Here is a 72,089-nt window from a genome sequence, read left to right on the forward strand (position 1 = left end):
TATTATTAGGTATAAAATTATACCTTACTGTTTTCAAACATTGCATATTTCTTGTTACTGGTGAGGACTTGAATATTTTATTTATGTATTCATTGTATTAGCTTTTATGTTAATTCCTCATCCATATTTTTGGTCAGTTGACTGTCTTATCACTAAGATTTTGTGTAGTTTAATCTATTAAGTATTTTCTTTGATTGTTTCTATTATATTTTAACCATAAAAGGTCAACATCTTTCTGAAGATGATACATCGGTTTTCCATGATTTGAATGGATTTATAAAAGGTGATGTACTCATTGATCCAACAGAAAATATTTTCCTGCATAATGTGAAGGATATCTCCACGTTATATTTTTTGCCATTTTTTTTTTACCATTAATGCTATGAATTTTTTTTTTATAATAATCAGAATTGTCTAGAAATTGAGTGCTTTGCTGTTTCTAGAGCTGGGACCGTTTACTGAATACTGGCCCTATTTGTAGATGTCAAGTTTCAAGTGGGTTGAATTTTGAAGATAATTTTTTTTTTTTTTAGATTTTATTTATTTGAGAGAGAGAGAGAGAGAGAGAGCAAGCATGAGTAGGGGGCAGAAGGAGAGGAAGAAACAGGCTCCTTGCTGAGTGGGGAGCCCGATGCAGGGAGTGGGATCCCAGGACCCAGCGATCATGACCTGAGCCGAAGCAGACGTGTAACTGACTGAGCCACCGAGGACCCCCTAGAAGACATCTTCGAGGTACTAGACCCCCTAGAAGAACTATTTCGGGGTACCTGGATGGTTCAGGCAGTAGAGCCCGAGATTCTTAATCTCAGGGTTGTAAGTTTGATTCCCCATTAGGCAGAGAGTTTACTTAAAGATAAAGAAATAAAATAATTAAAAAAAAGATTTTAAAAGAACTCTTACAAATTTGAAGTTCAGGAAAAAGATGACTTTAGAAAGGAAATTAAATGTGTCTACTTCTTATTTATGTGAGATTTCCTAAGAAGAATAAACTTTTCATTGCTTTTCAAATGAGTAGTAGAGAATTATGATGGTAGGTAATTTGAAAAAAAAATTCAACAATCCAACACTAAACTAATTATTTCCTTTATTAGAAAGCAATTTTCTTTCCAAAAGAAATAATCTACCTACAGTCACAAATCAAACTTTTTACACTTGATTTGATGTTAGTCTTTAGAAGAGACTCTCTGAGAGGCTCATCATTATCCCATACTGCTTGATTTGCCACAGAGAAGAGGTTAATGATGCATCTTCTGGGCATTAAAAGAGAAAGTTTCCTTGGTCTTCTGATGAATTCTTTCTCTTAGGTACAAGCCTGTCTTCCGTGGCAAATGGTACCCAATTGTCCACAATTTGAAGCTGTTCCTGATAGAATTTTGTTGTAACCACTTTAAATTCCATGTTTTGTGCCACGTGTTTCCTGTATCTGGAAGCAGGATGGGGCAAAGAGGAGATAAGGTACTCACTGGAAACCTCCACGATGTGCGAAGTATAAGGTATTTCTATTTACAAACAAAAATCCCTGCATTGTAAGGCTAAAATCTGATCTTCGTTGTCAATAGCAGAATAGTTTATTTAGTTGACTGAACAAACACTTACATAGTGCTTTTTATGTGCTAGATATATTGCAACCCTATGAGTTGAGTATTCTTTGTAATTTTGATTTTAAGATGGGGAAACTGAGGTTCAGAGAGGTTAAGTCACTGGATCAAGTCACACAGCTGGTAAGTGGCAGAGCCAGGATTTAAAGAGTGTCTGATTCTGGAGACTTATAGTGTTCACCACTCAGTAAGGCCACTCAGTAAGGGCAGTAAGGCCAGAATTAGGAACAAAATATCCTGACTTGTGATTTAGTCCTCTTTGCAGTAAACTAGGTAAGTGCACATTCAAAGCCAGATCCATATTTTTGCCTGATGAACCTCTTCTATCAAATTTTCATCAGTGTTCCTGCAGATCGTGCTCCATGCACTTGATCTACTGCCGGTCTTTATAAATGGCTCTACCACACAAAGGAAACAAATCACTTCCTTTCTATAAGGAACTGGACAACAGAAAGTACTGAAGTTTTTTGCTAGAAGTCACTCTTTGAAGGATATAGGTATTAAGGTAGGATTTCCTGCTTGGCTGCTTCAAAGAACTAAAAAAGGAAACCAAACACAAGTGTGGTCAAGCTAGAAGAGATCCAAATATACCCATGCTTTCTACTACAGGCAACTGAAGGGCCACACCAACTTTATTCTCTTCAGTGCACTTGTTCACAAATTATATGAAGGCAAGGTTAATCCCTGGAGAAGCAAGAGAGTTTAAGAAGTGTTCTTAACGGTACACTATTTAATAGACTACGCAAGAGGGTTCAGATAATCAGCACAGTGACTTTTACCACTTCTACTTTAATATGGATTCAATTATTGCAACTACAAATTGTCAACTAGCTTTGCTACGGCTATCTCTAAGGGAGGGAGGAGATTTGCTACGACTATCTCTCATGAGTTTATGAATATTATATTCGATTTCTATTCTTTTGGATTCCTCACTTCCTTCTTAACGGCAGTGCAAATCTTAAAGCATTATCCTAAAATGTATTATCATTTAAGGCTTCTTTGAAATAACTAATGCTTAGTTTTTTCTGATATAAAAAAATAGAAGAAAACAGAAGATGACTTAAAATGTCAATGTTTATAACATTCAGAGGTATCAACATTATTATTCGTATACCGTCTTCTCACAGTAAAAGACTTACTTTTCTGTATAATGAACTCAAGCATTGCTTTAGCCAGAACTTTGAACTGTTCGCTTAGGAGAACGGCAACATATGGTTTTCCTCTTCCACTTTTTAATATTTTGGTCTCCGGTGAATCCCCATACAAAAGCTTCCTTCCTTTAGCTGGAGTCCACAAATGAAAGGCTTTTCTTTTTCTGATTGTAGATTAGCCTGCCAAGAAACAAACACGAGCTGGAGAACATCACTTTAATTTATTGATGGGATACAGATGACAAGGAAGTCTGTCCTCTTGTAGGCTTTTGGGAACGCTTCAAGCTGACCCAGCACAGCCGAGTTCATACGGCAAAGACAGACTTTGCCAAAAACCAAAGCCAATAGTCATTGCAAACCTCTGAACCAAAACATTCCTTTAGTGCTTGAATTTCCCTATAATTTGTGTAGATTCCCTTTTTGTCAATGAAGCTAGCAGTGGATAACTAGCTTAGTGCAATCAGACAAAACAACTGTGCCATTCATTCAGTAATTAGATGAGAGCCGGACTGCATGCTTTATGGTTTCCGCTCTTCATTCTTTCCTTTCTTTTCAAGTCCTTGGAGACAAACTCTGGGATGTTTGGCAGAGCGAGGCCCTTGTTGAGAATATCCTGTCTTTTTTACTTCAGGGCTGCTAATAAGTTCTATTCTCAGAGGCAAAACATTAGATGCACAGGCAGGGAGGTTCAGCCAAGTTAAAAAAGTTTGGTTCTTATGTTGTGTTACCTTTTGCCTCGCTTTACAGTTTTGCCTTACCCAAGGCTGAAGAAGGCTTAATTCTTCTATCTAACAGCATGTAAATGAATTTGATACTCAAGCTAAATGCTTATAGCAGATTTTATATAAATTACTTTTTAAAGTTTCAGACATAAAACTGTGTGAGAAGTAAAGCAGAGCCAGAGATAGGAAAAATAAAGGGACCGCAGGGCTGTGTGGTTGGTTTATGTTCTTGGAGGAGCACAGAGCAAATTCAATTTCTGGGAGTTCTGGGAGGCACCTTGGTCTAATTATTATGCTAATACCATTCCTTCTTTTTCAGATTATTATTATTATTATTATTTTTTAAATTTCCTAAACCATTGTAAGGGAATGGAGGGAAAGCTTCTACCAGAAAATAGGAAAGGCAGTTCAGGTTTTGTTGCCACTGCTACCTTGAAGATGTAGTGCTGTCGACATCCACAAAATAAGTGATGTTGGCTTCCTTCACTGAAGGTCACCCGGCTTTGGCAGTCAGGAGGCTTGGTTGCAAGAAATACCATTTGAACTACTTAAAGAGAAAGAGGTATATTTTTTGGGCTGCTGTATAAACTATCGGCAGGACGAGAGTAGGTGTCTTCATGGTGACTGGAATCAAAGACCTAGAGTCTACCTTCTTCCTAACCCCCTCTCTTCTCTGCTTCCCCTTTGACTTGATCTTTTTTTTTTTCTTCTTCTTCTTTTTTTTCTGGGCCAACCTGGAACCACAGCTAGGTGTTAAAAATAAACTGAGGCATACTAAAATTTTTTAGTTTATTTGAGCAAAAGTTGATTCGAATTAGTGCCACACTAGAAGTGGTTAGAAGTGTTCCTCCAGCAGGATGTGGTAGAGAGATTTTATAGGGAAAAGGTGGAAGCAAAGTAGGAAAATCATTGATTGGTTATAGTTTAAAGCCTAATTGGCTATTTGTGATGGATTTTCCTTAGGTTTTGATTGGTACCCTGAGGCATTTACAGATTTAGATTTTTGTTTGCTTGTATAGGCTCCTGTAGCATTAGTACCACTTGAGTCTCATGGCCTTGAAGGGGAGCAAAATATGATGCCCAGTTATGCCTTTTTGGCATAAGGATTATCATGATCCGATTACTTGGGAATGCCATGGGTTGAGATGCTCCTCTGAAAATATAGTAGAAGGGACTTTACCAAGTAGAATTATACCAAGTATATCTTTTTTTTTTAAATTCAAGTTAGTTAATACATTGAGTTAATACATAGTGTAGTATTGGTTTCAGGTGCAGAATTTTGTGATTTATCACTTACATATAAGACCTAGTGCTCATCACAAGTGCCCTCCTTAATGCCAATCACCCATTTAGCCAATCCCCACCCACCTCTCCTAGAGCAACCCTTAGTTTGTTCTCTACAGTTACTCAGTCATCAAAAAGAATGAAATCTTGCCATTTGCAATGACATGGATGGAACTAGAGTATATTGTGCTAAGCAAAATATACCAAGTATATCTTAGTTGTAACATTAGGGAGTGAGGAGGGGATAGTCAACCGGATTGCAAAGGAAATGGTGTTTGTAGCCTTGGTCTGACATAGAACAGGGGAATTTTATAATTGCATTGAGTTTAAACTCCCCTTCTACTCTAAGAAACATTTGAGGATTTTTCTAAGTATTACAAAATAGTACATTACTATTAAACAAAAATCTAAGTTTTCTCATTATGAAAGTGGAAAGCAAGTCTGCCTGAAGGTGGACTGTAGGGTGTAAGGCATGAAGGGGAGGATGAAATTATTACCTTGCTCTAGCAAGGGGATCTGCAAACTTATTCTGTAACAGCTATATTATAAATATTTTTGGCTTTGCAGGGCATAGTCTGTACTTTAACTAGGCAACTATATTAACAATGAGGCGAGAAAGCAGCTAAAGGCGGTATGTAAATTAATGGGCATGTTTCAATACATTTTTTTAAGATTTTATTTATTTATTCTTGAGAGAGAGAAAGAGAGAGGCAGAGACACGGGTAGAGAGTGAAGCAGGCTCCATGCAGAGAGCCTGATGTGGGACTTGATCCCGGGTCTCCAGGATTACATCCTGGACTGAAGGCAGCGCTAAACCGCTGAGCCACCTGGGCTGCCCCATCAATACATTTTTAAAAACATATTTATTTTTTATTTTAGAGAGAGAAAAAGAGAGTACAGAATGGGGTGAGGGGCTGAGGGAGAGAGAATTTCCAGCAGACTCCCCACTGAGTGAAGAGCCTGATGCTGGATTAGATTTCACCCTGAGATCATGACCTGAGCTGAAATCAAGAGTCAGATTTCAGCTGACTGACTGAGCCATCCAGGTATCCCGGGCATGCCTAATTTTTTATCTGTTTTACTTTTAGGACATAATGGTTACTGACAATATATGTTGTGAACAAATTTGTTCCTTTATTTGTAATGCTTACAGTCATATGAGCATGCCATTATTATTGGCATTTGAAATGTATTTCAATTGAAACGTGAAGTCTTTTATGAACTGAAAAACTTGGAAATCCTTCAAACAGAGGATTATATTTTGATATAACTTTCGGTATTTCCATTATATCCCTTTATTTTTAAGCATTTATTAGCTATAAAAAAATCACTTTGGGATCAATCTTGATGTGTTTCCTAAATGTGATGATTGTCAAATAAGAAAATGTATTTTTCATATTTCATCAATTCTAAGACAAAGATTTTTTAAAAAACATTTTAATGTCTCTGAAGTCAGTGTTCTTCTAATGATGGAAAGCATCTTAGAAATTCCGAAACTCATGAAAAAGTTGTAATTACCTGCATGACATTGATCTCAAACTCCTTTCTTGGAATCCTACGGTAAGATACAGAAAGCATGAAGTTTTATAGTATGAAGGTCAGTGTCATAGAAGAAAATTCTTGAGACAATGATGGAGTGATCTTTTAAGAAATGCACATGCTGCCCATTTTCCTGTCACAAAGGAGTCTTTTTTGTGGAAAGTAATATATTATCAATGAAGCTCAATCAAAATGTTATTTAGAAAAGCATCTAAAGTAATTTGAAATACTTTTACTGATGTGTTATGAATGTATATTCCTTTTTATATATGCCCAAGAGTAATATACAATAAAAATTTGTGTCTGAGTCCAAAAGAACTCTTCCAAATAAGTGTATAAATTCTACAGGATAAAAAAAGCATTGTGTCATAGATTAATTGGAAGTGCTTTCTTTTTCTTAGTGGTATGTATTATAATGGTGCTTTTTGCAATCAATTATGTGTTAGATGAAATGAAATACAGTAATATATATATTTAAATTAACAAATGACAACTTTATATCTTATATTTGAAGTAATATTAAAAAATCCCTTTACCGTTTCTATTAAAGAAAATCCAAATGATGACCTTATCCTCCATTTACTCATTGAACTCTCATGAAATCTTTCAAAACACAACTTGAAAAGATCCAGCATGAATGTTTAATTTCAACACATTGAATTCAAAGCCAAATACATGTTTTACAAGGATCACATCTAGGTTGTGATTATCCTCAGCACCATCAGTCTCAATGTCATCTTTATGTTTTCTTTATAAAGTTTTTGACATTTTTTAGAAGTATTTTGTAATAAATACCACTTCAGTGGCAGTAAGGATAATTTGAGGCCCAATTAATGATGGTTTATTGGGAATATTTTGAATGGCAGGTATGACAACCTTGATGATTTTATAGTTGAAAGCTACTGTCTTATTCGTACTCAGGAGAATATATTTTAGAAATTACTTATTGTCAGTATTTACTACTTTAGTTGAAACAGACATACATTACGGGATTGATGTGCTTAGGAGGGAAGTATTAGGTCTGCTAGAAACCAAACCTATGGTTAATAAAGAAAATTCTTCAGAAGTAGCTGAGTTTTGATAAGGACTTAAATATACAGTTGAGTGTAGTTGAACACCATCTGTCGCATGGCAATCTGGGTCATGAGTATGGCTTAAGTAATGTCAAATGGTTTTGATATTCTTCCCATGAAATATATAATAACTAATCATTTGAGAGGAAAGGTTAAAGTTTGGTCAAAGTAACAACTTTGATTTGCCAGTTTGATTTGATTACTAATCACACATTATCAACATTAGCAGTAGTTTCCTTTGTGATACTTGGCTACCTTTTTGCATGATATGAAATGTGGTCATGTATTGAAAGAAACATTCTGACATCTAATTTATAATTGTTGACTTCTACTCTCTGATTACCATATGCTTCAGGATTTATGCTATCATCTGCAAGTTTTGGCATTCTTTTGGGAGATACCATTTTACCAGTATTCAGGATAGAAAGTGATCTTACTTCTTTCATTAAGTCACCCACATTAAGGTGTTTTGTTACTATTTCATTGTGTCTGTTCCTACCTATAGTGTATTAATGAGCAAGATGTTGGGCAATAACATGGTTCTTGCAGGGATTAATAATATATTTTTTGTCTAAAATATAAAGAGTTATTCTCTTCTTGTGATTCAATTTTCATTTTAATTACTTTTAAGATATAACATTTGATCTCTCTTGGAGTCACACTAATTTAATATATTAAGGAATTTGCTTGTGCTTTGGCAACTCTGAAAACTAATTTGACTTTCTACATTGTAAATGGATTATACATCTCCAATTTTTGTATGTAGATCAGTAGACTTGGTGTAATTGGTACTTGGAAATGGAGTTTTACTGTACAAGTAACTGAAATGGACCAGAAAGTGGGTGGAGGCTGGCAGAATTTTGAGGAACATGACAGAGAAAGACTAAATTTTTTTCAATCTACTGCTAGTTAATAATTTGGATTTGATGACCCTGCTCAGTAAGGCTCAGAAGTGAAGAACATGTTACTGGATATTGCAGGAAGGGGATCCTTGATATTTAGTGCTAGAGAACTTTGCAAAAGTGTCTTGCAATTAATTATGCATAAAGTAGAACTTGTAAGTGAGGCTATTTCTAAGGAAAGTATTGAAGGAGCCATGTGTTTTCTTTTTCCTGTTTACAGTAAAAGGTGAGAGGAGAGCGATAAATAGAAGGAAGAGTTGTGAAACAAAGGAAACAGGACTTGATAATCTTGAAAATTCTTAGCTTCCCCCATGGCAAATTACTAAATTAAGATATGGCACCTGAGCAGTGTCAAGAAAGCTTGTTTTAGAGAAAAGGCTAAGGGTGTGATATTACAACCTTTTGCTAAAACTCAGAAAGATCAAAAGCACAGAGTATTCAGTCACACAAAAGGCCCTTTCAAGAGATTAAGACTGTGCCTCACAGATTCTCTCATTCAAACCAAGGAGACTATAGGAGGTTTTAGGGTGTTGTCCCTCAACCATATCAGCAGGAGACTAAGGGAAAGAAGGATTTATCTCGTAAAGATCTGTGAGTGTAGCTTTTTTCTAATGGAGTGAACCCCATTAAAATCCACAGGAGACCAACAAAGTTCTTGAGAAAATTATTCCAACAGAACACCACCAACTTGGATTAAACTGGACAGAGAGAATGCAAAACGAAAGCAGACTGTCAGATCCTCAAAATGCCATAGCAGGAGGCAGGTTGTTATGATTACTCAGACATAGATACATGTTACTTTTCTTGAAAAGGAAGAGGAACCAAAAGCCCAGAGGGTGGAGTCATATTATACTATAAACTAAATAGAAACCATGGGAGGGAGAGAGAGAGAGAGAGAGAGAGAGAGAGAGAGAGAGAGAGATACTGCATACTAAAGTTATTTCTAGGCTTTGAAACATAATAAATGAACTCCCAACATTTGCTCAGCTGGATTTCAGAACTGCTATGGATCAATGACCCCCTTTTCCTCCATTTCCTCCCTTTTGAAGATGAATATCTATAGCTGTTATCCTATGTCTATCACACCATTGCATTTGGGGTATGTTGAGGGCAATTGACTTATCTCTTCAGTTTCACAGGTCCAAAAATGGAGAGAAATTTTGCTTCAAAAGCTGTACTTAAAGGATTACACCCAGGAGCCTTATCTGTACCTTGATCTAATTTAGATGATAACATTTTGGGCACTTAACTGAGTTTCTAATGTGATGAGATTCCTGTAAACCTTGCAAAGGAGTGGATACATATTTTTATATGGGACAGATTTGAAACATTAGGGGTCGCAAGGCAGACTGTGGTGACCAGATTTAAGGTGTGCCCCCCTGCTGTGCCCCCTGACAATTTGCAACACATGGTATTTATATTTTTGATTAATACCCTCTGCTTGACTGTGGACAAGACTTGAAATTTGCTTTTAACCAGGAGAAAGCAGCAAAAGTGATGGGATGGCTAGAGTTATGTGAATATAATGACAAAGAGTGTATCACCTATTTTACTGGAGTTTCTCTCTTTCCCTGTTATTGGCTCTGAGGAAGCAAGCTTCCATGAGTCTTATAGCCATGACTTGCCAACAACCTGAGGGAGCTTGGAAGTAATTCTTTCTCAATTGAGCCATTATCAGAACTTAGTCTTTGCCACAAAATTTCAAGGTCATTAGTTTGCTAACTGAAATAGTCAGTTAATGAATGTATGTATGAATGCATTGATCTGCCTGTCCATCCATCCATCCATCCATCCATCCATCCATCCATCCATCCATCTTTCTAGCTACTTCCAGAGCTGAAAAAGAAAGGGATTTGTTTGCTTTTGCTGAATTTGTGTGACAAGTCAATTTAAAATTGGCATCATTCAAATTTTCATAGGAGTTACTGACATTTTGGCTATGCTGATGGTTACGAAAAGAGTGTGTGTGTGTGTGTGTGTGTGTGTGTATGTGTATGTGACTTTCAGCTGTTTGAGTTAATTCACTGTTGTACAAAGAAGGAAACACTTCTCTATAGAGACCTATGAAGACATTGCTTCTTGGGTTTGTGGAAGCCATTATCCACAATGAGTTTGTGGAACTCATTATCTTACTGATAGTATGTTAGGGACTCATTTTCTTCAATCCTATAAGTAAGCACTAGTATTGTCTATTTTAGAAGAGATATATCCTCTGTCTGCTTAGATTCTTCATGTCCTAGAACTCTGCACATGCTATAGCTCTCTGAATGTGTGGCTACCAGGAAAGTGTAGGGAAATCAAGACACTTTAAGGTTACATCAATTCATACAGAGGAAACAGATAATTGAATTTATCATAGATTTTTTTGTTTGTGTGTAGATGTTCCCTTGAAAAGACACTAAGAATTGGGAATTGTCATCATATTGTGGCCCTGGCCCTGGTTCTGCTCTTCCTTAGTCCAAGTCCTCCTGGGATCACCACGTCCATCCTAATGTACATGTTGCTGATATGATATCATATAAACCTGCATCTCCACAGACTAGACTTATGATTAACCTCATTAACCTCCATTAAGCTTTATTTTTTTGAAACTATGCTTACGCTTTTCTTTAATTCCACTCCTTTTTACCCTTTGAGAAGGGTTGCTGACAGGATCTATTACCAAACAGAACCTGAGGTGATATGAACATAACCTGGATTTGAGCAATATCTTCATGGGGATTGCTTAATGCTTTCCCTTCTACTATCCCTTTCCTCACACTCCTCTCATTTCAGAGTTCAAGAAGCCCTGAAACAGAAAGAGGTCAGATATATTGCACAAGTGCATTTAATAAATCAGTAGGTAAAGATCTCATTTGAAGCCTCCTACCTGGGTTTTGATGAATTCTATATTCTATACTGTCTCTCATAGCAGATCCATTAGATTTAAAAAATAAGCAGCTCCATGCCAGAAATCTTGCATTCTCCCTAAGTGTGAGGGCATTTACCTCAGATCAAGCCTCAGAATTGAGCCTGTGCTTGCCGTCAGCACTAAGTAGCTAGTCTTTGCCAAGAGCCTGATTCCAAAAATTTTTCTCGGCTACTTCTCTACATACTCAAAACAGTTGCACAGAGAGTAACTAGGAATAATGTGACAACTCATATGAGGCCAGAGGTATTAAAACTGGGGATACACACAGTCACAGATTTCCTTGAGACATGGCTGTGTGAAGTTGGTTACCTCAGGGTCTCACTCCTTTTTAAATATTCTTTTAATTAAAAGAAGTTAACTGTAATTATTTTCTGGTTATGAAAGTTCTATGTGCCTGTTGAAAGAAGGCTGGGGGAAAAATAAACTAATGAACACAATACATCCATAATTTTACTACTTGTTATTTCACATGTTAATACATTCCCTCTCATGATTTTCTCTAGCTTTTCTAAAGATATTTGAAACCAGAATACTTCTACAATGTTATATGGAGCCCGGGTCACATTATCATCCTATCACAAGGTTTTCCAACGTTCTTAAGGAATATTTATACACTTTTAAAAAATGTCTCTATTATAACCCAACATCCTAAAGAATTATTAACTATTCCTTAATATACTGTTCATTTGGTTTGAAGAGTTTCTTATAACCAAATTTTTAATTATTATTCCAAGTCCTAATGATGGCTTATGAGGCCCTATATGGTGTAGTGTCCAAATACTCCTTTGAATTCATCTTCCTCTACTCTGCCTTTCTTCACTTTACTTGAGCTCTACTGGACTCTTCCCTGTTTGTTGAACCTGACAATCTCGCTGTATTTCGCATTGCCAGCATGTCCTCTGCCAGGAATGGTCTTCCTGGAAAGCTTAATGGCTAGTTCCCTCACTGCCTCAGGCCTTTACTTGAACTTTGCCTTCTCACTCCTTTATTTTTAATTTAAGTATTTATATATATATATATATATATACATATATATATTTTATAATAAATTTATTTTTTATTGGTGTTCAATTTGCCAACATACAGAATAAAACCCAGTGCTCATCCTGTCAAGTGCCCACCTCAGTGCCCATCACCCATTCACCCCCACCCTGTGCCCTCCTCCCCTTCCACCACCCCTAGTTCATTTCCCAGAGTTAGGAGTCTTTATGTTCTGTCTCCCTTTCTGATATTTCCCACACATTTCTTCTCCCTTCCCTTATATTCCCTTTCACTATTATTTATATTCCCCAAATGAATGAGACCATATGTTTGTCCTTCTCTGATTGACTTACTTCACTCAGCATAATACCCTCCAGTTCCATCCACGTTGAAGCAAATGGTGGGTATTTGTCGTTTCTAATGGCTGAGTAATATTACATTTTTTACATAAACCCATCTTCTTTATCCATTCATCTTTCGATGGACACCGAGGCTCCTTCCACAGTTTGGCTATTGTGGACATTGCTGCTAGAAACATTGGGGTGCAGGTGTCCCAGCGTTTCACTGCATCTGTATCTTTGGGGTAAATCCCCAGCAGTGCAATTGCTGGGTGGTAGGGCAGGTCTATTTTTAACTCTTTGAGGAACCTCCACACAGTTTTCCAGAGTGGCTGCACCAGTTCACATTCCCACCAACAGTGTAAGAGGGTTCCCTTTTCTCCGCATCCTCTCCAATATTTGTGGTTTCCTGCCTTGTTAATTTTCCCCATTTTCACTGGTGTGAGGTGGTATCTCATTGTGGTTTTGATTTGTATTTCCCTGATGGCAAGTGATGCGGAGCATTTTCTCATGTGCATGTTGGCCATGTCTATGTCTTCCTCTGTGAGATTTCTCTTCATGTCTTTGGCCCATTTCATGATTGGATTGTTTGTTTCTTTGGTGTTGAGTTTAATAAGTTCTTTATAGATCTTGGAAACTAGCCCTTTATCTGATACGTTATTTGCAAATATCTTCTCCCATTCTGTAGGTTGTCTTTTAGTTTTGTTGACTGTATCCTTTGCTGTGCAAAAGCTTCTTATCTTGATGAAGTCCCAATAGTTCATTTTTGCTTTTGTTTCTTTTGCCTTCGTGGATATATCTTGCAAGAAGTTACTGTGGCCGAGTTCAAAAAAGGTGTTGCCTGTGTTCTCCTCCAGGATTTTGATGGAATCTTGTCTCACATTTAGATCTTTCATCCATTTTGAGTTTATCTTTGTGTCTGGTGCAAGAGAGTGGTCTAGTTTCATTCTTCTGCATGTGGATGTCCAATTTTCCCAGCACCATTTATTGAAGAGACTGTCTTTCTTCCAATGGATAAGTCTTTCCTCCTTTATCGAATATTAGTTGACCATAAAGTTCAAGGTTGACTTCTGGGTTCTCTATTCTGTTCCATTGACCTATGTGTCGGTTTTTGTGCCAGTACCACACTGTCTTGATGACCACAGCTCTGTAGTACAACCTGAAATCTGGCATTGTGATGCCCCCAGCTATGGTTTTCTTTTTTAAAATTCCCCTGGCTATTCGGGGACTTTTCTGATTCCACACAAATCTTAAAATAATTTGTTCTAACTCTCTGAAGAAAGTCCATGGTATTTTGATAGGGATTGCATTAAACGTGTAAATTGCCCTGGGTAACATTGACATTTTCACAATATTAATTCTGCCAATCCATGAGCATGGAACATTTTTCCATCTCTTTGTGTCTTCCTCAATTTCTCTCAGAAGTGTTCTATAGTTTTTAGGGTATAGATCCTTTACCTCTTTGGTTAGGTTTATTCCTAGGTATCTTATGCTTTTGGGTGCAATTGTAAATGGGATTGACTCCTTAATTTCTCTTTCTTCAGTCTCATTGTTAGTGTATAGAAATGCCACTGACTTCTGGGCACTGATTTTGTATCCTGCCACACTACCAAATTGCTGTATGAGTTCTAGCAATCTTGGGGTGGAGGCTTTTGGGTTTTCTATGTAGAGTATCATGTCACCGGTGAAGAGGGAGAGTTTGACTTCTTTTTTATATTTATTTATGAGAGAGAGAGAAAGAGAGAGAGTGGGGAAGAGAGAGAGGGAGAGAGCACAATTGGAATGGAAGCCCAGAGGGAGAGAGAGAAGCAAATTCCTTGGTGAACAGGGAGCCCCACACAGCCCATCCCAGGACCCTGGGATCATGACCTGAGCTGAGGCAGATGCTTAACAAACTGAGCCACCCAGGTGCCCCCTTACTTCTTTTTTCAATCAACATTAAAACTTCAACCAACTCATATAATGTCTCTACACCCTCCCAGCTTTATTTATTTATTTCCTTCTAATCTTCTCCATAGTATATTTGTCACTATCTCACACACTTTAAAAATTCTTCGTTTTGGGCAGCCTGGGTGGCTCAGTGGTTTAGCGTCACCCTCAGGCCAGGGCCTGGGATCGAGTCCCATGTCAGGCTCCCTGCATGGAGCCTGCTTCTCCCTCTGTCTGTGTCTCTGCCTCTCTCTCTGTGTGTCTCTCATGAATAAATAAATAAAATCTTTTAAAAATTTTAAAAAATAAAAATTCTTCGTTTCTTTATTATCTATGTCTCCCACTCTCAACTCAAATGGAATTCCACAAGGACAATTTTTTTAGTTTACCACTCTATCCCTGATGGATAGAACAACAATGCCAGGTTTTCAGTCTTCAATTAACATGTGTTTAAATGAATTTATCTACCAGCATTATCGGATACTTCCTTAAGATAGATGCTTAGGAATGGAATTATTAGATTTATGAATTATTGTTCCTAAGTATTAAACTACTGAGAATACTTTTGAAAGATACTCAAAATTGAGATATTTCCATTTAATGCTTTTCTTTTTCTTTCTTTTTTAAAAATATATTTATTTAAGGAATCTCTGCATCCAACGGGAGCTCTCCCCCACAACCCTGAGATCAAGAGTCATGTACTCCACTGACGAGCCAGTCAGGTGCTCCAATGCTTTTATTTTCCAACTGGCTCAAGGAAAATTAATTGAGGGTTTTTTGTTGTTGTTTGTTTGTTTTTGTTTTGTTTTGTTTTGTTTTGCTTTTGAAGAACCTAGATAATTCAGGTAACACAACAACAATTCCTTCCTTTACCTGATAGAGCAGTTTTATAAAACCATTTGTAATTATTTCCTCCTCCAATTCTCTTACTATGAGTGATGATTCTCCAGAATATTCATATGAAACTTTATTGTTAGTATGTCCTGATGCACTATTACATGCATGTCTTTATTAATAAGAGTGTTAGCATTATGGCAGTACCACTATGAAAGATCAAATTTAGAGCCTTTGGAATACCGGAACCTAAGAGAAACTGGAACAATTTTTCCTGTAAAAATATATGTTTAGAGTATTGGGAATATTACTGATATTCTTTCAGAAGCAGAGAGTAATGTCAGAAATATACTTGGGCAGCCTGGGTGGCTCAGCGGTTTAGCGCCACCTTCAGCCCAGGGTGTGATCTTGGAGACCCTGGGATCAAGACCCATGTTGGGCTCCCTGCATGGAGCCTGCTTCTTCCTCTGCCTATGTCTCTGCCTCTCTCTCTCTGTCTGTGTCTCTCATGAATAAATAAATGAAATCTTTTTAAAAAAGAAATCTTATACTTTAATATAAGACAATTTATTCCTACTTTGGTTAATTTTGTCTTGGTATTTTGATTTATATAATCTAAATATAAAGAAATTAATATTTGAAACAAGGACAAATTTCAAATTATTTGGTAGCACATTATTGGAATTCATGTTAATACATATCTAGCAACCCAAACCCAACAATATTCTATTGCATCTATTTGAAAATTTCTGGGAAAATTCTTAGAGCCTGACCTTTTAAGAAAAAAAAAATTTTAAAGGAATTTACTTAATCAATGAATATGTGACCAACTCTGCTGTAGGTTGGAGGTAATGTGGTTATTTATGTAAAACCATAATCCATTAATTCTTTTATGTTCTCAGATTAACTTGTATGGACTATAGCCCAGTTTCATATTCTTATTTCCTAATACTTCTGGAAGTATTTGAAATACAGTTCCAGGTTCTCTTGTCTTTGAGGAAGGTCAAAGAGTTTATTCCTTCTTTTTTTTCTCCTCCTTCACCTCTTCTTCCTCTTTCTTATGTGTCCCCACACCCACACACACACATACACACACACACATGCCTGATATATATACACACACACATATATGTGTGTGTGTTATTTATTTATTTATTTATTTATTTATTTATTTATTTATTTATTGTATTTGGGTAGATACGTTATTAACACTAGAAACTTCTCAAGTAACTTCGATAGTAAAAACTTTTCATCTTACTTGATATCACTGATGCATTAACATTATTGTTGCTGAGTAGGGATGTGAATCCTTGAGGTGATTTGCCTTTCTGATGAGCATATTACTACTGTGCTCTTCTTTCCTTGGATCTTCAGAATGGTGAGGAATTCTTATCCACCTCTACTCTAGTTGTGCAGATAAGTTGACTCAATACCCATTCCAAACTCCTTTTCTACTGACTTATTCTCCTGTAAAATCTAAGGCAAAAAACAAGCTCACAATCCCACCTCCTTTAAGCCAGAGAGATGACTTAACGTGATTGTGGGCAAGGAGGTAGTGAGGGAACCTCTGATGGAGACCTTCCTTTCCTTGTCAAAGAAAAAAAGGCAAAACCATGTAAGGAAGGAGATTTTATCCTTCCACTTGCACCCTTCTTTTTCTTTGTCTGCAATGCTGAGAGACTGAGCAGTTTTCACACGACCACGAGGATGAAAGTTGTATGCTAAAAAATCACAGAAGAGAAAAAGTGACATCCTGATTCCTAGGGCAGCAGGATTCTTATTATCTGAGACACATTCAAGCCTCCCTTTAGTCATTGTTTGTTGGGTTATCTGTTATTTGCAACCAAGCCCAGTGCTGACTTAGGCACGAGTCTTACTATCACCATCCCCCCCCCTCATACCACACTTATTCTCTTCTGACGTGGTATGGGGCCGTTATGTCTCCAACTCCCACATTTAGAAGGGCTGCCAGCCAGAATCACTGATGCTTTTCTAGTCCTACTTTCCACTTGAGGCACACAGTGTCCAAAAAACAGTAGAGTGGCAGGGATAATGATGAAGACAAATTTCAACTTGTTTTACTGTTATCTGATGTCTTTCTTTTGAGATCTCTTAACAGACAGAAATGTCCACTCTCCACTGCCTCTGCCTCAGTCAGCTGATGCCTCTTCCTAGAAATATGAGACATATTTTCACTTGTTTTACCTGGAAGTATAATCAAGCAACTGTTTCATGTTAACTACAGATCTCTCTTCCTATAAACATACTCATGATGGAATAGTGGAGGGGCAAATTTGCTGTTTAGGGCCATGATCATATTTTAGAGGAGCAGGACAATGGAGGATTTGATAAATTTGGATTATGCAAAGGCAGGCCTATAATTGAGTTTGGATAGGAGGCTAAAGAGAGTGAAAAACACCAGGGGTTACACAGAGGGTTGGATAAAGAAAAGAAAGGTCCAGATGAGGAAGGAAAGGCAAGGAGATGGTTTAGGCTGGAGTCCCACATTGAATCAAAAGGCCTATGAGGAAAAAAATCACAGCCATTATGTTAGCTAAAGGTCTTTAAAATCTGAATGCAGTATTTAGTTTGAATGGATGCTTTGCTTATAAAACCTCTTATATGTCTTCTTCTCTTTATATGTCAGTTAAATCTGTTATTTTTCCTAAATGATTTTGGGAGAGAAACTACAGGAAAAGCTTGACCGTCACTTTTGGTTCAACAACATGCCAGATAGATGTTGGAAAAGCAGAGAGATTCCAGGATTCAACTGAAACTTCTTCTTAGAAAGGCTGCTGTTCTGAGACTTTCTAAAAATCTCCAAAATCTCATGGAGCAAGCTTTGAGGTGATGATATGTGCTGTAAAGAGCCTCGTGAACCTTGGTGGCATGGGAGTTAACCTTTCAGAGAAACAAATAATAGCAACAGAAGATTATCTCCTAATAGGCATAAAATTTTGCTCAAATATTGTTTCATATTTGAGAAATTTTAGGGAGAAAATTTTTATTTTTCCCTAAAACTTTTTGTTTTTTTTTTTTTCCTACATGTAAGTTAATGAACAGAAGAACTGTGTTTGTTTTGTTTTCCAATAGATTCCCAGAATCCAGGGCAGAGCTATATAACAGGTCTCAATAGGTCATACCTAGTCACATAATAGGTTTTGATAAATATTTTTGATTCAATAGAATTAATTTAGAAATGGATTTTAAAGATACAAAATTGTGAGAGTGTCAAATTAATAAATTATAACTTTTTTGTTACAAATACTGTTAAAAGATATTTTATTTAAAAATTCTGTTGAAGCCCTAGACTGTACATTTCTATGGATGCATTCATATTCTTTGATGAAGCAACATAAAACTTTCTGCAGAATCCTACTGCTACATTCGATGAAAAATGTCATTTGTCAATTGCTACATTCTTTTTAAAAAGATTGTTTTGCCAAACCTCATTCATCGTAGAGTTTTTGTTTCACTCTTTGCATTTATTTCGTTGCTAAAATACAATGCTATTTTTAATGAATTTGGACTGCATGATTAAACAAATTTTAAGTAAGGCAAAGTGATTATAAGTAACTACAAATAACAAAAACTTGGAAATAATCTGTTTTAATCACCTTGATTTAGAGCCAAAGCATTCTGAAATGCTATTATAATTGCTTTTTATCACATTTTCTCAGGCTTATTACTAGAAAAGCACTCAATGTATTGAGATATATATATATATACATATATATATATCATTAGTGTCTTAATATATACTACTATGTATGCAAATATTTTCCTGAAAAATACTGATTTTTTCATTATGATTCATCACAACCTCCTTGTTTCTCATTTTTTCCAATATACTTGGTTATCTGAAGACCATCTTTCCTCAAAAGTGATAAAGGCTGTCAAAAACTCCAAGTTAACTTTATGCTCTTCTCTTCTGAAGTAGGAATCAGTTACATTCAAATTGATTTTGGTCTTTCAAATTGGTTTCAAAATCCAAGAGAGGTGGTGGGTTATATCAATGTAAATATCTTATTTACTATATTGTACTATAGTTTTTATAAAAATGTCACCATTAATGGAATAGGGTAAAGTGTACACCACATGTCTCTGTGATTTATTTATGTATTTATATTTTATTTATAAATATATAAATATAATATATAAACTATATATAATATATATTTATAAATATATAATTTATAGAATATAAATAAATTTATATAAATATAACTGCATATGAATCTACATTTATCTTAATAAAAATTTCCGCTGAAATAGAACTCAAGATAAATCTGTTTACAGGCAAGACAGGTTGGCTTTGGAAATGCAGGCAGTGGGGATTCTTCAAGTAAAATACAATCAGTATTATTAATTAATGTGTTGCCTTTCTCTTACCTAAAGATAATCTCTCCCATTTAACTTTTGATTTATCTCTTATTTCAATGACAGGATCTTCCTTCTTTGAACAAATTCTATTTTCCTATGTGTTCAGTTTTGCTTTCTTGAATATTATAGTGGCATTACTTAATTGTTCCCTGAATTTGTAGTTTTGTTACAACTTCCAGCTTCTAATTTCAGATTTTGAGAATCTATGAGCCTTTGAGTGCAAGAAATCAGTCCTGGAGAATGTTGCTGAGGTTTGCTTATTCAGCTCATGTTGTCCTCCTGGAACGAGAGATTAGTTGAGTAATAGACTTGTGACAATCACAGATCCAGTCGAATTCCAGGGAATGTTGTGGGAATTCAAGGTCTCTGTGATATGCAGATGTGAAACTTACATATATTTTATTACTGTAACCAGCCAGCCAGGGCTAGAGTTCTTGCACAGAGATGAGTAGACTCAAGAGAGAGGCAAAGGAATGGGGACGTGATCAAAAATTAACTCTACAGTCTCTGGACCTTTTTAAATGCAAGAGATAACCATTCAAAAATCAACCAACCAACCCAAACCTTTATTGTTGCAACATATGAGTCTTACCGAACTTGAACTAATCTTGACCTTAGCCATAGAAAATTAGGTGTTGTGAGTAAAAACTGTGGAGCTGATCTGAACCAAGGAAGGAGTAAAGAGAGAAATGCTCTGTCTTATATTGTAGAGTTGGCTTTCTAGCTGTAGTTACAGAGGAACTTTCCAAACTATGGCTTTGGGATACAGATCACGTAAGAAAGGTTGGAATGCTGAAGTGTGTTGAAGGCTTTTAACATTCAGTAATCTATGACAATGGGATCTGCTTCTGAAATTAGGCCTCTGAAAGTTGGGAGGAGAAAAAATAGGTTTGATAAGGAGGGTCTTCAGTCTGTAGACTGTTATAAAAAAAATGACTTAGAGTCTGGTTACCTGTTTTTTTTTTTTTTTTTTTTTTTTTTTTTGTAGAGTTTGAATACCTAATTTCTGGCCTTGAGCTGAGGTTAATATAGGGTACAGGAGGGGACTGATTTTCCAATCTTCTTCCTGCTTCCTCAATTGAGGCTTCAGTGTCAAAGGGTAAAAATCACTCCTGTTTTGGTAAAGTACTTGGGATACAGCTGTGGCGAGTGGGGGGGCATTATATTTGCCTTGTCAGCCATACAATTTGGGGTAGAAACCATTATACTGAGGGCTAGAAGTATGGTAGCAACCAATATTGGCCTAGTAGGAGACAGAAATTTCTGGATCCAAGTCTGGGTTTAGCAACTCTTACTAGATAACATCTGTGGCTTTAACTAGTATGCCCTGATATATACTAGAAACAAACAGATAAGAATATTTCTTAATTTCCAATGACAGCAGTATTTCCCATAAAAATCTAACCAAACCCAGCTAAAAATAGCCAACTTTCTGCTCAACCCTAGACTCCAAATTCACACTATCAGAAAGTAGTTAGCTCAGACACAGCAGCCATACTGTTGTCTGTATTTGATGTTGCAGTGGGGGTGGGGGATGAACAAGGAAATTCCCTGCAGAAAGTTTTCCTAGAAACCATTCCATTTAGAAATGGCTAGAGAGCACTGTTGATTTCAATTCTTCTTTTTCTCAAGTGGGAGATTTTGCTGTAATTATTTTAGCTACCACAGGTGTTCTTGGCTTGTCCTAGCTACAGTAACTGGAAAGGATTTTGAGTTCACTCTGTTGTGGGGGGCAGGGGGAGTATATTTCACATAGGCACAGGCATTTTTGGAAGTGTGTATCTTGACTGAAAGGTATGTTTGGATGCTGAATATTATAAGGAAAGGTGCACTAGAGTGGAATCACCTTTGGTTTTCTCCCTGAGTCTAATGCCAACTTTGCCCTCATCTCACTAACGATCTCTAATTGGGCAAATCATGAGGCTCCAGGGAAGCTGACCCCACTACTGACTCTCACTAGTTCTTCCCAGAGAAAAAGGAACTTCTCGTCAAACCATTTCTGAAACTAACCCTACTTCTGGATCATTTTGCTTAAAGAGTCAGTAAATTCCTTTTTTTGTTTAGGCGTTTCAAGTCGGATATCATATTTGTCACATAACAGAAAAACATATTCAAAGGACAAATCTCTTTCTGGAAATAAAAGAATAGAAACGGAACAAATCTTCCTTGGTGTCTGCTTACTTCTAACCATCATTTCATTATTTTTCTTCTTATCACTACCGTAGTTGAAAATGTAGTGTTTGCTTGGTCTCTGCAATTCTTCTTCTCTCATTTACTTGACAACTCCCTGGTTTCAGCTTTCCATCCTCATCATTGTACAGAAATAGCTATTCACAGGATTTAATTGGCTTGCAATAATAGCCAAATCAGTTCTTAACTTATTCATTCTCTTTCCATTGGTGTCAGTTGACACCAACTTCCTTTCTTCTCTTTTTTGGCCTTCTTAAAGTCCCTCTCTCATTACTTATGTTTTTATATAACTTTCAAAGAGCCTCTACTCAATCCTTTAGCTTTCTCTTCTGCCTGTATTTTCCAGAGTTTCATTGATGCTATTTCCCATTTCCTTGACTTTTAAGCAAGTCGAACCTTACTATATATCCTTACATAAATTATATACATTTTCCTAGGTTTGTGACAATACCCAGGACTCCTCCCTATCCTCCTCCCCAGTCTTATTTCTATCCAAAACTCTTGCCTCTGTAACTTGAAACTTGATTTGAATCTCTGAGTACTCTGAACTTGGTATTCTTATATGTGTTTGCTTTATCTGAATCTCAGCACAATCATATGAATTTATGCTTGAGTTATCACTTGTTTTATGTTTTCCCTGGTGTGTTGGTTAGGAATTGTTTGTCCTATCTGGGGCCTTGTATTAAGGTGGCCCAGGAAAGCCAGTGGTATAGTCCCAGTCCAAACCTGAAGGCTTGAGAACTGCAGGGGGGTGGGGAGCAATGGTGTGAGTCACAGTGAGTCCAAAGACCTGACAACTAGGAGTGAAAATGGATATCCCAGCTCAAGCAGAAGCAAATTTGTTCTACCTCTACTGTTTTGTTCTATTCAGGCCCTTAACAGATTGGATGATATCCATTTACACTGGTGAGGGTGATCTTTATTCAGTCCACTGATTCAATTGCTAATCTATTCTAGAAACACCCTCACAGATACACCCAGAAATAATGTTTTATTTACTATCTGAGTATTTCCAGTCAATTGGACACATAAAACTACCCATCATGCGTTGATAGAACACAACCCCCTACTTCATCCTACCTCCACCCCAAGGGAAAGAGGGAGGAATGAAACACAGATTCATCTTCCTTCTTACCATCCCCTGTATGTCAGTGGAAGCTGTCTGTGTTGTGGCATCAGTTAAATACTAATAGGCTACTGGAAACCAAGAGAAAGATAGAAAGGAGTCTACATAACTGTAGGCAATTTTTTATGTCATCATAGTCTGCATCTTTAACCAATGATATTGGCTCAATATGGGGTAATAAAGATAAAAAAATAAAGTTAAATGCTGAGGGAGGAGGTGGTAAAGTCCCTTTTTGGTCAAGTAGAAGCTAATTAGATGGCTGGAATAGGGCTCTGCTACTTTGGAACCCAAACAGTTTGTGTGGGCCTGAAGGAAAATGGAGAACTCCTGCATATGTAAGAGATCTATATGGGAGTGTTGGTGACAGATAGCTGGTCTCCTCATAGCATTATTCTTCTTTCAGAGAATTGCCTAAAATGTAGAGGGGTTTTTTACTCTTCAAACTTTGCAGGTAGAGATTGCCAGCTAAGAATGAAGGGCTTGGATCTTTGGTTGGAAACTTGAGGTAGGAAATAGTCATTTGAAATCATAGCTCATTGAGAAGGAGCTGCCAAAGATAAGAAAATTACTTTCAAGAGGCTCTACGTGTCCAAGGAAACCAGAAAGAGTAATTAAAGTCATACCATCTCATCAAGAAAGGAACTGTGGTCCAGAATGATGTGATTTATTTTCTAGTCTTTTCTTCCTAAGCTCATCTCTTAAATGATGGTATTCTCCAGATGTCCATCTTCGACCCACTGTTCTTATGTTGTGATCTCTTCCAGAGTGATCTCATTTCCTCTTATGATTTCAGTTCCTGGTGACTTCAATCCTCTATCTTTATCCTTGACATTTTCCCACAGATTCATACTTCTATCCATCTGTCTACTCTATGTCTCCAATGATGTCGTCTTAAAATCTCAAACTCGACTTTTATAAAACAGTAATTAACTCCCACCACCACAAATCTGCTCTTCTCCCATCTGTCTAACTCTGTTATCATTATTATTTCTCCATTTTTTGTTGTATTTGGAAGTATTGACAACGCTTCATTTACCTGGGCTAAAAACCGTCCTCAGGGGCACTTTCTTTTCCTTATCCCAATATCCAATAAATTCCTATGAATTTTAACTCATGTTTTTCTACTCTCTCCCCTACATTCCATCATCCTTTACCCTTGCTTTGATTCAGGCTACTAACCTCTTTTATCCTAAATTATTGCAGCAACTTCTTAACTGGTCTGTGCTGGTCAGAATTTTCACTGTAAGCAATAGAAAATTGGCTAGTTTAGGCAGAAAAGGATATTTCATACAGGTTTGGGAATATTTTTTTTAAGTTTTTAAAAAAATTTTTATTTATTTATGATAGTCACAGAGAGAGAGAGAGAGAGAGAGAGAGAGAGAGAGAGAGAGGCAGAGACATAGACAGAGGGAGAAGCAGGCTCCATGCACCGGGAGCCCGACATGGGATTCGATCCCGGGTCTCCAGGATCGCGCCCTGGGCCAAAGGTTTGGGAATATTTATAGAATCAACAGGATAGTTGGAGAACCAGATTCAGAAAATGTGTGGAAACCAATGGAGTATAGTCAGCAGGCGCCACAGCCAATGGGATGTGTTATAACAATCTGTTTAGGGTGTTACTGCTAGCACTGGCCTTGCTGATAAAAGTACAATTCTCACCTCCAGCTCCACTGGCAGTGCTATTTTTGAATGCCATAGCTAACTGTCCTTTCTCATTATTCACTCCATATTCAAAGTCCTAAGTGCAAGTGTCAAATTGGCAACCCTAAACATGCCCATGCCTTAGGTCCTGGAAGATGAGGAGAAAAAAAATTGTCCTCATTCAGTTGCTATGATGGGAAGTGAGTCTTGTGTCCCCAAGCTTCACACAATAGGGCAATTCTTTTAAATTGAGAATACTGAAAAATTGGGTGGCAATAATAATAAAGACAGAAAGAAACACCCAAGAAGTGGATATCTGTAATCAATCTTCTTCTGGGAAACCAGGGGAAGAGAGGAGACAGGTACTCAGAAATTGCTGCAGAGACCCAGGCAAGAAATTATGGGCTCCTGAAGTAAAGTTGTGACAGAAAAGTGGGGAGAAATGGGCAGATCTGAGGGATATATCGGAGCTAGAATGAAAAAGGGTTTGTGATTTATGGACGTGTGGGATGAGAGAGATAGAGAAATTAAGGTTGGCATTGAGATTTCTTTCTCAAGCAGTTAGGAAGGAAGAAGTGATTCCTTTAGTTTTGGGAGTATTTAATTTGGGGGGCTTGTGGAAGAGTCAGTGATGATGTCATTTAAGTGGATGGCTGTGAATCTGGGGTTCAGAGGACAGAGCAACATTGGAGATGTGTTTTTTGAGCCATCAATACAAAATTGATAATTAGGTGATAGGACTTCTGTGATGACCCAGGTATGGCATACAGAGTGAGAATGCCCAATTCTATGGAAGCTGACATAAATAAGTTCTGCTGCCCAGCATGCCTCTTTGTGGCAGCCATCCAGAGACATTTGGGCCACATCACTTCAATTCTTCCAGATTTAGCACTTGGCTCATTGCTTCTTTTTTGTTAACATTAATCCTGCCAAACTCTTGGTGATTTCAATATGCTTCTACTGAGTGTATTTCCATCACCCTGGTGTCTTAGATCCTTGACCTTCACATTTCCAAAGATTTTTGTCTTTCACTCTTCATCAGCCCCTCACTTTTTATTGCCAGACACTGGATTGGTGTTTTTCAATTATGACCTTTTAGCAGATCATGAAATCAATGAAATTGTCATAGGGAGCATTTATTTTAAATTAAAATTTCTTTAAAAAATTTTTCTAAGTTGAAAATATCAGCAGGCTTCGTATATGCTTAGTGTCTAAACCCAGTTATAAATTAATATAATCTCTTGTATACAAGATTTACAATTGTTTATATATTGTAAAAAGAGAAAAGGCAGACTAAAAGCAAAATGACAAGCTTGAGTGGGATTATTTTGAATTTATTAGTGAATTAAAAAACGTGCCTTCGTGCCTTCAAACAAGGACAAGGGCAAAGACAAGAATGATGTCTCTGAGTAGGCAAAGGGAAATGGAATCCAATACTCAAAATATTTCTATTATTCCCTCTTTTTTGCTACATAATTAACTTTCTTTGTTTACAAGATTGTTCTCACTTGCATACAAAGATGTAATAAAATTTGCATTAAAAAGAGAAATGCTTCACATGACAATACATCCTACTCTACCTCCTTCGTGTCTGTTACTTTTTACAGAAAATTTTCTGTACTCATTATGTCCTTTCTCTCTTTCCTTGAAGCTTATTTTGACCATTGCAGTCAGATTCTTATTTTTACTACTTCATCAAAACTGCTCTTTTAAAGTTACAAAGATCTCTGTTTTCTAAACCCAACGAGCATTTGATGTAACGTAATTCCTAAATAATGTTTGACAGGGTTGATCATTAAATCTTTTTTGAAACCCTTTCTTTGCTTCACCCTGATTCTTTAATAGTCTCTCTCTGTTCTTCTCACACTTCACTAGTATCTTACCTGTAGCATTTTCAAGTGTTAACCACTTCCTCAAGCTGGACATAGTCACTTCCTGTGGCTTCAGTGAGGCCACTGAACTTTTTCGGTTTATTTTTGTCTTCTTTGGAGACTATTCAGTTTTCTTTACAAGCTTCTTTTATTATTATTCCCAAAATCCTCAAATATGAGCATTCCTTCAGGGTTCCATTCTGGGATCTCCATTCTTTATTAATTCAATAATACAGAGTAGGGGCTTATTACAGATAGACATTATCATAGGTGTTAAGATGTAGCAGTGAACCAAATAAGCAGAATTTGTTTACATGGAGTAAGAGCTGTGGGAGACAGGAGGAAATAAACACATAAGCAAAAAACATGGAAGTAAGTGAGATGAAGGAAAATAGAGCATGGGGTGATACAATGAGGTGGTACAAAGATACTCAATGGAGAGACAATTTTATGTAGGGGCCAGGAGTGCTTGTTTTGGCAGCACATAAACTAAAAATCTAGGGGTCAGGGAAGGTCCTGAAATAAGTTAGAGAAGTTACAGGTTATAATTTGGAGGTGGGCATTTCAGAAAGATGAAATGTGGCAGCCATCCAGAGACATTTGGGCACTCAAAGAAGGTTAAGTAGGAGGATGCCTGGTATGTACAAGAAAAAGCAATAAGGCTAGTGTGTGGAGTGGGAAGAAGGAGAGAGGGGAATGGGAGGACATGAAGTGAGTAAGGAAAATTAGGACCATAGCAAAGAAAGCATTGTGAACCATGAGAAAAACTTCAGATTTTATTCTGAGTGATATGTAAAACCACGAGAGAGTTTCCATCAGCAAGAACCTACATCTTGAGGTTTAACTTTGTTAAGGGAAGACTGAATGACTTGGGGGGTGGGGTGCAAATTGAATCATAAAGACCAATTAAGGAGTTACTGAAATTAGTCCTCTGAGAAGTGATGACAGTTTGCACTAGGGTGGTGGTGGGAGAGATGGGCACTGGTAAAATTTTGGCTCTAGTTCAATGACAGAATTGACAGGATTTCTTGAAGTTTTGGATGTGAAGCTTAAGAATAAGAGAGAAATCAAAGATAACTCTAAATTTTTGGACTGAGCAACTGGTAGAATGGAGCTGCCATTGACTGAGGTGAGGATGACTAGGGGATAAGCAGATTGGGGGAAGGTCTTGGGGTAATCAAGTTTTGGTTTTGTTCATTTTAAGCTTGACCTACCTGTTAGAATTGAAGTGTATGTGTCAAGTAAGCAAGCAGGTATATGATTCTGGAGCTTAAGGGTGAAATCCTTGCTGGAAACACGCAGTTGGTATTGTCAGATCATAGTTGAAGTCATGGAACTAGAGAATCAGAAATCATCTAGAATGAGAGGGTTAGATATAGAATTAAAAAGTCAAAGCTCCTAGTCTTATATGTATTTCTTCCAGCAGGGTGGCCCCACTTAGCCAGCAGTCTTTGTTGTCAATTCCTTTTGTCACTGTCTTGAGCCTCAGTAATGTCAATGCCATTAACTGTGACATCAGAGTAGAGTCTTGGATTCTGACCCTGAGTAGACATTGGAGGTAAAACTAATGGACTATCAGGAGCTTTCTATAGTTCAGAAGAAAATGAAATAAATTTGGCAGCAAAGAATAAGAGGCTGCCTTTTAAAATAGAGAGCTGAACTCTGTAATGGATCTTTGCCAATCCATTCAGAGTCTGCCCTGCTAAGAAGGGAGAGGAGAATGAGTATTATCAATGATGCAAGGTCAGGTTGGAGGAGTCCCTGGGACATCGACCCCTTTTGTGATACTGCTTGCAGGATTATCAGTCCCTGCTAGACTCCTGGTAGAGGAACGTGTCCAGTTGCCTGGCAGATTTTTCATTATACCAAAAGAGAATCACTTGAGGAATGTGTGGGAATTGGAACCTGGAATTATGTACTTTTGGTCATCTCCATTTTGGCTTGTGGTAACATTAAATCTTTTCCCTTCACTGCTGCTCCTGTGTTGCCTTTGGCTAACGCTCCTTCTGAAGTCATGTGCCTTCTGGGTTGTGGCAGGTGGTGTAAGGGGCTAGTTTCTGTGTCAGCAGTGTGAGTGCAAGTATGTCTGTTGGCATGAATATCAAGGAGGTGCCAGCTAAAAGACTTTTTGCCTTGGAGTTTGAAGTCAAATCTCTACTCATCATCTTCTTAAATGTCTGTAATAGCACATGTGTATTTGGGGGTAAGGATCTGTTTTTATAAATTTAAAGAAGTGACAAAACACAGCAAATAATAAAAACTGAGACTCTTGAATGAAGACATAGGTCACATAAAGAAATGGATCATCTGAAATACGTAATGGATCACTAAATTAACCATCCACATTTGGAGAATGTTCTTCAATTTATCAAACCATCCAATGAGTGGGTTGTGAAGCATTATTGTATTCCTTAAGGGTTTTAGTTTAAAGGCCACATACAACGGGAGCAAAGGAATTAACTGAAAGGATTAAGAGTCTCAGAATCACCAGGAAGGTAAAACTAAGAGGTTTGGATTCCAGGTAGCAAGAACCACACCCTAAAACACATTGTATAACTGGACTGCAGAAAATACAATTGTTTCCAGTGCTGAGAACTATGCCTTGATGTGCATCCCACCTATACTGCTCCTGGGGAATCCTCTGGTTCTCCCATCCCTGAGAAACAGGTACTGATGCCGCCACTCCTACCAGCATCAGAGCATATTTTCAGCTCTTTCTTCTTTTCATTGTTGGTTTTTGATTTATAAAACATGGTGGGTACTTCTGATTGGCTCAGCATAGGAAATGTGCCTGTTACTAGCTGCAAAAACATCTGGGTTGGTTGTGGATCTGGCATCTTCTGCTTCTACAGTAGGATATGCCTTCCATCAAGATTTATAAGATATAAAATTTCCTAAATGTACAGAAGAAGGTCAGATGCTGGGCAGCCAAAAAAGTGACATATGTCTGTATTAATATATACCCTTTGGCTGCTTAGAATCAACACATACTTCTTTCTAAACTTACGCTTCTAAATGAGAAAATTGTTTGCATGTAACAGAATAAATTATTCCATATAAAACCGAGGATGTACCCACTGCCTTCCAAAATGGAAACAACCCAAATCTTATCAGCTACTATATCTAGCACAGGCCACACTCCCTGAGTAATATCCATTCCTCCCTCAGTTTCGCCATGACCCCAACCAGAGATTCCACCTTGCACATAAAATAGTGGGGGAAAGGGAACAAAAACAGTAGGAAAACTAGTAGAAGTGTATACGTTTGTATGTGATCCAGAAAAAAAGTATTTTTAAAAATCTTTTTAAAAGTTTATTTGTTTATTTTTAAATAATCTCTACATCCAACATGGGGCTTGGACTCACAACCCCGAGATCAAGGGTCACAAGCTCTTCTGACTTAGCCAGTCGGGCACCCCCAGAAGCCTTTTCTTTACTTCACAGAGGAGGGTTCATGGACCCCACCTCTCTCTTCCTCTTCTCTCTCATCCAGCTCTGTATTACACAGGCATGAAGACAGTCACTATCTCATTGACAGAACGTTCTCACTTTATCACAATCTTTTTTACATTTCCTGTCTCCATAACCATCATCTTGGATCAAGATGTTGGCATACAATAGCCCCTAAACATTTTTTTTCTCTTTTCCCTCCTTATCTCCCCACCAAATTGCTTCCATAAAAGCTTGTTATCTTTAAAACTGCACATCTGATTGTGTCACTCCCCTGCTTCCAGTAACTTGTAATTATCTTTGGAAAGAGTCCACAGCCCTCAGCATGGCCTGGCAGGCTTTTCACATGTGACCTCCATTCTTCTCCAGCCTCATACACTTGTGTCTCTATTTCTCCCTTTTCATGTTCTCCTTACCACTCCTCTCCCAGTTTTGTAGAAACCCCATTCCTTCCAGCTATGGCGACTGACAATGATATTCTCTTTGCTTGGAATGTTCTTGCCAGCATCTTCTCATCCTTCAACTCCTTGATTTTGACTCAATTTCAAATCTTCACATCTCAATCACCTATTTCCCCCCCGAAACCAGACAGGCAAGGCCCCCACCTTGATTGTTCTTCTTACCACTGACTGTCACAAATATTATTCCTATGACAATTTGCTAAATACCTTGACCTATGGAACCTAAGGCCCACAGGGAAATGGGCAGCATTGGCCTGTGCACTAAGTCCTCAGTGCCTGGGGTGCTTACAACCTGGCATGTGGCATAGGCCCAACAGGGAACTGCTGACCAAGTGGGTAAGTGAAAAGGTCCTGCATTGGTATTACTAGGCTAGGCATTCTATATGGCTGCTTTCCGGTTTCCATTTTCTCATGATAAAACTCAATTACTTAATCCTCTGGTTTCCCAGGTAATTAGATTTTGCTGGGAAGGCAATAAAAGAAGAATTCTGTTTGCAAATCAGGCTCATTTTTTTTGCTGTGGAGAGGTGCGACAGCTTCACAACAAACCAAATGTCATTTGTTTCCCAGCACTGAACTTTGGCAAGGCTATTTCCCTGCTAATTCGAGGGACTAAGAATTTATGCAATTTCCTCTGAAGAAAATTATCCTTTTAAGAACATGAAGAAACTATTTGATTCTTCTCACCTAAACTTAATTGTTTTACCAGGCTCCATTTCTTCTTGCACCTGACCTTTTTTCTTACAGAACCAATTCTGTTTCTTTTGTATAAACCTCTCACGTTAAAAAATTTGCCTTTCAAATGCACGATGTCCTAGGATGTGTATATTGAACGACCAGAAATAACTCAGTGACATATTCTTCTTGCTTATTTCATACATATTTCCAACTTATGACTCATTGGTTTAAAGAGGACAAATGTGAAACTAAGAGCAAAACAGAGGGCTTGATGTACTTGTGCCTGAGACGCGGATGAATCACTCTGCTGCTGGCAAAGCGTCCCGGGTTGGGGTTGCCTGTCTAGTGGGCTTGAATGACCCCCACTGTTCCCTGTCCTGGCCCCACTCACAAACTCACTCGCAGCCTCACACAAACACACATCCCCAACACCACACACGTCTTTCTTTAGAAGCCCCGTGGGACTATTTTAGGCTGGAAAGCATGCATATGATGAAGAAAGTGACTGTCTTGGAGGCTATAAGTTGATATATGAACACGTCAGAGGGACCCAAAGTGTTAGCAGTGGCATTTTCTTTCTCGGTTTTCAAAGAATTTTATTTTCCTCTCTCTTTCCACCATCTGTTTTTCTTACTGTAGCAAATGTCATTTCCTATGGAGTTTAATAGGATATGAAATGGGATTGTTTTACAGTGAATTTTGATGTAGTTTCATGATTTTCCTGAGAGTGGTTTTACTGCCTCCTTCCCTCCTCTCTCCTCCCCTCCCTACACCTCCTCTTCCCTCCCTCTTCCTCTCCTCCCCTCCCCTGCCCTCCTCCTCCTTTCTTTCCTCCCTCTCTCCTTCCTTGTTTCTCTCCTTCCTCTTTTACTCAGAAAAATTAAACTTTGACATTGTATTAATCATATCAACTTGAAAATTACTAAAAGTTACCTTCCAAATTCTGGACTGAAAGATACGATGAAGTTCTTAACTATGTCAATTTTTATCTTATTTTGTTTTTGTAACAAACACAAATTCCCCAAATGGCATTAAGCTGTTAAATAGTAAGTTTCCATTGAAGTGACAAGCTAAGGATTTTAACTCCCATTGGTGTGTGTAGAAGGAGTAAGTGCTGATGAACTCAGAGTAGAGAGAGCAGTGACCAGAAGAGTGCAGGAAGCCCTAGTGAGAAGGTGCACCGAGAGACCACTTCCTATGTGACAAGCCGTGTTTAAACTTGACATATATGGATTCACTTAATTGTCATCATAACTACTTGTTGGTGATATTTCTGCTTTCTCAGTTTACATATGAGAAAATGGAGGCATAGAGATATTAAGGCCACACAGCTACCAATGGGCAGAGGTAAAGGGCCCCTACACAAAAGGATCACAATATACTGTTTTCTCTCAATGGAGATTGAAGTATACATTTGCTGCACAATGGAGGAGGGAGTCTTTTGTGAAATATTAGAACAGTCTTTTACTGTCTTCCTTTGATGGAAAAAATCCTAAAGCGTTTTAGAAAGCTCCTCTCACCGTAGCAAGGAAGGACAACTCCAGAAGGCAGGATTGTGGTTAACGTGAGAAGGTGGCTGTGTGGTGCAGGACAAGGTGGTGGAGAGAGGTAAGGAGAGAACTGGCATGATGGGGGAGCAAGATGCAGTCATGGGAGCTGTAATGATGGGGCCTCTGCTCTTGAGGAGAAACACCATGATGTCTGTGCCAGCAAAATTCCACTGCCTCAACTCTTTCCTCTCCTTGACTGATTCGATGAAAAGCTTCTCTCTCAGGGAGAATGAGGATAAAGATGTGCAGACATGACTCCATCTATTGAGACTGGCCCAAGTTTGTGGAGTTGCTAGGAAGAGAGGTGCCATGGGAGGGTACTTTAAATTCATTACCCTGTGCTTCTCAGGGAAAGCTGAGAGAGATAATCTGATTCATATTTTGGAGACATGTTTTAGGGACAACTACCATGGTTTTAAAAACAACAACAACAACAACAAACTTTTCTCATGAGAGTAGGCTTGCTTTTCCAACAAGAGTTTCAATTTCTTGGGTTAAGGACCCCACTGTTCTCCACTGCTTCTCCTCTATTTATTCAGGGAGTCTGATTTTGCTCCCAGAGTCTATGTTAGGCCACGTTCTTCAAAAAGGAAATAGGCTTAAATTTTGCAGCCACTTCAGGTGTAGCAATTTGGGGAATCCTTGTTTACTCTGAGTTTATGGCTTTCATCAGGAAGACTCAGAAAAATTGACAAGTATATTTTCCAGATTGTCTCCAGGATAAATTTATTGGGCTCTATGTGACCTTGGGTAAGACTCTACCTTTGCGTGTTTTTTGGCACACGAATATATTGACTTGTTAACTGCTGTGGGTCCCATACAGGCAAAACCTTGTCAGCTGGAGTAACTGGAAGAGGAAAAGGAGGATAGCTTTTCTTCTCTTGGCTTTGGAATCCAGTATGAAAGAAAGAGTCAGAAAAATAATTATATCTTTGTTATATATTTTGAAGATATTCTAGTTATTTTTTTTTAAAGATTTTATTAATTTATTCATGAGAGACATGGAGAGAGGTAGAGACATAGGCAGAGGAAGAAGCAGGCTTCCTGTGGAGAGCCCACTGTGGGACTTGATCCCGGTTCCCCATGATCGCAATGTGAGCCAAAGGTAGATACTCAACCACTGAGCCACCCAGTTGCCCCCAAAATATTCCAGCTTTATTTTTCTCAACTGGAAGATACTATATCCATAAAATTGGGTACTTATTACCCTTTAGAGAAGAACTAGAGAGGATGGGCATCCAAACACACAGTGCTGTGCTCCCAAACAGAATGCAACAGGTGAAAAAAATAGCAATTTAATAAACAACCCCCACCCACAGTAATGAACTGAACATGTCATATATTGATGTGGTGTATTAATCATATCTCTTTGTTTTAAACCAGATTAACCAAAATAAGGGAGTTCATTGTATTTTAAGTTTGGAAAGGATGCTGGGGGTAGTTCACGTGATCAAAAGGTGAGTTTCAGGGGTTAGGACCCTACTGATTGGGACTAAAGCTCAGTACTGGCAAATCTCTTTTCCTCTCCTCTCACCTCCCAACCTATTCTGTTATTCTCCTTCTCATTCTCTGTTCTTCTCTTCTGCCTCATATGAGCACACACATTTGAATTCATACACTCTTTCTAAGTGGCAGGAAGTATTGGGGTACTGTAAAGCCCAGATTCACATTCTCTCAGATTAGCAAACCTGGTAGAAATAGAACTTCTCAAGTTCATATGTCAATTTCAGGTAAGGTCTTTGATTAGCTTGTGGAATGACATGTCCACTCATGGATTAAGTAACATGGCATTCAAGTTACCTGGGGGTTGAGGAGGATCTATTATAAAACTAACAGATGGTGCTTACAACTTTACAGTCTATTAAAAAATGCAATAGTACACATGGAAAAAATTAGTACCCATTATTTGAAAATGCTTACTTTATCAAATTTATATAATTTTCCATTGTATAAAAACTGAGCTATAGTTGTGGAAGACCTACTGGAATGCCCAATCCATCTTCCATAAAATAAACACTTTCTTAGGTGGCCCAGAGTTAAGATTCTTCTTCTTCTTCTTCTTCTTCTTCTTCTTCTTCTTCTTCTTCTTCTTCTTCTTCTTCTTCTTCTTCTTCCTTTTTCTGAAAAGCACTTGCTAGCATTTAATGAACTTCCATCCACATGGTTTCAAGCTTCTAGGATGCAGACCTCACCCTATATCCTTAATTTTTTCCTCAGCCTGTCTACTGAAGAATTTGACCTTCATGATGACAGGCTTTTTTGGGAGCTTTCCTTTTCCCAAAACTTTGTAGTACCCCAATTACACCACATCAAGGATAGGAGCAGGTCCAGTCTTGTTTTTGGCAGCATTGACCCGTGTCTGCTTACTTACTAAAGTCCACAGTTTTACAAGGTTGACAGTTGGGCAGAAACTGCCCAACTTTGAGTGGTAAGGTCTCATATCAACTTTTCCAAAGTAAGCTGGGTGATATCTGTCCAGGTTGATCCTGTGGTGATGCCTGCCACCAGCATCACCCAGGCCTCCTGGGTGCTTCCAGTGTTTGTTGATGGGGCCATGACCATGGCTCACATGACCACCAAATTTCCATGTCATCCTCAGTCTGGATGGATGTTGGCAGCCCAGATGAATGAGCATAGGATTCAAACTTTTATCACGAATATGAACTCAGTAAAAAATACTGAAACTATGTATTTAATAATTTTGTATTTGAAACAACAGTCAGCTTGATTAGTTTTACTTTCCACCACTTTTCTAGCCAGTGTAATTAAGAGCTGTTCCTGTGCTATGTCAAAGATTGTTCTTTTGTGTTATTAATTACTGTCAGTACTGAATTTAGGAAACAAAGTAGAAATCATGGACCTCTTAAAACAAAAGAGTACTTTAAATAAAAGCATATAACTCTATAACATTGGCCCTATAGGATTTTTTGAAAAGCATAATTTTAGTTTTCCCAGTGATCGCAGGTATTTAAAGAGGTAAGAAGTGCCATTAGCTAAAGGGTTTTGGACTCTGGGTAGTGGAGCAAATGGAGAGAATCCAGCTCATGGATCACTGCAGTTGAGAAGGCAGTGACTGAGCAAAAGCAAATAAATGCTTGATGCCCAGGACAGAAGTACAGTATTCAGACAAAGTTTGGTAATATTATTTGCAGTAGTATCTGGGTTTAATGTAGCTTATAAATACATTGGACAATTATTTTAGAAGTTTCAATTGTTAGTATTGGGATTTCTTTCTTTCTTTTTTTCCTTCCTTCCTTCCTTCCTTCCTTCCATAGGATATAGATAATTTTGTGGCTTACATGTATGCAGTTATCAGGCAATAATGCACTACTATATAACTTTTGAAGATAACTTAAATTTTGCCATGTCCTTGATTCAATCAGATATGAGATATTTTATTGTATATAATTCTCTTTTCTGATCCTTCAATAAGCCCTAGCCAGAGGCTAGTGCTTCAATGACAAAAGAGAACAGTTGTCTAAATCTTTGTTTTTCAAAATGTAGTCTCTACCACCAGCAACCATGTCACAGCAGAATCCCAGGCTCCACTTCAGACCTATTATATTGGAATTGATAAGAGCCACCAGTCATTTGAAGTGTTTCTAGGGTTTGGATAAGCAAATAATGGGAAAGGCTGTTTTGGAAAGGAGGCTCAGAGGCAGCCAGCATGTAGGATTTAAAAGTCTCTGATGATTGATATAGATGTGGCTGAGATTTTTTAACTGGAGAATAGGTAAATGAAGTGGTGTTTAAGGAAGAGCAATGTGACTCCAGTTTGCAGGTGGATATGGAGAGAAAGAACACTGAGAACAATTGAGGTAATACAACCTAAGGGGATATTGGTCTGATAGGGACTCTTGGCAATGGGGATGGCAAGGAAGGGACTCTTTAAAACATTGAATTTGCAATTTTAGTGACTGGTTGGGATGAGTTCACTTTATCCTGCAAAGATGAGACAAGTAGGTTATTTGAGTTAGGAGGGAGAAAGGTAGATTGTAGAGAGATGAGCTATAGATCAAGAATGTATAAGCAAAGTCTAGCTCTCTGTGTCTCAGATTTGGACTCCATTCATGGCCTGGCTTTGCTGTGGTAACTAAAAAATCATTTAAAAAATGAGGGTGGGGAGGACATCTATATAGTTGACTACTCATACATGATTATATGATTTGCATAAGAGAAGTTTTGACTTTTACCCCTTCGATACCAGGAACAATTTAGGGATATATTTTCTAAATATTAGCCAGAAACATTTAGTGGCCACTGGCTATATTACAGTGCAACTTTTCAATATTTAAAAAACTAACATTCTGAAATAATTCAGGGCCATTATCTTCTATTAGAAAGACAGTTTTGAGAGAATTCATGTTTGACAATTACTGTTTTGTGGTTTTTTTTAAGATTTTATTTTATTTTTTTAAATTGTAGTCTTTTTTTTTTTTTTTTTTTAAATTCAGAGAGAGAGAGAGAGAGAGAGGCAGAGACACAGGCAGAGAGAGAAGCAGGCTCCATGCAGGGAGCCCAACGTGGGACTCGATTCGGGGTCTCCAGGATTCCGGATCACACCCGGGGTTCAGGGGCGCTAAACTGCTGCACCACCGGGGCTGCCTAAGATTTTATTTTATTTTACTTTAATATTTATTTTATTATTTTATTTATTTTATTTTATTTTATTATTATTTTATTATTTTATTTTATTTATTTTATTTTATTTTATTTTATTTTATTTTATTTTATTAATTAATTAATTTATTTTTTTGATGCAAACACACGAGGGTTTATTTACAAGCTCGGGCTTGGATCCAAGTGTACCCGACACAGCGGAGCAGGGACTTGGACCCCAAGACTAAGAGGTGTAGCAGCTTTATAGGGGCCAGTGGCCCATGGGATACACAGAAAGTTACACAGTCATGTGGGTCCACATGCAGGTGGCTGATTGAATTACATTTTACCCTATAGTATCCATTTGAGGTGGCCTATTACTTTGGTCAGAATCTGTGCGCAGTTTTGGCGGGCACAAAGCAGGGTTACATTGTTATGAGCCAATTTCCAATTTCCGATTAGGGTGTGCCCAGCAGCTTGCCTAGGGTGGGGCAGCGCCTTAAGCAATAAGCAGGTTATATGGGGGTCATACAGGAGTTGGCAGGTGTAGCACAAAATGGAATCAGTCCTGCTCTGCTTGTCCAGGGAAGATATCTGTTAAATTTCCTGGGTCCCACATTCTCCCCTTTTTCAGAGGATCATATGCAGGACCCAATCATGGGTCCAGGTTGCTCTTAGAGTGAGCCAGGGGGAATGATTAAACCAGGATTCTAACCAACCTTGTTGCTGTTCTCGCTACCATTTATATTCCAGCGACGAAGCAACATTCTACGGTTTAAGGCAGCACATAACCCCCCCCCCCCCACACACACACCCTTTGTTGTAAGAAGACTAAGTCTAATCCCCTTCTATTTTGAAGGACAACCTCAGACTAGGGAGTCTTGGAGGTGCGAAATAAGTGAGAACGGCGCAGTCTTAGCTTTAGGGGATTGTTCTTGTCTGATTGGCTTTTCCATTCTGGAACAAAGTTCTTGAGAACGGTGTGTGGGTCAGCTGGCCGGACGTGGGTGTAGTGGACCCAGGGAGTCATCCCATCCACCTTGAGAGCGGTGGGAGTGGTCAGGATCACTGTGTAAGGTCCCTTCCAGGGAGGTTGAAGTGTCCGGTGTTGGTATCTCCAGAAGTACACCCAGTCACCTGGCCAATATCCCTGCTCCGCTGTCTGGTGCACTTGGACCCAAGCTCCAGTTTGTAGATGGGCCCTCCTGTGTTTGCATCGGTGTTGGCTCCTTCGTGGTTTCTCAGATTCGCAATCTTGGGCACAACATTTGGGGGCTCGTCTGGGATCCAAAAAACCTCCAGGACCCCATCCGGAGGGTTTCACGCGTGGTGTGGCCTAAGCTGAGGGCCCTCTTTGAGACTGGGCCACCCCCGGATCCCCATCCATATCGGCCAGGTGACTAGATTTTATTTTTTAAGTAATCTCTACAACATGGGGCTTGAGCTTACAGCCCTGACATCAAGAGTTGCATGCTGTACTGACTGAGCCAGCCAGGAGCCATGACAATGACTGTTTTTTTATTCCTTTTTTTTTGCTCCATGAAAGCCATAAAAAATCTACGTCAAATTTATTTTGTGATTACAGTGAACCCAAGAGATTAAGAACATTGAATAGTGATAGCACATATATCTTTTACATTTTCTTAAGATAAAATATAAAAGTACATGCTGCTCTTGTACCACTGCACTCAAGGAATTCAAAGGAAACTAGAATATTCTTGACAGAATGCTCTGAGTCCTAGAGAAATGGTGCTTTACTTAGAATGATGTTTCTGACATTTGTTCAATTGTGTTGTTGCACTCTGCAACGGACATGGCAAACTCTAATTACAAGAGCAAAACCAAAACCAAACCAAAACCAAACAGCCCCCACCCCCGACCTTTCACAGCATATCCCACCTCATTGTTCCTTCCCAGATTGTTCCCATTCACTCAAAATAAGCTTGAGTTCCTGCCTTGCAGGGATAACTAAAAACCACAGTCAGATGTAGGAGCTGCTTAATCAGGTCTGGGAACCAGGCCTTAATTAGAATGCTTGGAAAAGAAGAGCAAATGAAAATTATTAAGCTTCATTCTCGATTCCTGTTTCTAATTTTAAAGAGGAAATCATGCATTAATCAAGCCCCATGCTAGAGCTCAGAGGCACGTTTTTGAAATATCCCAAAATAACAAGGGGAAAATTTTTGCTCTGTTTCAATAACACCACTCTTGACTACTTGCTATGTATAGTACAATCTATTCCAATATGTGGTGGGCTAGGCTGCAACACACTAATCTTTGGCTGTATTAAAATATTTTTCTGGACTCAAAGAACATAGCATGATAATCAAGGTTAGGCATGTATTCCCTGAAAATAAAGCAAAAATTTGCAGAACCCATTTTCAGAGGGGAATGGAAGTGGATTAAATGGTTTGATAGAAGAACACAACTCTACAAAGAGCCACATGGCAGATAATTTCTGATGAGCAGAAAGTTGCCTTTATTGCAACATTTTTTTGGTGATAACAAATTTGCAATTAGTGATGATAGTGTACTTTGCATTGTTCAAACTTGGACTTTAAAAGGGGAGAGTGATTGTTTTATGTGAGGGGGGAATTATTCCCACTTTCTGCAATACAATGAAGTATGAATACCATATTTTTATCAATTTCTTAGCAATAATTCTCCAATTTTGTATCCTGATCCCCAATATGAAAACAAGGAAACACAGGTAGATCTACTCCCCATAAGTCTCTTTATGGCTCTACAGTAATAATTTAGGTTTTTGCTTCTACTGGCTTCACTGATGTTAGTAATTCTCTTTCATAGATTATATAGTGGTGAGGATGCTGAATCGGGGATGCTTCCTTGTGAAGGAATATTTACTCATCACAGAGGAACTGTCTTTCTACATCTCTGCTATTCTCTCAGTATTCAGAGGCCATCATTTAGAGACTTGCCTAGGCTCTGTTGTCTGTTTTTTTTTTTTTTTTTTTTAAATCTTTTATTTATTTATTTATGATAGTCACAGAGAGAGAGAGAGAGAGAGAGAGAGGCAGAGACACAGGCAGAGGGAGAAGCAGGCTCCATGCACCGGGAGCCCGACGTGGGATTCGATCCCGGGTCTCCAGGATCGCGCCCTGGGCCAAAGGCAGGCGCCAAACCGCTGCGCCACCCAGGGATCCCCCTGTTGTCTGTTTTTAATGTAATTCTTAAAATCTTTATGATAAAGATGGTCTCACTTTAAAAATTGTTTTTAAAATTTATTTTTAAATGTTTTTTTAAAGTCAAGTTTTCTGGAATCTCGAAGTTGTGTGAGAGCAGAGACTGAATTTATTGTGTGTGTGTGTGCATATTTCTTTAGTCACTATAGAGTTTTAAGCATAGCATGCATGCAGAAAATACTTGTCAAGTGATGGAAGCTACAGGTGGGGGTATTGTTGGGATTAGGGGAATATGCCTAGGGATTCGGAGACAGGATTTGTGAAGAAGACAGTAAAATAGTAAGAGAATTATAAGTGTATAACTCTTCCAGGAAATTTTAATAGGCAAGGTTTCAAACAGTTTCTTTACATAGGCAAACTCACATTCTTTCCTTACATTTAAAAAGAAAGAGGAGTCTTCTGTAATTTTTGTTCTCAGGACTAGGCTGCTATGCTAACAGGTTTGTTCGGTGGTTTGTTTTCCAACCATTTCATTTCAGGCACTTTCTCATTTCTGACATTTTCCTGGGTCTCTTGTGTTCTGGAGTAAAAGATCTCAGCATTTTCCTCCAGACAATTCTGGCGTTTCATTTTCCCTGTCCATCACAATACTTTTGATATTGATAGCAGTATCAATACAATCACCTCCGGCTCCACACACACACACACACACACACACACACACACACACACACTCAAATATAAGCAAACAAACAAAGCAATCTTCTTCCATTCCCTGTTGGGACCCAGTGACCAAGACCCTGTTTCACTAAAGATTGTTTCCAGAGCTTTCACTAGGCCTTGGCACATTTAGTGTTACAGTGTTCATCCTCTTCCTCCCCTTCTGTGCTTTTGTTCTTTGAGCCTACTTGTAATAACATCTGCTAAAGAAAGGGCAGGACAAGCAACAGCAGGACTTCGGATACTATATCATGGCAAAGATAGCTAGTTTTTAGCCTCCTGGTAAAGAATTAGCTGTTTAATGAATAACAAATTATAAACAGACCCTGAGGTTAAAGGATAACAGGCACAGTCTTGGTCTCCACCTTATTAAGTAGACCCACTCCGCAGACGTTGTGCCAGTTACCTCAGTGGTAACCACTGGGGCTAATTCAAATGTTTCTGGTGTAGTTTCCATCCTGTTTACTTACCTAGACTGCAGATCTGAACAGGGTCAACTTCCATGTTGATGTCTTCTATTTTAATATTGTTTAAAAAGTAAGAAACCCCTGTCTGGAAAATCTGGTATGTTTTTGTCACAGTGTGGTAAGTGCCTGGGGGGGCGGGGGAGGGGTGTGGGTAGCAAGCTTAACCTGAGTAGGCTGATGGAAAGAAGCATGGTCAGACTGAGGAACAGAGAACAGAGGTGTGAAAAAATGTTAGCAGGAAGAAGGCTATAAAAACATATGCCTCTTCTTACCAAGCAAAACACTGGTTACATTTCTTAAAATAACTGAAAGGTCCTGGTAAATGGTGATTATGTTTACATCCTCATTGATTCAAGTTAATCTTTTTCAGAGAAACAGATCTGATAGATAGGAGGTGTTAGATAAGTATTTTTGGCCTCTGGACTATTTGTATTCAACAGTGTTTATTATGCTCCTATTATGTGCCAGGCATTTTGCTCAAAGCCAGCGGATATCCATAAGAATAGGGCATGTTTTTGCCCTTAGGGCAATTGGGAGATTGGGGAAAACAATGGAGTTATAGACAAATACTGTGTAACATTCTGGTTTTGGAGCTTTGATTAAAAATAATAATAAAGAATATCTAACGGACATAGACAAAGAATGTTAATACTGTCAGTGGTTGGGAAGGATTGGGAATGAAAGAAGAAATAGGAGAGGAGAGAGCAAAATGTTTCTAGGCACTCACAGGTTCAATTCACTGATGCCATGCAAGGGGAAACAAGCAGATGCGTTTAGAGGAACAGTTTGGAAAGCCTGGTCCCTGGGCTAGCAGCACTACTGTTACCGGGAACTTGCTGGAAGTGCAAATCCCATGCCCGACCTCAGATCAGTCAGAAACTCTGGAGGTGGGATTTAGCAGTTTGACTATGATGCCTGCTATAGTCTGGGAACTGCTACTTTTAGAGTGTGGGCTTTTAAACTTGACTTCACATCAGAAGCACCTGGAAGTTTAGAAGTATAGTACCTGGGCCCACCCCCAAGAATATGATTTAATTGGTCTGAGGAAACTGAGACTCTGAGAGATTGACTAATTTCCCTAAAGTCATAGGGCTAACAGGTAGGAATTAATGCCTAGATCAAGCTGAAACCGAGACCATGTGTGTCCATTTTGTTCCATACATTTGTAAAGCTGCGTGAGCGCAAGAGTTGAACAGCCTCTCTCATGGGCACTAGGCCTCTTATTGTTTGTTTCTGACTCCTTAAAGGAAAGAGTCCTTAAACAATAATGGTACATGTAAATATGATTTTGTATGTCAGGAACAAGGTATGAATATACCTTAGCTAGGTTTGTTTTATATTACTTTAAAAAAGCATTTGTTCATAAATCCATGAACCATCTAGATTTATTGTAATAGGCCCCTATTTTTGGCAAATCCAACATACAGAAAATCCACATAGAATTGAAAAACAGAACCATCTTCAAACAGGAGAATATTTTGGCATTACAAAAGGATTCAAGGCAGGGTTCCGAGGCTCTCACATGCAGTGTTTTTTGAAATATACATGTGTATATGGTGGCCCTTAAGATTTTTAGTGCATGCAAATGGATAGTCAAATGATTAATAGTTATGGATGATTTAATGGCTTTTTCTAAACTATTAAATTATCTGATATCTCTGCGTGATTCTTAACATGGATTATGTCATTTAATCATATGATCACTATGAGATGTAATACTAATCTACTTATGTTACAGATAAGGAAACTGAGGCTTAGGAAGATCAAATCCCTTCAACGGGCTGTGTGGGCTTGGAATAGCAAATTCAGGATTTAATGCAGACGATCTGAAAACAGAGCCTGGCTTTAAACTGCTTTGGATCCCATGTCACTCTAGGTGAGTATCCACAACCCCTTTTTAGTAGCCTGGCTACAATCTTGTTCCTTTCTTATTGATTGTCAACTGGCAGCCAGTTACAGGCTGGGCACCTGGGAACTTGGTGATCTAGAAGGTGCCCTGGTCTAAGAACTCTGTCTTTTAGGGATATTCTTCAATGAGCTCTGCCTAACTGACCCCAATTGGGTCATTTCTTTCAAAGAACTTTAAAATACATTAATCAGACAGTAGATTGCTTAGAAACTTGAAGAGACCCAGAGAGGCAGGAGTCCATCTGACTGCTATAGAGGTGATTCTTCTCTTTCTTCTTCTTCTTCTCCTTATTTTCTTCTTCTTCTTCTTCTTCTTCTTCTTCTTCTTCTTCTTCTTCTTCTTCTTCTTCTTCTTCTTCTTCTTCTTTTTGAGATTGTATTTATTTATTTGACAGAGAGAGCAAGCACATGCAGGGGGAGCTGTATAAGGAGAGAGAGAAGTAGGCTCCCCACTGAGCAGAGATCCCAACGGGGCTGGATCCCAGGACCCTGAGATCATGACCAGAGACAAAGGCAGATGCTTAACCAACTAAGCCACCCAGGCACTCTTGCAGTGATGATTTTTTTTTGCTTACCTATTTTTGGGTGTTTTCTTACAAAAACTCACATCAGTCAGAATAAACTTGCCATACCTCTGTTCCTTGTGATCTTGAAGAGCCTGACTAATAGAATCTCTGGGGAATCTAATGAGAGTTATGCATGTATGGGTGTGGAAAATTAAAAATTTAGCCTTGAACGTCTATATGAGTCAGAGGTGATTTTATCAGCTCGGAGACATGAATACAAGATTCCGCCCACAATCCTCGAGTTATTTGTTTTGATCTCTGAAATAAGTGAAAGGGAGGCTGTGAGATCTTGACCCAGTTCTACTACAGGGCTGCAAAAGGTCTCTTAGGGCACATTTAGGTTTCATTTCTGCTGAAGCTTTGAGTGACCCTAGCATTCAGAATTTAGTCTCCACCGTGTATATGAGAAATTGTGAGATGAACAGGATTGCAGAAGAGCAGTTCATAGCTAGCAAGCCTTTATTAGAAACACATAATTTACAAATATGCTCCTATCATGTAGGTATTTTAGGATAAGTTCCAATTCTACATATACCCTGATAGAATTATGATTTTTTTTAAAAAAAGTTAGCCAATATAATTTTCTTTTCTATTTGTGATTTCTATTTCAAACCCAGGTAACAGCTCACCTATTGTGTCCAATGTGTAAACAGCTGAGCCTCTCATCTACTCAAATACCTGGAATCATAATTACCTTCTTTAAAACTTGGCCATAGGCAAAAACTTTGAATAATATGTTCTCATTCAGCATGCCAAGTCAGGATCTGAGACTATAAGACAGAGTCTTTGTTAGATTAGCACAGTATTGCACGAAAGTGCAATATAACTTCAAACTCTTTTAAAAGTCAAATGTTTTTTCTTAGTACGTTATTAACCTAACCATCCAAGTCATTCAATTTTTATTATAATAGTACTTAGAATAATTGGCGGGACATCTGCAGTTCTATCCCATCCCTGCAATTTGCTTTGACACCCACTAAGTTAACAGCTGAATGCTTTATGTGATAATTATATGAACAAATGTAACTACTGTTTTCATAATGTATGTCCATAGAGAACATTATCCAAAACAATTCAGTCTAAACCCACAATTATATAACATTCCTATTCACGAAAATGATGTCACAGAGTCCAGAGAAGGTCGAAGAGACTTGAGAAATAGCCTTTTAAGAAGTTCTTAGACTGTAAGTGTTTATTGGAAAGAACTCAAATAGTTGTATTATTTCATAAACCTCAAGATAAACCTGACAAGAATGTTTTGATCAAGATTCAACCAATAGCTTTTATGAACAATTTTAGGTTACTGTTTAATTAAAACTTCCATAGAATAAGATAGAAGTGTTTGTTTTTACTTGTGGTTTTGTTTTGAAGATGGATCTACTACATGGAAATGGGCTCACTTTGGCACAAGAGGCCTCTGTCTATGCCTGTAACCTAGTTAAGCAGACAGTCTCCTGGCTGTGCAAGAGAGATTGATGCTCCTGTTATAATAATTTGCTTTGGCAAGAGATCTTACTCTGTATTTACTTTTCTTCTTGTTGTGGGACATTTAAACATCTGTTCTTATGACAAGAGACTTTTCCAGATGGATGAGTGTTTGTCCCTCTGTCAGAAAAATCTAATTTTATAAATAAAGGAAGTAGTATAATGGCTAAAGTGTTCTTTATTCCCCCTGATATTAATGAGAAAAATCCTTTGGAATGAATGCCATCTCCACATTAAAGCTAACAAACATCAGTCCTCCCTTTTTGCAGTGAGACTTTATTACAATTAGGCTGATTGTTCTTAGCCTTTCTCAGCACACACTGCATTGTTTCTCTTGCTAGGATGTACTTCTTTTCCTTGCAATACATTTATAGAGTCCATTCACTACAGGCCCAGCCCAAGACTGCTTTAGCAATTCTATAAAGATATTTTACTGAGGGTAGTGGATTTATAATAGAAAGAACAAGGACTTTGGCACCCGATGCTTCCTTGTGTGATTCCTGGATCCACTACTGACTAAATGAGAATCATTGGGCAGATTACTTAATCTGTTTGAGTCCCAATTTTCTCATCCATAACACAGAAGTAATGTCTATCTCATGTAGTTTTTGTAAAGATTAAATGTATTAAGATTTTCCTGGAACTCCATAAATTATTTTTGATACCTATATTGTACCTATTTATGATAATTTTCCCCTTAGGCAAAGGCAAGTTTACTTGTATCAAGTTTATGCAGGCCCATGGTTGAAATATCCAAATTATTCTGCAAGGTTTGCTTGTGATACATAGATACCAGTCCTCTGCCACTCTTGCTTATCTTCCTGCTGCAGATGACCACTTTCAACTCTGTTCTTTCCCAGTCCCTTGAAAATTCTTATTTTGTAACCTATCAACCTTGTGATTTTTAAGTATTAACTATTATTATGGAAAATAGGGAAGCTTGCCTCTATAGTCCCTCATTATCCTCAATTCTCTTTTTCTCTCTTGTGTTGAATTTCTGTTATTATAGTTACAACACAATTTGAGTTAGATGGGTATTCACGATTTAGATTAAAATGACTATGTAAACACTAATCACAGGTGATGAGACTCAAGATATACCATACCTGTTTTTTTTTTTTTTTCACAGAAGGAGTTTTTAAATGTCTTTCCAACTTTTTTTTTTTATTTGGTTTTATGTATACTTATTCCTAATTCAAGCCCCAAATGTCTATATCAAATGTCTAAGTGACATGTTCATAATTTTGAAGAAATCTCTCTTGGTGCTTGCTGACCTGCTCAAGACCCTCTGTACCTCGTGTACAAGTATTCTCCACTGATCTCCACCTCCACCATTATCCTAAGTATTTTCTCTGCCTCTTTATCATGTTGATCTTCTGCTTTTGTGCCATATGTCTTTGTATTTTCTTTTGGCAGAGCATATTTCCAGTAATTTTCTAAATGGCTTCATGGAGGTAAACTGCTGAGACATATCTAATGAATTTTGTATCCTAGCCTTACACTAGTTGATAGTTTTGCAGGGGATAAGAATTTTAGATATAAAAAAAAATCTCTTTAGGAAATGGACTTAGTGCTGGTCTATGCTAAATGAAGTTGAGATGATAGAAATTTGCATAACATAGGGGAAGGAATCCAAAATTATAACAGAGATAAGAATGTTGGAGCAATTTATGTTCACTTGTCCCAAGAGGGCCAGGAGGCATTACCTTCATTCAAGTTTAGATATAAATTGGTGAGAAGAACACAAGAATCTTTGAAAAGCACTGTGGATGATATTTTTTGGTGATATATACCTGGGAGCTGGCTTCCTGATTTTAGTGTAGATGTTGAGATTCCATCAGATTAGAGACCAACCAGAATTACTTATATGATAGAGGCAAGGTGTTGCTCTATTAGCTGGTCCGGCCTTCTGTGATCTTTGGTGTTAGTTAAATGATCATGTAGTCCTGAGATTAAAATAGATGATCAGGGCACTGAAATCCTACTGAATCTCCATTAAAACAATATAAACCACTAGGTTTGCTGAGTAGAAGCATGGCTTTCATCCTTGAGTCACATCATAGTTAGATGGGTATCAGAGGATCAATAGATTTTGTTTATAGATCATTTCAGGGGCATCTGAGTGGCTCAGTGGTTGAGCGTCTGTCTGCCTTTGGCTCAGGTCATGATCCTGGGGTCCTGGGATTGAGTCCTGCAGACTCCCTGCGGGGAGCCTGCTTCTTCCTCTGCTTATGTCTCTGCCTCTCTCTCCCTGTCTCTCATTAATAAATACAAATAAAATCTAAACAAAAAAAGATAATTTCATATTGGATTCAATGAATCCCCAAATCTATACTATGATTAATTTCTTAGATCCTGTGTGGATAATTTCATGAGATATATTCAGAAAGTGGCAGATTCCCCAATCTTTCCCTCACACATAGTTTTAAGACTACTAGAGTGGCAATGCCATAGTGGAGTCCTGTAGATCTTGGCCCCTAACAAGATGGTAAGCAATGCCACATCACTGGAGGATTTTCAGAAATGAGAATTTAGCCACACAGTGATGATTTCTGAGGCATCTCCATTAAACTTACCTATTTGGTCTGTGTAGGAGACAGGTAAGTAGACCTTAGGAATGATAATGAATTACAATATTTATAAGTATCTCATTACTCCATTCAGTGGCTATTTCATGATTCTCTTTAGTGGGGCAAAGCAAGTTGGCTTTCTCTGTGACTATCAATATAGCATTTTTTTATTGGTGAGGGTGGGGTGGTGGAGGTAGTGGTAGGGAGATCTCTATTCTAGTAGCAGAGCTCACCAGAAGAAACTTGCTTTCATTTGATAGAGATAAATGTAAACCTTCACTTTTATCTTTGGTAATTCTCCAGCTCCATGCCCTAACTTAGACCTCAGGGATTTCTATTACCTTATCATCCCTTAAGGTATCACTTGGTCTGTTTTTTTAAATTATCCTATCATCTTTTAGGATATAATACTTGTACATTATATCAATAATGCTGCTAGGGCCATGTAGTAGTAAAATAAATGTTTTAGTAATACCTGAACTTGAAAGAGAATGAAGGATATATTGGAAAAAATTCAGAGATCTGCTACTTAAAATTTCTGAGAGAACAGTAGTCCGGAGTTTGTTGAGATATCTCCTCCAAAGTGAAAGCCTACTAGAGGACCTTTCTATCCTACACTAAAAGAAAAGATGCAGTAGTTTGTAGACTTATTTGGATTTTGGATTAATATATAACACATGTGGATATGTGGCTCTGAAATATTTATCAAGTGAACTGCTTACAAAACTGTTTATAAATAGTGGGGCCAGACCGAGAGAAGGCATTCCAGCAGATGTAGGCTGTAGTACAAGAAGTTCTTCCGCTTGACCTTTATGAAGCAACAGATCCAATGGTGCTTGTGATATCTTTGGTAGACTGACGTGTTACATAAAGCACATACAGTCCAAATAAGAAAACTATGGTAGAAGCCATTAAGGTTCTATCTCAAAGCTATGTCTTCTTTAGCTAACTCCTCTTAGCTTATTACTAGTCTAAGGTAGATACTACAGGCAGGTAACTACAACCTGAGCTCCTGTAATGAACTATTCCTATATTGTTTTCCAAGCATTGAGTGTGCTGAAGTGTTCACCAACAAATTGATGGTAAATACAAAATCCAGATTTATCAGGTTCTGAAAGCACAAGAAAGCTGCATAAGTAGGTGGCTGATCCTGAATCTCTTATGTCTCTACTTATGACCCCCTAGAATGGCCTTGAGCAGGTGTTCTTATGAACAATTGACTTGGAAGCACAATGGGAATCTGCTTTAAAGATGATAAATAAATTGCTAGCACCAGGTGGCAGAGGACTAGTTTACTGCACAGCCCATCTGAGGGGCAGTATTGAAGGGAAAAGAAAAGTTTCTTGGTGAGAGAACAATCAGTCACCAGTTCACACAGAGTAGCTGATGACTACGTTGACTAGTCAGGGATGTAGAAAGAAAAAGCAAGAGTATTGGTGACATATTAGCTTGGAGAAGAGAAATATACATGGGCTTCTTGCTATGGGTCCAAAGTATGGTGAAAACTCACCAGAAGGATCCTTCTGTGCAGGAGTCTCTCAATTATCAGTTAGAAAACATCCTGTTGATGTCAATCACTTCTTTCCTCACCCAGTCCAGTGCTTGCTTTACAGGCTCATTATGAAGCTGTATAATAACAGATACTGAGGCCAAGCATGGATTCAGCAATGTGGGATTCCCCTAACTGCAGCTGATCCCCGACTACTACTGCAACCGGGAGTCCAGCCTGTCAGAAAAGCAAAAAAGCTTGAGCCCTTGCTATGTTATTGTCTTCTGGAGAGACTAACCTACTTTTGGCAAATTGATTAACTACTTTAAGGAGTATTCTAAAACATTATGAAAAAATGATTTGGGAAAATATTAACTTAAGCCAGAATTCAAAACTTAGTTTTCTCTTAATAGGGATCCCATAATTACATTAATTTCTTCTGTACTAAATATAGTGTTTTTTTTTCTCTATGTGATTCAAAAACATCAAGGTGTGGAAAATACTGTGAATAGTGGTATGAGACCAATTAGAAGAAAAAATGATATAAGTTTGGAGGTAATAATAACTTACATTATCCAGAAGAAAAAGAATATTAATTTGAAATCATGTGCCCATTTTTTCTTTCATTACACTTGAATTGCTTTTAAATGTTGATTAATTTGACATTATCATTGAGCAAAAAGTTCATTTATTGATGCTGTTATTTATATTTCACTTTCCATGACAATAATTGTGGTTTTTAAAGAGTGATACATAACTTTAAAGTGAATGTGTCTTATTACTGATAATAAGATTTGGTCTAGGAGATTTCCTTGCAAAAGCACTTCTCACATTTTAAGTTGGAGAAAAACTGCTAGCTTTTTGGCCATTAGGAACACATGTTGAATCATTTTTCTGTATGTAGCTAAATTTTCAGTCAATAAATAGCAAGAGCCCATAGAGATTAAATTTCAGAAATAATTATTGTGTAGTAGTTTAAAAGTTGTTATTAACGTTTGTTAGCAATGTTGAAGTAAAATTTATTTAAATCAAGAGATTTACACTAGGAACTTATTAAAAAAATTAATGAAAAAGGCATGAACAATAAATTTAGGAGACATTTAATTTTAATAAGAAAAGAGCTGTGAGAGTTTATAATTCTTATATTCCTGAACAATCTTTCTATTGTCCTTTTTCTTGCACTTACTCATGAATAAAAAAGGAAGAATTATGTTTCTTTTTAATGACATAATACATAAACACTATTTTAGTTACATATAGAAGAAAAATCTTAGGTAATTTTTTAAAGATTTTACTTATTTATTCATGAGAGACACAGAGAGAGGCAGAGACAGGCAGAGTGAGAAGCAGGCTCCTTGTGGGGAACCTGATGGGGGACTCGATCCCAGGGCTCCAGGACCCCAGGACCCCAGGATCATGCCCTGAGACCATGGTGGATGCTCAGCTGCTGAGCCACCTAGGCATCCCTTTTAGGTATGTTTTAAAAAACAGTGAATCCAGTCAATATTTATGATTTGTGTACCAGGTGAATATTTCCCTACAGGGCTAACATTAAAATAATAATACTTTCTGCTGTTCAAAAAATTCTTGAGGTAATTAAGTAAATGAGATTTAAATACATGTAGCTAAATTAAATTTAAATAATTGTTGAAGAGGGTATGGAGAAGATACCAAAGATAGTCAATATGTAAATCAAACAATTTTTTATATAATAATTGCTATAGGAATTCAGAGAAGGGACAGATCACTTCAGATATACTTGGTCCAGAATGTTGACACTTTTCAATAGGAAATCCATCTCATTCTAAATGTGCTTTTCTGGGCTAGAATGGGTAGATAAGCAGATAGTTATAGGCTGTTTTAAAATTTCTTGAATAAAAATATAGTTAGCTTGGAAACTTCATTTTTAAATATCAGTGTTAACTAGAAATGTAAATGGGCAATCAGACATTTAAAGCACTAAGATTTCGGTTGCCATTAATTTAAAAAAAAGATGTGAGATCTAAACTGTGTAGAAAGCAAAGAAGATTTAGATCAATAGAGAGGAAGATCTCTGCCTATCATGCATTTGGGGTACGTGGAACAACAACAAAAAATCTGAGAATACTTACATCAAGGGAGCAAATATGTTGGTTGAAGCAGTGACATCATAGAAGAAAATAGTTGACAATGAGCTCCGGGGAACTTGGAATGTTTGTTGGGGTCAGTGAAGAAAGACCTTGAATACCCAGAATAATTTAAGGTATCAGAATGAGGGGTCATGGATCAGATTTGGAAGAAATTGATGATATGGAAGAAAAACTAAAAGGTAAGATAATAAAGAATGATAATCTCTCATGGCTTCCTGACCGATGAGTGTCACTCTTCAAGATGCATTTTCGTGTGGCAGGTGCATCCTAAGTGAGTTTACTCACAAGGCCTGTCATTGTAATCGGACCATTCAAAGCCAGTTTTTTTGTTTGTTTGTTTGTTTTGAGTGGGGGAGTAAATATAATGAAATGGTCAATTGCTGAGTGTGTGAATTTTGTATACTCTACTGATATCTGAAACACCAAAATCAGATGTTCCACTTCAAAAATGAAAATGCAAAGGTATTCAAGAAGGGTTATCAGCTCAGACATATCTGTCACTTATACTTCAGTGTGAATGCTTTCTCTAAAACTCCCCAAAGAGTAAGAGAAGACACCATGAAAAGAGAAGTCATGGAGCAAACACAAAAAGAGATGCCGGACATTAATGTCAGCTTAATCTTCTACTGATTCCACGTGGGTAAAGACATGAGACAAGATGCTAGTGTGGGAGAATGAAATGTTGGAGACTGTCTACTGGTCCCAGTCATACTACTTCAATATTGTCTAAAGCCAGCCAATTACCAGTCCCCAAACTGCCTTGTTGGACAAAATTGCTTTTCCTATTTTAACAAATATGGAATGGGATAATCAGTTGAGTGATTTCAGCATTAAACTACTCAGCTGCCTGCTGTCTAAAATGGAGGTCCTGGAGAATTGCCAGAAGGAAGAACGATTTTCATTTTATTACTATATTTTCTCTTTCATTTAGTCCTCTTGATCTGGGAAGGCCTGCCAATTCTTTTCAGTTCCCTGATCTAAATGTCACTTTTAGGGCAGCCCCGGTGGCTCAGCAGTTTAGGACTACCTTCAGCCCAGGGCCTGCTCCTGGGGACTGGGGATCGAATCCCACATCAGACTCCCTGCATGGAGCCTGCTTCTCCCTCTGCCTGTGTCTCTGCCTCTCTCTCTCTCTCTCTCTCTCTCTCTCTCTGTCTCTCATGAATAAATAAATAAAATATTTAAAAAAATAAATGTCATTTTTAGGGTATGATATCTTGAGGGTCTACTGGATATTCTGAATATAGTCTGGAATTCTATTTATTCTATTTAAAGATTTAACTTGCTTTTCACCAGGAAAGCTAGGCATCTTGTTTTAAATGTGCTTTCCTTGGAGAGAGTAAATAGAGGATGATGTGTGAGTTTTGAAACTTCCTGACTAAAGATATTTGAAATATTCATTTTTGAAATATCATTGTTATCTGAAAACATAAAATGGCCACTAAAGTGTTAAAGTACAAAGATTTCAATAATTAAATTCAAAAATACAGCTCTTAGTCAAGGTCTGGAATGATTTATGTGACTATTTAAAAAAATTACACATGGTTTTATTTTGTTAGTTCCTGGTTGTTATGAATTTGATTTTGCCCATGTTTGGTCAAGTTGATAAGTTTCTAAGAATTCTTCGACATTCCAGGCTTATTGTTTGTTAGGGGTTTGCCAAGTCACTGAGCACATAAGGCTGCTCATGGCAAAGTGTCTGCTTCAATATTTAGCATCAGATTCTCAAGTGGACCAGAAGGACCAGCTGGAGAACACAAGATACTTGGCAGATATTTCAATCAGAATTATAAGTTATACGTGAAAACAAATATAAAAGCTTGACCAGATATAGGATGGTCAGCAATGAGGTCATTAAACTGATATAGGTGTGATATAAGTAAGGCCCGAGTGAAACACTGTATTAGATTTCTATGGCCACAGTCATGCATCATAAAAAAAAAAATAAGGTGGTTTTGTTTTTGTTTTTGTTTTTTTAGTTTATAGGCCTGTGGATCAATAATTTAGCTGTGGCTCAGCGGGGCTGTTCTCCTAGTTTTGACTGGACTTATTCGTATATCCAGCTATTAGCTGGATTGACGGAGACACTGGGGTGCCACAAATCTGTTATCCTCCAGGAGGCTTGCCTGGGTAGTTTCTCATGGCAAAAGGGCAGGAATGAGAATGAGGACAAGTCAAGTCACGTGGCCTCCTAAGGTCAAGGCTCAAAACTAGTACACTATTCACCTCTATTACATTTTATTCACCCAAATAAGTCACAAAGCTAGCCCAGATTCAAGGAATGAGGACATAGACTTCTTATGGGAGAGGTTGCAAAGAGGTGACAATTGGACCATGAATGCAATAAATCCACCACAAAGCCCTGAACCCTAAGGACTGAATACTCTATCTCTAAGCTTCTATGTATTTACAAATCAGTCTAGGTAATTCTTAAACTAGGATGATCCAGGTCACAGACATGAAGTTTGATTGAGGGTTGTTCTCCGTACAGACTGATAAGCAAGCACCTCTTTTAGATGTACAGTGGTGACTTACAATAAACAGAAAGAATGAGAGATTTACACGTGTTATCATGAATATGAGCATGCTGTGAACTGGATGTTTGTGCTCCCCCCAAATTCTAAAACAGAAATTGGTACTCAGAGAGTGGGGTGCTGCTGTAACAGATATCTGAAAATGTGGATGTAGCTTTGGAACTGGGCAATGGGTATAGGCTGGTAGAGTTTTGAGGTATCTGCTAGAAAAAACCTGCATTGCCTTGGTCAGACCATTGAGGGTGATTCTGGGAAGAGCTCAGAAAGAAAAGAGGAAAGCTGTAAAGGAAGCCTCAGTCTCCTTAAAGGACACCTGATTAATCCAGAAGAGAATGCTGGTAGAAAAACAGATATCTTGATGAGATCTCAGAAAGAACTGAGAAACATCTTATTGGAAAGTAGAGGAAGAGCCATTCTCATTATAAAGCGGCAAAGAATTTGGCTGAATTTATTCATGTCCTAGTGTCTTGTGGAAGGTGGAACTTGTGAGTGATGAAATTAGATATTTAGCACTGGAGCTGTTTCTAGGCAAAATGTTACATCAGAGGCCTGGATACTCTTGACAATGAAACAAGAGAAGAGAGAAATGATTCACAGATGGAATTGTTTATCAAAAGGATAGTAAAATTTAAAGATTTGGAGAATTCTCAGCTTATCCATATTGTATAGAAGGAGAAAACCTGCTGTACTAAAGGGTGTGGTCAAAGAACTATATGATAAAGAGATTAGTAAACCACATCCATAGAAAACAGAAGCTAAAGGGGCACCTGGGTGGCTCATGTCCAACTCTTGGTTTCAGCTCTGGTTATGGTCACATAAGATGTGCCTATCAGGGGGTCTCCTGGAGATTCTCTTCCTATTCTTCTCCTTTCGCCCCTGCCCCTGCACTCTCTCATTCTCTAAAATAAATAAATAAATCTTAAAAAAAGAGAAAGAAAACAGAAGCTATTATTCAGGGCCATTGAAGAATGCAAAGAAGGGGCCATTGTTGCATGTGGGACCTCAGCACACACTGCCCACTAAACATTGCTGGCTCCACTCCAGTGCCCCAGGTATGGCTCTAGCAGGCCAGGTGGCCTCTCCCGACAGGGCAGGTAGCAGGCTTTGGCAGTGTCCCTGCTGCTGTCTCTTCAGGTTTGCCTGCTAGGCTGCCTTCATCTAGATTTCAAGGGATGCAAGTCAGATCAGAGCCACTGGGCACCTGACACTACCCCATGAGAATTGTGGGTATGGGGCCCCAGCCTAGGGGGAAGGTCCAAGCAGCGAGCCAAGGTGAGAACTCCAGCCTAGCTGTGGAGACAGGGCTGCCCTGAGCCTCATGGGTCAACCCCTGCTCTCCAAAACTACAAGAGCAGGACTCCTGCCCTGGTGGGTCAAAGAGCATAGTTCTTGAGCCTAAAGTCTCTTGGAACTTCCCCAGTCAGATTTGGTACTTGCTTGATAACATCACTCCTTTCTTTCTTTCTTTTTTTTTTTTTTTTAGTTTTTTTTTTATTTATGATAGTCACAGAGAGAGAGAGAGAGAGAGAGAGAGAGGAAGAGACACAGGCAGAGGGAGAAGCAGGCTCCATGCACCGGGAGCCCGATGTGGGATTCGATCCCGGGTCTCCAGGATCGCGCCCTGGGCCAAAGGCAGGCGCCAAACCGCTGCGCCACCCAGGGATCCCTCACTCCTTTCTTTCTTATTTTCTAAGTCACCCTTTTGGAATGGAACTGTCTGTCCTACACCTGTTCTACCATTGTGTTTTGAAAGCATATTACTTGTTTGATTTCACAGGTTTACTGCTAAAGAGCAATTTACCCCAGGATGAATTATATTTTAAGTCTTAAACTGTATCTGATTTAGATGATATTTTGGACTTTGGATTTAGACTTTAGAGTTGATGCTGGAATGAGTTATAATTTTGGGGACTATTGCAATGGAATGAATATATTATGCATTCAAGAGGGACATGAATTTGGGGGGGGCAGGGGTAGATGCTATGCATGAATATTTGTGTCCTCCCCAATTCATATGTTGAAATCTAACCCCCAGTGTCATGGTGTAAAGATGTGAGGCTTTTGGGAGGTGATTCAGTCACGAGGATGGAACTGTCCTGAGTGGGATTAGTGCCCTTATAAAAGACAACTTAGAAATCTCTCTTTCATCTTGACCATGTGAGGTCAAGCAAAAAGATGACCATCTATGAATCAGGAAGCTGGTGCTCACTAGACGCTGAATCTGCTGATGTCTTGATTTTGGATCCCCAGACTTGAGAACTATGAAAAGTGAATGTTTGTTGGTTATGAGCCACATGGTCTGTGGTATTTTTGTTAAAGCAGCCCAAACTAAGAGAAAATAATAAGATATTTATTAAGAATGTTAAAGATCAAGTATAATGAAGATATACTGATCATTACAAATGGTCTTGTTAAAAGGGAAAAAGAATAAAAAATTGAACTTTCAGGGAAAGTCATAGACCAGTGGTCAGAAATGCCTTATGTCCTTCATTGTATTGGTAAAGATGATCAATAATCATAATTTTCAAAAAGTCTTTTTTGGGATTGTAATGGCAGTATATTTGAGAGATTAGTTTTTCAAAAAATGTTTATTGGGTAGCTTTTATGTACTAAGCAGTGCTAGGGACAGAATTTATGAAGTCGAATGAGGTGACAGGGAAGCAATCGACAGTGACAGGACTTAATGAAGTGTTAGATATTTCCAGGCAATTGCTGTTTTCCCCTCTTCTTCACTTCTCTTAACATGTAATTTCTCCCTATTAGAGCACCCAGCCTCCCTCACTGTGGTGTTTTGGAGGGCAGAAGGTGGTGATCGGTGTGGTGATCATAAACCTACCAATTGTGTGGTAATCATAAAGCACTACTTGAAACAAATATCATTATACATCCCAGAAGATCCTTTCCCCTAAAAGTCCATGTATATTTCTTTACATTTCAAGTAAATAAGTCTATAGAGCCAAGAAGGTGACCTGGAAGTGAATCCATCAACCAGCTATTTATTTATCTGATCTTGCTAGTTGCTATTCCTCTTACTGGCTCATCTATGTTCCTATTAGATTTATGTAAAGGATCAAGAACCTATCTATGTGGATGGCTTATTTTAGCCATGCAAGTTTTCAGTTCTTCTTTATATCCTATTGTCTTATGCTGATTTTATATCAGTTTATGAAGTTACTTGGTGAATTCCAACACTGCAGTCCTCTTTGAACACAGAAAGCTGTTGTCTCTAGTAGGTATTTCATTTCTAATATAATATGTAAACAATCTTTATTTTTGGCTTTTTAAACAGTGCTATTACAAATTGCAGCTTGTATTTCTGATGCGTTCCCCCAAATAAATCTTTGAAAATAAATCAGTGTGCTATTTCCCAAGCTTACATCATACAACCCTGACATTTGAATTATTGCAAAAATGTGTCTTGGAAATATTTCCAGTGTCTTTTTAGTCAAAGTTTCATAACCTAATCCCTACATGGTCAATTGCTAACTTCTTTGCATTGTTTCCTGTTTATAATTCTACAAAAAATATTTTAAGATTCTTGGTCGGCTCTCTTATATCAAATGAGAGAAAGAAGTAAACATGCTTTAACACATAAAGATACAGGGATGTAAATATGCTACTGATTATTGTGTGCCTGAGGATCTTTCCTTTCCTCTTCAGGGTCTTTTGGAAAATCAGTGGACACCAGATAGCACCAAACAGACCTTTTCTATTCCCCTTTTTCATACTACATTTTTGCACTTTTTCCTCTTAAGCATTATATTTTCTATCTAGAACTTCTATTTTTTTAATACTATAAGTTTTTATCTAAATTCAAGTTAGTTGACATGTAGCATAATATTAGTTTCAGGAGTAGAATTTAGTGATTCATCACTTACATATAGTGCCCAGTGCTCATCACAAATGCCTTCCTTAATACTCACCACCCATTTAGTCCATCCCCCACCCACCTCCCTTCCAGCAACCCTCAACTTGTTCTCTATCATTAAGAGTCTCTTCTGGTTTGCCTCCCTATCTTTTTTCCCTCCTTTCCTTTATGTTCATTTGTTTTGTTGCTTAAATTCCACATATGAGTGAAATCATGTGGTATTTGTCTTTCCCTGATTTATTTTGCTTAGCATAATACACTCTAGCTCCATCCATGTCATTGCAAATGGCAAGATTTCATTCATTTTTGATGGCTGAGTAATATCCCACCATATCACATCTTCTTTATCCATTTATCAGTTGTTGGACCTCTGGGTTCCTTCCATAATTTGGCTATTGTGGACATTGCTGGTATAAACATTGAGGTGACTGTGTCCCTTCAAATCAGTATTTTTGTAACCTTTGGGTAAATACCTAGTAGTGCAATTGCTGGGTTTAATGTAGTTCTCTTTAACTCTTTAAACAATCTCCAAACTCTTTCCCAGAGTGGCTGCACCAGTTTGCTTTCCCACTAACAGTGTAAGAAGGTTCTCAGGAGCTTCTAATTCTCCTTGTCATCACATCTATAATTAGTATAATTTGGGGATCTTGGGTTTTGCTCTCTTTTGATTCTATTCCATATTTTGCTCTGCTTACCTTTCTTCATCAAGATCTTTAGTGCTGACATTTTATTCTGATTTACTTTCTTATGTCCAATCTTTTTATGTTGTCACTGGAAATGTTTTCTCATCCATTCTCTTCTTTGGTATTTCTTTATAGAATCATCATAGCACGCATTTGAAATATGAAGTAACTATTAATCCTCATTTTAGGTGCTATATATAAAAAGGACCAAGAACAAGGTCTTGGGTGGTGTCACAGTCCATGACAGGCCCAGGTTGGAGTTTAGAGTTCAAGTCCCACTCTTAGTCTGTGGCTGTCCCATTTAGCCTATAGTTTCCTTTTCTATAAAAGAGTGAGTCATTACATTTTGACTCCCAACTCTATTTTACCTGTATATAAATTCAGAACAGTAACCTTCAACCACATATTTAGTAAAATATTAAAAAAGTTTTCAGGGCTTCTATTTTAAATATTTTACCACATGATACTCCTCCAAAGAAAGCAAAAGAAGCCCAAGTATGCTGGTTCAGGTCTGCTTGACTCAGCAAATTTCTGCAAATTAGACAGAGGATGTACAGAACCTTAGAGTATCTTTTTTAAGAAATAGCATATATTAACTGATTATTAGTCCTCAGAAACCCAGTCTTCCTAGGAACCTAACTGCTCCCAATTTGTTGGATTTTATTCTTTCAGTAATCAAGAATGTCCTCTTTTTTTGTATCTTAGAATCCTCTGATGCTGAAGAAATCTTCAAGGGTTATCATTGGATTTCAATGGAATTAGAAGCTTACTGATTTGTTCATAAAGCCTCAGACAGGTTTAAAAATAGCCTACACTTGGTTAGCCAAACTACATCAAGGAAAGGGCATATGGTTATATCAGTTAGTGCGTTTTGTGAACAGCATTCATGTATAAATAGCTTTCATTTAACAGGAGGTTATAATTTCTATACATGCAGATACATCCTGAACCAGGCACATTTTGAGCGTTATGCTTCTCCTCTTGGAGAATATAAAGTCACATGAAACCACAGGAACAAAATAGAATTGACTTATAATTTTAGGGAGCTAATTCCTTAATATATTCCCGTTGTTTGATTTCCAGTAAGTCATTAAGTTGTCTGGATAGAATATGATTACTGTTCACCTGTATTTGGGGGGGTTGACTTCCTTATTTTAGCCAAAAAAATGTGATTCTCCCTTTTCTCTTGAGACATTTCAAGAAAGATACCATTGTAAGTATAAGGGAGAATGATTTTCAAACTAAGTTTTGCTCTTGATTTGAGTATAATCAAACTAACCAATGATTTATTTGAGGTAGTAGAATTTGCCATTGAGAAAGTGGTCCTGCATTATTACTGCAAAAAACCCAGGTGGTTAGTTTCTCCCACTCCACAGCACCTTTGGCACTACAGGTCCTTTTCTCCTTTTCCAAGGTGTTGCAGCTCCATCACACCTAATTTGTTTCAAGTACAAAAATTAAATGTGTTTACAAATCTAGCTAATGTTCTAAAATTATGTGTGTGAGTGTGTTATTGTGTGTGCATGTGTAAACTACTCATTGACTAATTTTCCTGTAATCTTGGCACAGATCTTCTAAATAACAAAATCACACATTCTAGATAATTCTGTGGTACCACGTTTCTGGCATAGATGAATAACTGTCTGCTTTTGAAGAGGACAGACCTGGATTTAAATCCCATTTCCAGCATTTGAAAATTAGGCAAATGATGGTTAATTTTCTGTGTCAACTTCACTGGGTCATAAGGTACTTATATATTTGATCAAATACTGTTCTGGATATTTCTGTGAGAAAAAGTTTGAATGAGTTTGACATTTAAATCAGTAGACTGAGTAAAGCAGATTGCCATCTCTAATCTGGGTGGGACTCATCAAATCAGTTGAAGACCTGAATAACCAAAAGCTGACTTTCCCCTAATAAGAGGAAATTCCTACTGCTTGATTGTCTTAAGGCTGTGACATTCTTTCTTTCTTTTTTTTTTTTTTTTTCTGTCTTCAGACCTGAACTGAAACATTGGCTTTTCTTGGGTCTTGAGCCTGCAGGTCTTTGGACCAGAATTATGCTCTAGGTTCTTCTTGTGAGTGTCCAGGTGGTTGGCTGCAGATCTTGGAACTTGTCAACTTCCATAATCATGTGAAGTAAATTCTTTATAATAAACTTCTTTCCATACATTCAAATATATATTTATATTATATATATTTAAATATTATATAATATCTATATCTATATCTATATCTATATCATCTATATCTATATTCTGTTTCTCTGGAGAACTCTGATTCATGTGGCAGGCTACCCAATCTTTTGCAGCCTTGATTTTGTTACTAATGAAAGAAGGATAATATCACCCATTTTATGAGGTTATTGTAAGGTTAATGGGATCAGGATGGCAAAGTACCTTGCACAAAGTAAGTATTTATTAAACAGTAACTGTATTATTATAATGATTATTTTTCACAGCACAGAACTTTTCTTAAGGCCCTATTCTTGAAGGAAACAGTTGTAGCTTGTTGAGTTTTTTTCTTCTTTCAATCTTTCCTTCCAACTGCAGAGAGATAAAACTTCCTGCAGTTAACTTCCTTTTGAATTCTGGCAGAGTACTGTTGTCTCTGTCATATCCTGTTGTCACCTCTTTCAAAATTCCTGGCCAAAAAAAAAATTTCTGGCCAAAAATTTTTCTTACGAAATTCTTTAATTCAGCAAAGCAGCTAATGATCCGTTGGTAATATTCTTGATTCCTGTTTTCTGTCTCCCCAGGCTCCAACTTGTTTTGAACCTACCACTCAGGATTAAGGCACCTGGCCTGACCTGTATGTAACAGTCATTTCTTGGGTCTGGACAGCAGATGTTCCCATGGAAATTTGGGCCTTTCTGATTTGGGGCCAGGATCTAGATGTGATTGGAAGATATGGGTTGGGTGAGACATTTTAGGTCAGATGTATCATGTCAAATACTCAAAGTAGAGGGATGTGCTCTATAAGTCCCTCTAAGGTATGCTCTTTTTCTCCTTAATTTTAACTTCTCTCATCTCTCTGATTACCCCTTCCTCATTACACACACACACACACACACATACACACACACACGGAATGCTACAGTGAGAAGAGTTCGCGCTTCTATCAAGGTAGGAAGACAGGGAAAAAAGAAACACACACAGACACTATTATCTATTCTTCTACCTTTCTCTGGCTTGACTTTGTATGTGTGTGCAGCCATACTGTGCTTATAAGGTGTGACTGGGCAAGCACTCAACCTCTCCACTTTCGTTTCCTCAGCTATAAGGTGGTTCAAGTAATACCTACTCCTGGGACTGTGGGGAAGTGAAATAATACAATGTATACAAAATGTCTTGTATTTTGACTAGTACAGAGTAAGTGTACCCTGAATTACAATTATTGCTATTATGTGATTTAGATAGAATGCCCTATGAGTGCCATGGTGAGGAGACAGAGGGAGATTAGGCCAGAGAGATGTGGGGCAATACAAACTTGTCAAATTAATGTGGGTAAAAACTATAGTTGAAGTAGACGATACTTTCATACATCAAAAATGTGTGTTTTGCCATCACTTTCTCTCTATGTATATATCTATATCAATTTAAAGAGCAGACCAAGGTTAAACATTGGGCTGTATGGCCAAACAGAGGCAGTAGGCAAGAAGAAGTACTAGAAATGATTTGTAGGAATCCAGTATGGCTAAGAGGGAGCAGAGTGAACTATAGTCCAGGTATGGCAAGACCGGATTAAACCGTGGGCAAAGCCCTGAAGGATGACAGGCTGGCAAGCTTGCAAATTGTCACAGCCAAGTGTGAGGAGATGTCTCATTGTGGTTTGATTTGCATTTCCCTGATGATTAGTGATGTAGTGCACTTTTTCTTTTTGTAGTGAACCTTTTTAGAAAGTACTAAACGAGTGTTAGTAGCCATTTGTATATCTTCTTTGGAAAAAGAATGTTAGTTCCCTTGCCCAATTTTTAAATTTTAAACAATTATTTAATTGATTAATATTATTATTTTGTTTTGGGGTTGTATGTGTTTCTTATATATTTTGGATATTAGCCCCCTATCAGATATATTATAATTGTAATTATTTTCTCCCATTCTGTTGGTTCTTTTTTCATTTGGTGATTGTTTCTTCTGCTGTGAAGAGACTTTTAGTTTGATGCAGTCCCATTTGTTGATTTTTGCTTTTATTGCTTTTAATGCCAAAAACGGCATTATATTTTAAAAAAAAAACACATTGCCAATACCAATGTCCAGGAGCACTTTCCCTATGGTTTCTTCAAGGAGTTTTATGGTTTCAGGTCTTATGCTTAAGTTTTGAATCCTTTTTGAGTGAACTTTGTGAGTGATGTGAAATAGAGATCTAATTTCATTTTTATGCATGTGTTTATCCATTTTTTTCCGACATCATTTATTGAAGAGACGATCCTTTTCCCACTGAGTATTCTTGGCTCCCATGTCAAATAACAGTTTTGACATGCAGTGTTTATTTCTGGACTCTTCGTTCTTTTCCTTTGGCCTCTGTGTTTGTTTTTATGCCAGTACTATACTGTTTTGACTACTATGGCTTTGAAATTAGGAAGTGTGATGTTTCCAGCTTTCTTCTTCTTTCTCAGAATTGTGGGGAGATGTTAGTCAAAGGGTACAAATTTGCAGTTAGTAGATGAATAAATTCTGGATTGTGATTATAGTTAACAACACTATATTACATACTTCAAAGTTGCTAAGAGACTAGATTCTAAATGTTCTTACCACAAAAAAGAAATGAAAATTATATGAAATGATGATGCTAGCTAATGTTGCACTGGTAATTATACATATTGCAATATATGTGTTTGAAATCAACATGTTGTACACCTTAACCTACTTAATGCTCTATGCCAATTATAGCTCAATAAAAAGAAAAATTGTCACAGCCAGAGCACAATGGACTATGGGTGCTCAAGCATTGACTACTTGTCCTTTTCCTTGATGGCAGCACCCATATAGCCAGGGTGGAGATGGTTGACTGTTATGTGAGGGGACCAACCAGGTTTTCTGGATCACACAGCTAGTCAGATAATTAGAATTTGATCCCAGCACTTTCAAACACCAGCTGCTCTGCAGAGCAAGCTTTTTACCACATCCCACATTCCTATAGCACACACTTTCTAAGGAATCTTCAGGAAAGAGTATATACTTGAGCTAACTTTTGAATAGCATTCCCAGCAGAGGGCTCTAAATTGGAGAGCACAGCATGTTTAGAGAAGTTAGAGCAGAAGGTGTCTGAGTGTAGGCATAAAGTGGGCATGATCATGGAAAAGGAGCTTTGAAAAGAGTGCAACTTAAAGCTAATAAACAGAAGTGTTACTCTGGAATTCTGGAGTTATTAAGGAGATCATTAGAATATGTTAAGCAGAATGACATGAGGAGATTTGTGTTTGAATGAGTAACGAATGAATTGGAAGAGAATTAAGCCAGAAATTAGTAGATCAATTAGGAAATATTTCAAGAAATGGTAAGAAATGGTAACAAATCCAATTTAGGAAATATTTGTAATGGAGCAAAGACGAACAAGGGATCGCTTTGACAGATATTAAGGACAGTCAGTGTAGAGTAAGTGAGTGAGAGGGAAGAGTCATTAAATGAGATTACACAGGAGGAGAAGTATCTTCTGCTACCAAGAGTTCAGCAGTTGGCTTGAGACACTGCTGTATCAGGAGAGTTTTGGCAGATAATGTGCACCTTAGAACTTAGCCTGTTTTATAGATTTCTAGAAGAAATTCAGTTCTTGGTCTTTCTACTCTGTGAAGTAGAGGGATACCATCAGATCATACTAAATAGGGTTACAAAGGCAAATACACCTTTGCACTCGAATTATGCAGTGTCTGAGTCACTGCCAGATATAGAGAGAGTTGAACTCTAAAGGTATATTTTGTTCAAATTCATTGTTTTACAATAGGTCATTTTTAAATGATATTGAAGATGAGAGCTTCATTTAAAAATATCATGCTGATCAAATACACAGACCATTCTATTGTACTGTGGTATGCCTATAGGCACCTATTCAGTTAACATGCTCTATACATATTCTTTAAGAAAACAGCTCCATCTGCTGTGATATACCCAGGAAAACTAATTATTTTTGTAGGTGTTGAAATGAATATATACTTAGCTTTATCTTTGTATGTGTTTGTGATTAAATGTTATTGAGCATTAAGAAATAAAACCCTTTATAACCCTTTTTCTTAAATATAATGCAGCATGATATCGAACTTAATACCCTAATTGCACACTAACAAGAGATGCTTTTACAATTACTTCAATGTTTGCAAGGCTATGACTCACAAACAAATTACTTTCATGGCTGGGTTGCGTTTATACAAGACAAGGTGTGAATTTTAAAAATGGATCAACAAGATGGGACAGATTTAGGTGTGGACATATTTACGTAACATGTTTAAATATGGGAGAAGAGAAGCAGAAAAACAAATACCTCTTTTGGCATGTTCAGTACTTAAAGAAGAATTTGTGCACTATTGTATTAAAAAACATTTATGAAGATTGAATGAAAATTGGCATCAGGCAGGATTCTGGTAAAAAGGCCTTTAGTTAGAGTAAATTGAAGGCTAGTGACACCTAAAAGCCTTAAGATAATATGGAATCACGCCACTTGAAAATCCTTCATTTACAACAGATGGAATGCAAACTCATTCCAAATGGCAGGCCACTCAACAGTGGCAAATGAAATTAAACCCATAATGATAGTATGAGTCTGTAAAAAAAAAAAAAAAAGAAATAGACAATTCAAGAAATTAAAATGGGATATTATTATTGTTTCACATCTAGTAATGCACCTTATTCATAGGTGATGCTCTAGCTCATTCTAATTGTCATTTATACTTTTCGTTTTATGATGATTTCCTATTTTGCAAATGTAACCCTGTTATTGTTATGCATTTTACCCACATCTGACTTCTGTATTCCTCAGATAGATTGTAAGGGCAGATACTATGTCTAAGGCACTTCTTACATACAATAGGCTCTCTTAAGGGTTGACAAGGTCTTAGATAACTCTTCCAGAACACTTAACAAGGGTCAAAAACCTGAGTCTTTTCTGTGGTTCTGAAACCATACCAAAGGTCTTTTAATCAACTCTGCCCACGGGTAAGGCCAGTGTGCTCAAATGCAATCTCTGAGCAAGTTCAGAATTGTGCAGTGACTAGAATGCTATGCATTACCATTTATATTACAGCTAAATTGGTCTTATTAAGAGATTAGCTATAGGACAAAAGATAACTCCCAGAAGCTTAAGAGTTCTCTTTTAAAATGTATCTCAAAGGAGGAACCTAGAAAAAAATTATCATCTGCTAATAAAATATTTAATTGGGGGGTTATATAACAAAGGAGCCAGGACATACTATATGGATGTGTATCTTAGTAAATATTTCTAACTCTGTGTGTGTGTGCATTTCTTATGCAATATATATATATATTATTATTATGCCTATATTTAATTCTAGTATTTTTACATGGGCAAAATCAACTAGATACCTACACTATATTCCACTTCTTTTAAGATTTTTTAAAATATATTTGAGAGAGAGAGAAACAAGTGGGGGGAAGAATAGAGGGAGAGAATCTTTCAAGCAGACTCCCGGCTGAGTGCAGAGCTCATTGTGGGGCTCCATCCCATGACCCATGAGATCATGACCTGGGCCAAAACCAAAAGTTGGATGCTCAACCGACTGAGCCCCTAGGCATCCCACATCATATTTTACTCTTTTTGAGATTTCTGTTACTAATAGTTAGAGAATGATTTAAAATTATCATGGCTCAAATCTTGATCCAGAATTTCCGGGATTCCAACTCCATCAGTAGGTGATTAGTGGCATCTTCTAGGGAGCTTTTATAGAAAACAACTTCTTCTTCCCCAGAAATACTTAGCAAAGGATTGTGATACAAATGCTCTTCCCCTGGGATTACTGGCATCCTCTGAACTCCCTGTCATTCTTGTGGGGTTCCCAGAGATAATGATCCTTACTTCCTCCTTTGGCTTAGAGTTGTTTCTCTCAGCATTTCTAGAGCACACAGCTAATATCAGTGCTCTCAGGCAAAGATTCACAAGCTTCTTTCAAGGACTAATTCCACAGAAAACTTTCTAGGAATCCTTGGAGATTGCCTCCAGAGTATAAATTTTCCTGATGACTGCAGGATATTATCCAAATGATCTCTCAAATGCTCTTCACAGGTGCTGCATTGCAAAGCTATGTAAACCAGAAGTGTCTAGAAGCTGTACCAAAATCTGTGAGATATTATGGACATCACCTTCTTTATCTCCCATTTCCACATACTCAATCCGATTCGTTCCACCTACACAGCAGTCTCTTGAATCTCTTCATCCTAAGCATCTTCACCATAGCTGAGCTACCTCTACGTGGATCTTATAAAAACCTCCTTTTTTTAAAATTTTTATTTATTTATGATAGTCACAGAGAGAGAGAGAGAGAGAGAGAGAGAGAGAGAGAGAGAGAAAGAGAGAGAGAGAGAGAAAGAGAGGCAGAGACAGAGGCAGAGGCAGAGGGAGAGGGAGAAGCAGGCTCCATGCACCGGGAGCCTGACGTGGGATTCGATCCCCGGTCTCCAGGATCGCGCCCTGGGCCAAAGGCAGGCGCCAAACTGCTGCGCCACCCAGGGATCCCCAAAACCTCCTTTTTTGATTTTCCCATGTGTACTACTGATCCCCTCAGATCAGTCTTCATACAATAGTCAAAATATCTTTATAATAGTACACATTTATTTTATTATTTTTCTAATTAAAACACTTTCAAGGACTTCTAATTGCTCTTTAGATACAAAATCCTTAATGTGGTCTATAAAGCTCTATCTGATCTGAGACCAGCCACCTCAATAGCTTCATTTCTCTTTTTCTCTCTCTCTTTTAGATTTTATTTATTTATTTATGAGACGCACAGAGAGAGGGGCAGAGACAGGCAGAGGGAGAAGCAGGCTCCCTATGTGGAGCCTGATGTGGGACTCGATCCCAGGACCCTGGGATCATGACCTGAGCCAAAAGCAGATGCTCAACCACTGAGCCACCCAGGTGCCCCAACAGCTTTATCTCTTGCAATGCTCTCTCTTGAGCTGTGATCTCTGGTCATCTTCCCATATTGTCCTCTTGTCTGCCTCAGGATCCTCACACATGCTCTTCCCTGTTTGGAAAATACTTTTCTGCACTCCTCCATCCACTTTTTTTTTTTTTTATGATAGTTACACACACACACACACACACAGAGAGAGAGAGAGAGAGAGAGAGAGAGAGAGACAGAGGCAGAGGGAGAAGCAGGCTCCATGCACCGGGAGCCCGACGTGGGATTCAATCCTGGGTCTCCAGGATCACGCCCTGGGCCAAAGGCAGGCGCTAAACCACTGCGCCACCCAGGGATCCCTCCATCCACTTCTTTATCCAGCTATTCCTACTAATCCTTCACAATTTAACTTAAATGTCCTTAATTCAGGTAGTCCTTCACTGACCTCAGTTCACATCTTTTGAATAGGTAGGGTCACCAATTGTTTACGTTCAGCATAATATATGTCATTAACCAGCCATCACTGACATTAACTGTTTATACTTATATTCTCCTTTAGACTTTAAACTTCAAATAAGCATGGACTATATCTTGATCTTGTTTACAATGTTTATACCACCATTTTCTCTATGCTTACCTTGGAGTATTACATCCAGTAGGTGTTCCATAAAAATCTATCACTTGCTAGGTGTCCCTGGAAGTACCTGTTTAGCCTTTAGTTCAATAAAGTAAACTCGAACAATAACTCTAATAAAATTCTGATTATAGTATTAAGACTTGGGGCACATGAACAATTCTAATTTTTTTTTTGTATGGGTAAAATTGTTCACATTAGTAACTTGCTTCTGGAAAATTATGTCTTTTCCTTTTAATCGCATATGATACCTGAACAATATATAGATGGATAATTGGTTAATTCTTAATAAATGCTTAAAGGGCTTTCCACTGCCCTAATGCTTTGTTTTCTTCAGTATCTGTGGGGATGTAGAGCAAAAATAAAACATTTCTTGATTATTTTCTTGGTTTAATTTTGACCTCTGTTATAAGGGAAAAGAGGGAAACTGGGTGGAGAAAATTCAGAGGAGACAAACCATGAGAGTCTCCTAACTCTAGGAAACAAACAAAGGGTTGCAGAAGGCAAAGGGGGTGGGGAGGATGGACAACTGGCTGATGGGCACTAGGAGGGCTCTTGATGGGATGAGCACTGGGTGTTATACTACACTTTGGCAAATTGAATTTAAATAAAAAATTTAAAAAATAATTTTGACCTCTGAAGTTAAAAATTATAGGTCCAAAACCATGTTTTTGGTCTTATATATGGCTAAAGTTTTACCTATTTAATAATGGTGATCTTTTTGTAATCTCTTTTTGGATTTGGATTATGAGTTTTAAAACTTTGTCATATAGTCTGAAATGGTGTCTATAAATGATGAAAGAAAAACCACAGGAGTCACATCTGCTCCTGCACTTGACTCAAGTCATACTTACCACCTGTATTGATTGTACTGATTGCAAGATGTACTTGGACTTGTACACAAGACTGCATTTTTACAGTTACTGCTAATTAGATTTCTCTTATGTTTCTTTTTGAACTATATGTTATAAGAGAAACTCAGAAATATATCTTACTTCTCTTTTCTTTATATCATCTTTCAAAGATTTTCTTCATATCATCTTTCAAAGATTTCAAAGATTTCAAATGAACAAAGTTAATAATGAAAGTAATTTATATATTAGCACATGTTTACTAATTCAGAATGAAATAAAGATGAACACATCCTGTGATTTTTTTATTCTGGATTTCATTTTATTTTCAGCCTCTCAACATATGGATGTTGAAATCTGTGCTTGGGTATAGATTTAGTGCTTCTTTTTGAAAAAATGTGATTGTTGGGCTAAGTCTGACAATGATTTATTTCTCTGGTTTATTTTTTTTTAAGATTTTATTTTTTTATTCATGAGAGACACAGAGAGAGGCAGAAACATAGGCAGAGGTAGAAGCAGGCTCCATGTGGGGAGCCCAGTGTGGGACTTGATCCTGGGACTTCAGGATCATGCCCTGGGCCAAAGGCAGGCACTAAACCGCTGAGCCACCCAGGGATCCCTTTTCTCTGGTTTAAACCTAAGAAGTTTCCTCCAGTTACTTATTTTATTTTTTTAATTTAGTTAATTAACTTATATATAAATATGTTCTAATTGTAAAAGATGTAAATAAGACAGATAAAACAAAAGCCATTTTTGGTAGCTCCATCTACCTCCTACCACTTGCTTTCTCAACATTGACCATGAGTAGATATTTGATATATGCTTTTGCTAAACTTTAAGACACGTTTCATACATATATGTACATGCAAAACAAAAGAAATAGTCAATTTTTAAAACATGAACAATATTATATGTATTGAAATGTAATGTTCTCTTTATAGTATCTCTGGGAGTTCATTGAATGTCTTCACACCCTATAAATTACTGCTTACTTTTCTACAGTTTGACCATTCAATGGTTGATGGACATTTATGTTTGCTTCGTACAGTCGTGTTACACAGAAAACCTTGTTCATGCCTTTTGCCTTTCATGAAGATATCGGCCTATTATTGGGTAGAAGGAAATCTGTGTGTGTATGTGTGTGTGTGTGTGTGTGTGTGTATGTGTGTGTGATGTTTTCTTTTATTAATACAGACAAATACCATCCATATTGTCCCTAACAATTTACGTTTTCATTCAGAGTTTATAAGAATATCTATCTTGGGGTGCTGGGTGGCTCAGTGGTTGAGTATCTGCCTTCAGCCCAGGTCGTCATGATCCTGGGGTCCTGGGATTGAGTTCTGCATCAGGCTTCCCACAAGGAGTCTGCTTCTCCGTCTGTCTATGTCTCTGCCTCTTTCTGTGTGTCTCTCATGAGTAAATAAATAAATAAATACATCTTTAAAAAGAAGAATATCTATCTTTACACATATTCATTGATACTATAATTTTAATAATATTTTTTCCAATGTAATGAGTGAAAAATGGTGTGTATTTTATTTTCATTTTCTCTATTCTTAGTCAAAATTTTTGTAGGTGTATTGGCATTTTTATTTCCTCTTGTGTATTTTGATGCACAATTTTTTTTCTGTTGGGTTCAGTTAATTCCTTTTTTAAATATTAAATTATAGGAATTATTGAGGTATTTTGGATGTCATATATTTCAAATACTTTCATTTCAATTTTTCCTTATAAAAAAGTTTATTTTCTTATGTAGAAATTTTTATAATGTGGTAACATGTATCAATTTCTACCTTGTGTCTCTGTGTTTTGTGTTGTCATTAGATCTTCTCTTTTCAAAGTTACAATAATGTCAACATATATAATCTTTTTCTCCTTTAATTTTGTTTTTTATATTTGTCTTCTATAACTTATCTGGGATATATATTTATGTATAATGTGGTAGCCTAGGTCCTATCCTAGTCTAATTTTTTTTCTTAGTCTAATTTTTTACAAAAACTAGATACCTCTACAATTATTTCAACAGACTGGAATAGCAAATGTAAAGGATTTAGTAGGACATCATCAGTTATTTTATTGTAGTTTAAGCATGATTTTAAAAATTATCAACTTATGCGGTGCTTGTGTGGCTCAGTCAGTTAAACAATGGATTCTTGATTTTGGTTGAGGTAATGATCTCAGGGTCATGAGATTTAGCTCTATGAGGAGCTTTGCACTCACCAGGGATTCTGCTTGGGACTCTCTCCCTCCTTTTCTGCCCCTCCTCCAACTCACAGATTATCTCTCTCAAATAAATAAATAAATCTAAAAAAACCCCACACCAATTTATATTGTATGTAAACTTAAAGCTTTCCAGATCTTGTCAACTTGATTTAGATATCTTCAATAATAAGCATTTGAATGACCCAAAATGTTTATTACCTACAGAAGTTTACTTTGAAATGTAATAAAAAGAAATAAAATTTTTATCTCAATGATTTGTAAGAGTCTAAGATCTATCCTGTAAATGTTGTAGGTTATGAAAATATCTACCAGCTTTTGAGGCTTTTAAGGGTCTGGCAGCTAGCCCTTTATCTGATACGTCATTTGCAAATATCTTCTCCCATTCTGTAGGTTGTCTTTTAGTTTTGTTGACTGTATCCTTTGCTGTGCAAAAGCTTCTTATCTTGATGAAGTCCCAATAGTTCATTTTTGCTTTTGTTTCTTTTGCCTTTGTGGATGTATCTTGCAAGAAGTTACTGTGGCTGAGTTAAAAAAGGGTGT

At 37.6% G+C, this 72,089-nt stretch overlaps 1 pseudogene; it reads right to left on the reverse strand.

Moving 5' to 3' along the window:
• Window positions 1–34,799: 34,799 nt before the first annotated feature.
• On the reverse strand, window positions 34,800–35,246 carry LOC112907204 (large ribosomal subunit protein uL15-like; annotated as a pseudogene).
• Window positions 35,247–72,089: the final 36,843 nt, after the last annotated feature.

This window comes from Vulpes vulpes, chromosome 6 (genome assembly GCF_048418805.1).
Source record: "Vulpes vulpes isolate BD-2025 chromosome 6, VulVul3, whole genome shotgun sequence".
Classification (NCBI taxonomy): domain Eukaryota; kingdom Metazoa; phylum Chordata; class Mammalia; order Carnivora; family Canidae; genus Vulpes; species Vulpes vulpes.